This window comes from Anomaloglossus baeobatrachus, chromosome 5 (genome assembly GCF_048569485.1).
Source record: "Anomaloglossus baeobatrachus isolate aAnoBae1 chromosome 5, aAnoBae1.hap1, whole genome shotgun sequence".
In the NCBI taxonomy this organism is placed as follows: domain Eukaryota; kingdom Metazoa; phylum Chordata; class Amphibia; order Anura; family Aromobatidae; genus Anomaloglossus; species Anomaloglossus baeobatrachus.
Window position 1 is genome coordinate 57050696 of NC_134357.1, and position 71465 is coordinate 57122160.

General features: G+C 49.4%; 1 protein-coding gene across 2 annotated transcripts; it reads left to right on the top strand.

The window, feature by feature from the left end:
* Positions 1 to 2347: 2347 nt before the first annotated feature.
* M6PR (mannose-6-phosphate receptor, cation dependent) lies at positions 2348 to 51323 on the top strand. 2 transcript variants are annotated; one of them, XM_075348532.1, is made up of 7 exons: positions 2348 to 2720; positions 19979 to 20125; positions 23787 to 23959; positions 24224 to 24333; positions 33596 to 33726; positions 35958 to 36084; positions 50484 to 51323. In XM_075348532.1, the coding sequence occupies exons 2-7, from the start codon at positions 19980 to 19982 to the stop codon at positions 50604 to 50606; spliced, it is 810 nt and encodes a 269-aa protein (XP_075204647.1). In that variant the 5' UTR covers positions 2348 to 2720; position 19979; the 3' UTR covers positions 50607 to 51323. The 2 variants fall into 2 exon arrangements, with proteins under 2 accessions (XP_075204647.1, XP_075204648.1); XM_075348533.1 differs by having other exon boundaries at positions 2356 to 2392.
* Positions 51324 to 71465: the final 20142 nt, after the last annotated feature.

Genomic DNA, 71465 nt, shown 5'->3' on the forward strand with positions numbered 1-71465 from the left:
CCACCGTGCAGATTACGGGTGTGACATATGGAGTAGGTTCACTCATAATGTTGCTAACGAACACTGCCATGAATAAAGAATGGGATTTAATCATCCTCCATTTAAAGGGATTTTCTGGGACTTTAAAACTGAAGCCCTCTTCTTTGGATAGGTCATTAACATCATACAGATGTGCTGCCCATATGATGAATCCACCGATGCGTTTCACCTACTTTTATAAATGAACACATCCCACCTATGAGGCTGGTACTTGTGGTCACGAGACACAGGGTCAGGCCTGGACTTTACGAAATGTTTGCAAGAGAGTGAATTGGATAGGATGGGGATAACGTACTGATCGCACCTTGTCTCCATTCAGGATAAGGCTGCAGAGTCCATTCTTGGTATTGGTTGACCACCCCCTCCAACAATCAGCAAACTATACCCTATCCTGTCAAAAGGGGATAATAATAATTTATTAATAATAATAATAATAATACATCTTTATTTCTATAGCGCCAACATATTCCGCAGCGCTTTACAATTCAGGAGGTTCATATACAAACAAGTAACAGTTATAGAAAATACTATAATTGGAGTATGGAATAAAGACAACCCTGCTCGTGAGAGCTTACAATCTACAATACAATGAAGGGGGGGGGGACACAAGGTAAAATTGCTTATTTACCATGGCAGTCCAGCCATCTCAAGGAAATGGGGGATAGATAATGGCTTCCTGGACCAGTTAGCCAGAACCTTGAGATGCATTTGGGTGCCATGGAGCTTGACGTGGGGTTATATTCTGAGAAGATGTGGAGGACCTATGTGAATTTAGTTCGGCTAGGGAGTGTGATAGGCCGCCCTAAAAAGATGCGTTTTTAGGGAGCGTCTGAAGCTGAGTAAGTTGTGATTCATCCTATTTCTTGGGGTAGATCATTCCAGAGGATTGGTGCAGCTCGGGGGAAGTCTTGGATCCGGGAGTGGGAGGTTCAGATTAGTGAGGACGTTAGTCGAAAGTTATTTGCAGAGCGTAGAGAACGGGTAGGGTGATAGACAGAGAGGAGGGTGGAGATGTAGGGGGGTGCCGCACTGTGGAGAGTTTTGTGGGTGAGAACAAGCAGTTTGAATTGGATCCTGTGATATATGGGCAGCCAGTGCAATGACTGGCACAGAGAGGAGGCATCCGAGTAGCGGTTAGCCAGGTAGATGACCCTAGCTGCTGCATTAAGGATGGACTGTAGAGGAGAGAGTCTAGTTAGGGGGAAACCAATTAATAATTGCAATTGGGATTGCTTCTTATTTTGGGGAGAACTCCATAATATTCATTTAAAATTACATTTGCTGAACAGTTGCGTGACATTCGCCTTTTCATCCCTATACCGACCTAGACTGACCTGTGTATCCCCTAAAAAGACATCTTTACCTTCCTTAATGAGCTTTAATGGGTTTTCCATTTTAAGAAAAGTGGACCCCTAGACGCCTTTATGTAGATGACAAAAAAACCAGAGCAGGTAGTCACTCTCCTCAGGTCTCTGCCACTTACTGAGCTCAGCAGCTATGTAGAAGACACGAGTCGTAGAGCTCAAGGATTAGCCGCAGTGGTGAAGGGAAGACAAATACTGAAACCGAAACAGTGGCGTAGTCTCAGCAGCCGATAGGGGAAGAAGGGGCATCTGCTGATGGTTGTTTTTCATATATATATATATATATATATATACATATATACATTTTTATATATATATATATATATATATATATATATATATATATATATATATATATATATATATATATATATATAAGCTCTTCCTAAAATGGAAAAGCCCTTTAAAAATAAATGTTTCCACCTGAAGAAAGTCATCAGGTTTTTTTGTTTCTCTGAAACAAATAAATAAAGAAAATAATAGGCCATTTCTGCTCGTCCATAATAGGAGAAACATTGATCACCAGTGTTGTGTTATCATTATTATTACTTTATTGTTGTCATTCTTATCACTTTTATGATTACTAATAATATTTATTTTTTCCTTTTTTTATTACTTATTTTTATCTTATATGTTAATAATTAATAATTGATTGACTTTGGTTTTGCCTTCTCTTTATCATTTCTCCCACTCTTTTTGGCATTAGACTTCACCGCCCTTCTGCGACTGCTTCACTTTGAAGCGTGTTGCAAAATAATCAAATAAAAGAGAAAAACTACATTTCCCGGCATGCACGGGACCTCTTACATCACGTGACTCATCACGGGACTTTTGAAGACAAAAGACTCAGTAGATGGGCGTGGCCAACAAGAAATACTGACAGATAATTGGTTAGCAGAAGAGCCGCTAACTATTCGCTCTTATTTCACTTCCTGTTCGCTTCCGGTTTCCGGTCTGGTTGAACAGAGAAGGAGAAGTGACAGGAGGAAGTAAGTGAGGAGTCACGTGAAGGCAGGAGGGCGGACTGCAGCCGGCGCGCGTCTCTCCGGTGTCCGGTGATGCTCGGTGGATATTCTGAGGCTTCACTCGGCAGTTAGTGCGCTGTGTGTCCGGGGAGCCTCGGCGGCGGTGACAGTGCAGTGGTATGGAGGCTGTTACTCTGCAGTAGAGGAGGACACCGCTGCTGCGATCAGTTACACGGTCCTGTAGGTATTTGGGGATCAGACATCCTCGCGTTGTGTCACCCTGACGACCGAATATCAACACGATATCTGCTGCCCAAGGAAAAGCCCCCTGCAAGTGACAGGATCCGTCCAGGTAATAGGAGAATGTGTTTGTCCCCCCCCCCCTCTCTCCCTGATATATGGGGGTGCATGCCTGTGGTCTCTGGGGAGGGGGTTTGGACCTCTGTCCCCAAATCCACGGAGACTTGTAACCCCCACAGTGGTATATGGGTGTGCCCTCGTAACCCCCATTGTGGTATATGGGTATGCCCTCGTAACCCCCATTGTGGTATATGGGTGTGCCCTTGTACCCCCCCATATGATATATGGGTGCGCCCTTGTGACCCCCTTGTGGTATATTGGTGTGCTCTTGTGAACCTCCCCTCCCCCCCTTCCATGGTGGACTGGTGGGCCCTTGTGACAACGTCCGTCCCCCCCGCCATGGTATACGAGCGAGCGTGCCCTTGTGACTTCGTACTCTCCTTATCACCAACCCCTTCACATTAGCCACCAACATTGTACAGGGTGAGCGTGAGACCCCTGCCTCCTTCCCAGTGTATGTAGTACTCGCAGGCACAATTTATCACCCATCGCCCCATTTATCATATCCACCCTCACTCGCAGGCTCTGCTTACTACACTAACCTGTAGAAATCGTTCATCTCTTAATCTATTCCAGTCCTCATCATATTATATAGCGCTGTCTACGCAAAAATGGCTAAATTTGCTTTTCTACCCAGTTAATTCTTCTTTTCCAGTAGGTCTATGGCATCATGTGATTAAAAACAGACTAGCAGAACCCTTCCTCCTGAGGCTACTTTCACACCTCCGTTTTTTCTTGTGCGGCACAATCCGGCACTTTGCAGAAAAAACGCCGTTTGCGGTTTTTTTGCATAGACTTTCATTAGTGCCGGATTGTGCCGCATGGGCTTGCGTTCGGTCCGGTTTTTGCCGCATGCGGCCGATTTAGCCGATGCGGCGGCCGGATGGAACGCTGCCTGGCACGTTTTTTGGTCTGGCAAAAAAAAACCGCATCGTGCCGGATCCGGCCGATGCGTCGCGATTTAATGCTTACAAACACCGCATCCGGCCGCCGCATGCGTTTTTTTCCACTGCGCATGCTCAGTAGCGTGCCGCAACCGGCAAAAACCGGACGGGCCGCATGTCAAAAACTTATGCAAAGGATGTGGCATTGTCGCCGCATCCGTTGCATAGGTTTTAGAGCCGCATTGGCCGGCTCTGCTAAAACCGGATGTGTGAAAGCAGCCTAAGCTATACCTAGAAACAGGAAGTCTCTTGTCCCTGCATTAATCATTTCCCTCTTCAACTCCTGACCCAGCTGCTTCTTTCCCCATACCCCTTTGCCATTGACTTTTGCAAGAGATGAATTATGCAGGGAAAAAAAAAACCTTCCTGTTGCTACTTAGAGCTTAAAAGGATTTAGCTGTCAGTTTTAATCACTTGATGCCATAGACCTGATAGAAAGAGAAGAATTAACTGGGTAGAAGGGCAACAGTGTTTTACAATATGATAAAATCTTTGATGGGACTGCTTCTTTACGAGGCAGAAGCTGCTTTTGTCAACCACATGAACCTTTCCACGGAGATCTCTGACAGCTTCTACACGCTGTGCTTTAAGTGACTGGAAGGTCTTTTTTGATTCTTTGTGCAAAGGAGAAAATGTCCCGTCTGTCAAATGGATTCTGGTTGAGAGAAGCTGCTGTTTCAGAGTAAACATCCACAATAATAGATGGCTCCGATTTCTGCCTCGCAAGCATGGATCAGATAACAGGTTCTAATAGGTTCCTGGTAAGATCTATAGTGACTGCTCAGCTCAACGCCTGTCAGCTCCTCGTATCTAATCCATGAGTCTAAACCCACAGGCACTGTTTCTTTCTTTTTTTTTTTTTGCTGAAGTGACCCTTTAAATGCAAGTCCCCTGCCATTTTACTTACCCTCTGGCATTTTCATCCGTTTTTGGTGCTGCTCTGATTCCGTGGCACCATCTTGTGTCCATCACTTCTGACTGGCCAGAAGTTACGTCACAAGTTCTTAATGCACCTCTTGAGAGCCAACCGGAGGCACTCATAGACTTGCATTGAGTTGTTCAAAAGGATAAGGCACTTCTACTGAATTTCTAGTTACCAGGGTGCTCAGGTAGGTTTCCAGACCATATACAGTAGTAATATATATACAAGGCACACCTGAATTCAGTAAAATATGATTATGCTTTATTATTTCATACTCAGTTTAGTCAAGTCAGACGTTGCGGCCCAAACATGGCCTTCATCAGTAACTGAAATAGATTAACAAAATATCCCAAATTACATCAAAAGAATAAAAAAATTATAAAAATAAACATATATATATATGTATATGTATGTATGTTACACCCCTCTTGTCTTCCTTTGGGATCCAGAATTTTTGCTATACAGCACTGTAATCACTTATATCATTCATTGTGTATTGGTCTATTCTATATCATCTGGTACTATCAACACAGATGTTTAATCTGGTTTGTATAAATCTACTGTACATGATGTTTGTATTTTTATAATTTTTTTATTCTTTTGATGTAATTTTGGATATTTTGTTACGGTAATCTATTTCAGTTACTGATGAAGGCCATGTTTGGGCCGCAACGTCTGACTTGACTAAACTGAGTATGAAATAATAAAAAATCATCATATTTTACTGAATTCAGGAGTGCCTTGTATATATTGCATTGAGTTGTGACCTCCAGCTCCATTGGAGCTGCCGAGACCAACCAGAACGGCGGCGATAGAAGGTGAGCGTAAAAAAGGGCAGGGGACTTGTATTTAAAGCACAACTCCAGAGGTCTAATAAGAAAGAAGCCGCAGTGATGCTTTTTAAGAGCAGTGGGATCAAACCCCTGAAGGGCGCCCGTAAATCTTGAGACTGTATGTGAAGTTTTGGTTTATTTTCATAGTCTGGGGGAATTTTTGGCAAAATACTTTAAAGCCATTGTCGAACATTGTTGAAATTTTTTTTCTTGTATTATTGGCTAAAAATTTTCTAGTTCGGTTTCATTAAAAATGTTACACCATTTATCCTCTATAACCTCTACAGTGTGTCCACCCCTATCCTGTCCACTGCCATTAACTTGAGAACGACGGCAGCTATAGGAATAGAAGTGGTGTCTAGGTATAGTAAAGTATCCATGCGCAACGCAATGAAACCACTTATAGCGCCACCTGGTGGAAAACAAGAGTTAGCATTTTTATCTCAAAAACGGAACGAGAGAGAGAAAAAAAGTGAATTAAAAAATTGTAGGGCATCATCAATTCAATGAAGCAAAAGAGGGCACTCACCGGGCTGCCGTATACCAAAGAATCCGTTTATTTCAGCATCAGGTAAAATGTAAAAACAGGGGAGGGGGGAGGGATGCACGGCGCAGCAGATGGCCGTTTCGTGCTAAGCAAGCTCTTCAACAGGTCTACACCTGTCTATCTCAAAAACGGAACGAGAGAGAGGAAAAAAAGTGAATTAAAAAATTGTAGGGCATCATCAATTCAATACGAATCGACACCTTGCATACAGAAATGTTATCTGAAACCGATGACCCCCCCCCCATTGACTGTTGGTCGGTCACGCATATGGCGCTCATTTAACCCCTTCAGCCCCCGGGCATTTTGCGTTTCCTTCCGGGGAAGGGGGGGGTGTGTTCCCTCTTTCTTCCGACAGCCGTAACTTTTTTATTTTTCCGTCAATCTTGCCATATGAGGGCTTGTTTTTTGCGGGAGGAGTTATACTTTTAAATGGAACCATACGTTTTACCATATAGTGTACTGGAAAACAGCAAAAAAAATTCAAAGTGCAGAAAAATTGCAAAAAAAAGTGTGATCGCACAATAGTTTTTGGGATATTTTATTCAGTGTTAGATATATGGTAAAACTGATGTGTGGGTGTGATGCCTGAGGTCGGTGCGAGTTTGTAGACACAAAATATGAATAGGTTTACTTTTATCTAAGGAGTTAAAAAAAAAATTCACAAACTTGTCCAAAAAAAGGTGGCGTACGTTTTGCGCCATTTTCCGAAACCCGTAGCGTTCTCATTTTTCGGGATCTATGGCTCAGAGACGGCTTATTTTTTGCGTCTTGAGCTGACGTTTGTACCTGTACCATTTTTGCGCAGATGCTACGTTTTTATCGCCTGATATTGCATTTTGAGCAAAATTTGCAGTGACCAAAAAAACGTAATTTTGGCGTTTAAATTTTTTTTGCTGCTACGCCATTTATAAATCAGATTACGTGATTTTATATTTTGATCGGGCATTTCTGAACGCGGCGATATCAAATGTGTATATTATTTTTTTTAACCCTTTAATTTTCAATGGGGTGAAAGGGGGCTGATTTGAACTTTTAGGTTTTTTTATTTTTTTTTTTAATTTTTTTAAAACTATTTTTTTTTTTTTATTTTACTAGTTCCCTAGGGGGCTATAGCGATCACAGCTACAGAGCTAAGATCTGCAGATATGCTGCTTTACTTTCAATGCCGGCTGTATTCCAGCATTGAGAGGAAGTGACTCATGTTAGCTACAGGCGTCATCACGTGACCCTGTGCTACCATGGCAACCACTGGAAGTCACGTGATCATGTCACGTGACTTCCGATGGGGGCGGGGTAAGTCAAGATAATGGCGGCGCGCATATACATCTCGCTGCCAGATTTTGGCAGCGAGATATAAGGGGTTAATAGTCGCGGGTGGAAGCGATTCCGCCCACAACTAACAGGCACACATGTCGGCTGTTGAAAACAGCTGATATGTGCGTGGATCGCTGCGGCCTGCCCACGGCAGGGGGTGGGGATTAATCGCACACGTTCCATGACGTACCCAGTATGTCATGGGTCATTAAGGGGTTAACTTTGATGCTCAAAGTGGCCACCGTCAGCTGCAATGCACATCTGGACTCTGCACAGCACACTGTATCTTGCTGCACGTTGTGCAATATGGTAGGTGACACGTTTCTCCAAGCATCTGTGATACGTCGTCGTAGGTCCTGCAATGTCAGTGGAGGGGTCGCATACACCTGCTGTTTGATGTGACCTCACAGAAAGAAGTCCAATGGGGTCAGGTCAGGTGAGCGTGGAGGCCACTCCACACAGCCACCATGCCCAATGACTTGTAGGAAGGTCTCCATGAGGTATCGTTTCACGTCCGCAGCCTTGTGAGTTTTACACGTTCTAATCATAGCATTTCTGTATGCAAGGTGTCGATTCGTATTGAATTGATGATGCCCTACAACTTTGTAATTCACTTTTTTTTTCTCTCTTGTTCCGTTTCAAGATAAAAATGCTAACTCCGTTGTTTTCCACCAGGTGGCGCTATAGGTGGTTTCATTGCGTAGCACATGGATACTTTACTATACCTAGACACCACTTCTATGCCCATAGCTGCCACCATTCTCAAGGTAATGGCGGTGGACTGGATATGGGTGGACACACTGTATATTGCTGATGAGTGAGTTAAGTGCGCTCATTCTGACTGTCCAATGTGAGTTTTTATCTTTTTTTTAAGCTGTATTATGTCCTCAGACCTCATGAAAGTTGAATATGCCGGGACACAAAGAGCCTCCAAAGGCAAATTGGTGCAAAATTTCTTTCGAAAACAAATTGCATAAATGATTCTTAGCTCTAAATACGTGTTTTTAATTAAAAAAAAAATAAAAAAAAATGCTTTGGCAACCCCCTTTAAGCCTTTTGCAGCTGAAGACTGCACACTCCCACGCTCACCCAAATTCTGGGCCTCTGAGCGTGGAACGACTATAGTTTTGGTATTAATACACGTTGTCATGTTTCCTGTGACATTAGACTGGGGTTTTAAAGATATTTTCTTCGGCGCTCCATTGGGAGACCCAGACGATTGGGTGTATAGCTACTGCCTCCGGAGGCCACACAAAGCATTACACTAAAAAGTGTAAGGCCCCTCCCCTTCTGGCTATACACCCCCAGTGGGATCACTGGCTCACCAGTTTTCAAGCTTTGTGTGCGAAGGAGGTCAGACATCCACGCATAGCTCCACTGTTTAGTCAGCAGTAGCTGCTGACTATATCGGATGGAAGAAAAGAGGGCCCATATAGGGCCCCCAGCATGCTCCCTTCTCACCCCGCTGGTGGTTTGTAAGGTTGAGGTACCTATTGCTGGTACGGCGGCTGGAGCCCACATGCTGTTTTTCCTTCCCCATCCCCCTGAGGGGCTCTGAGGAAGTGGGATCTTACCGGCCCTGAGGCCGGGCTCCATCCACAGACCCATTGAACCTGCTGGATACGGAGCTGGGTACCGTTCAGGGACATGGCCCTGCACCATTCAGGTACTCTGTGTCCCCGTACACACAGGCACAGCACACTCCAGACTTGCTGGGTGTGCTAGTGCGCCGGGGACAGTAAAGGGTTACAGTCACTGCAGCCTAGCTGAGTGACTTTATGTATGGGGAACTACCCGCGCCGGACGCTCCGGGAGCGGCGGCGCGGCTGGGACTTGTAGTGCGCCGGGGACTGAGCGCCGACCGCGCTTTTACGGCGGCGGCGCTTATAAATCCAGTCCCCGGCTTTTGCGGCCTAGCTCCGCTTCGTTCCCCGCCCCCCACCCTGTCAATCAGCAGCGCCGAGGGCTGGAGCCTTATTTACATGCTCCAGCCCTCTCACTGGACACTGTGGGACGCCGGTTTCCCGCTCTGACTTGGGGGCACGCCCACGGCCCGCCCCTACCCACACGAGCTGGAGAAGACGCCGGCAGCCATTCCTGCAGTCCGAGCTGAGAGATCGGACTCTGGGCAACCAGGCACAGGACTAGGGCGACCACACACCCGCTTATAGGCGGGCGGTAAGCGGCACCTGAAGTGCTGACCCCTCTACATACCGCAGTTGTCCATTTGTATTTTATGCTTACACTGCATAGGTCGCTATTTGTGGCTATATGCCCTCTTAGATGGCGACACATCAGCAGCAGGAAAGCAGGGGTGCTAAGGCACAGGCTTTCCATGCTGCTTGTATTGCATGTACTGAAGTGTTCATGTGTATTTATGCTTGTATGCTATACACTGCACTGTACGGTCGCTAGTCTGGGCTATTTTCGCCTAGGATGACTAGACTACAGCAGCAGAAAAGCAAGGGTGCTGAGGCACAGGTTTTTTTCTATGCTGCTTGTATTGCAGGGGTTGCAGTGTTCATTTGTACTTATGCTTGTATGCTATACATTGCACTGTATGGTCGCTATTCTGGGCTATATTCCCCTAGATGGCTAGTCTACAGCAGCAGAAAAGCAGGGGTGCCAAGGCACAGGCTTTCTATGCTGCTTGTATTGCATGTGCTGCGGTGTTCATTTGTACTTTAGGCTTGTATGCTATACATTGCACTGTACGGTCGCCATTCTTGGCTCTATATCCTAGATGGCTAGCCGGCAGCAGCATATATGCAACACAGCCTTTCGATGCTGTTTTTACTGCATGTGATACTGTTCCACGGCACTGAACCCCATTGTGTGCAATGCTCCCCTGTAGCACTTGGTCAGCCGGGGTCTCTATTAGACGTGGCCAAAGGAACCACCTGTCAACCCTGCCCAAGGACAGGGATGGAGTTGCAATGGGATAGAGACTTGCAGTCCGGACAGGCCATGGGCAATCTGGATCATTGCTCCCTGGCCACCCTCATTGGGAATAAAATCGGTGCTCCGGGGGGGGTCCCAGGAGGCTCTCTGTATGATGAGGCAGACGTAGCTCATCAGGACTTTGATCCTGACACCGCTCTCAATCCGGATACACCGGATGGTGACGCCATAAGGAATGATCCTATAGCGTCCATCAATGGAATGTTGGATCTTTCTCCCTCAGCTCCCCCAGCGGAGGAGTCAGCTTCACAGCAGGGAAGTCCCATTTCAGTAGCTCAAACGTATATTGAGTATTTTTTCTGGCCACGCTGACTTCAGAGAAGCAGTCCAGGAACACCACGCTTACCAGATAAGCGTTTTCTCCAAACGTATTAAGGATACACGTTATCCTTTTCCCCCTGACGTGGTCAAGCGCGGGACCCAGGGTCCACAGCTGGATTCTCCAATCTCCAGGCTTGCGGCTAGAGCATAGTTGCAGTGGAGATGGGACTTCACTTGAAGATGCTAGACAGATGGACTCTGGTTGAAATCTGTCTATGAGGCTATCGGCGTGTCGGTTGCTCCGGCATTTACAGCCGTATGGGCACCCTAAGCTTTTCAGCTGTTCTTGCACAGCTGGTCTTGAGCATATGTCCATTTGTGCCGCAGGGGCGTCCGTAACCTCGCAATGTCTGCATGGCGACTTACCCTATTAATGCTGTCCTGGAAGGACAGTCGAGGTTTCAGTCCTTCCCAAGCTCGGGCAGGTCCCAATTGTCCTCGTCCAAAAGAGCTGAAAAGCCTCAGAGGGGCTCAGCTTCCGGGGGCTCAATCACGCCCAAGGAAGGCAGCCGGTGGAACCGCTACCAAGGCGGTCTCCTCATGACTCTCAGCTCTCTCATCTCTCCGCATCCGCGGTTGATGGCAGACTCGCTCGCCTTTGGCGACATTTAGCTGCCACAGGTCACAGACCGGTGGGTGAGGGACTCGATTATTCAGAACGTCCCCACCTCCCCACCGAGCCGATGCTCTTCTGCAGGCAGAAGGAGTGGTAATCCCTGTTCCTCTTCAGGAACAAGACACGGTTTTCCTCCAATCTGGTTGTGGTGCCAAAAAAAGGACGGCTCTTTCCGTTCCGTTCTGGACCCAAAACTGCTCAACAAGCACGTGGGGCCAGGCGGTTCCGGATGAAACCCTCCGCTCCGTCATTGCCTCAATGTCTCAAGGAAATTTCCTAGCATCAATAGACATCAAAGATGCTTATCTCCACGTGCCGATTGCTACAGAGCACCAACGTTTTCTACGTTTTGTGATAGGAGACGAACATCTCCAGTTCGTAGCTCTGCCATTTGGTCTGGCGACAGCCCCACGGGTGTTCACCAAGGTCATGGCGGCAGTGGTAGCAGTCTTGCACTCACAGGGACACTCTGTGATCCCTTACTTTGACGATCTACTTGTCAAGGCACCCTCTCAAGAGGCATGCCAACTCAGCCTGAATGTTGCGCTGGAGACTCTCCAGACGTTCGGGTGGATCATCAACTTCTCAAAGTCAAACCTGTCACCGACCCAATCACTAACGTATCTTGGCATGGAGTTTCATACCCTCTCAGCGCTAGTGAAGCTTCCGCTGGACAAGCAGCGGTCACTACAGACCGGGGTGCAGACTCTCCGTCACGGTCAGTCGCACTCCTTAAGACGCCTCATGCACTTCCTTGGGAAGATGGTGGCGGCAATGGAGGCGGTTCCGTTTGCGCAGTTTCATCTGCGTCCTCTTTATTGGGACATTCTCCGCCAATGGGACGGGAAGTCAACATCCCTGAACAGGAAAGTATCCCTTTCGCAGACGGCCAAGGACTCTCTGCAATGGTGGCTTCTTCCCACCTCATTATCACAGGGAAGATCCTTCCTACCACCGTCTTGGGCGGTAGTCACGACAGACGCGAGTCTGTCAGGGTGGGGAGCAGTGTTTCTCCACCACAGGGCTCAGGGTACGTGGACTCAGCAGGAGTCCACCCTTCAGATCAATGTTCTGGAAATCAGAGCAGTGTATCTTGCCCCACTAGCCTTCCAACAGGGCTGGAAGGGAAGCAGATCCGAATTCAATCGGACAACTCCACAGCGGTGGCATACATCAATCACCAAGGGGGACACGCAGTCGGCAAGCCTTCCAGGAAGTCCGGCGGATTATGATGTGGGTGGAAGCCACGGCCTCCACCGTATCCGCAGTTCACATTCCCGGCGTAGAAAACTGGGAAGCAGACTTCCTCAGCCGCCAGGGCATGGACGCAGGAGAATGGTCCCTTCACCCGGACGTGTTTCAGGAAATCTGTAGCCGCTGGGGAAGGCCGGACGTCGACCTAATGGCGTCCAGGCACAACAACCTTCATAGCACGGTCCCGCGATCACAGAGCTCTGGCGGCAGACGCCTTAGTGCAAGATTGGTCGCAGTTCCGGCTCCCTTATGCTTTTCCACCTCTGGCGCTCTTGCCCAGAGTGCTACGCAAGATCAGATCCGACTGCAGCCGCGTCATACTAGTCGCCCCAGACTGGCCAAGGAGGGCGTGGTATCCGGATCTGTGGCATCTCACGGTCGGCCAACCGTGGGCACTGCCAGACCGACCAGACTTACTGTCCCTAGGGCCGTTTTTCCATCGGAATTCTGCGGCCCTGAACCTGACTGTGTGGCCATTGAGTCCTGGATCCTAGGGTCTTCAGGATTATCCCAAGGGGTCGTTGCCACCATGAGACAGGCTAGGAAGCCCACGTCCGCTAAGATCTACCACAGAACGTGGAGGATATTCTTATCCTGGTGCTCTGTTCAGGGAGTGTCTCCCTGGCCATTTGCATTGCCTACCTTTCTTTCTTTCCTGCAATCTGGGTTAGAAAAAGGTTTGTCGCTCGGCTCCCTTAAAGGGCAAGTCTCGGCGCTATCCGTCTTTTTTCAGAAGCGTCTAGCACGACTTCCTAAGGTGCGCACGTTCCTGCAGGGGGTTTGTCATATTGCACCCCCGTACAAGCGGCCGTTAGATCCATGGGATCTGAACAGGGTACTATTTGCCCTCCAGAAGCCGCCCTTCGAGCCTCTGAGGGAGGTTTCACTTTCTAGACTATCACAGAAAGTGGCTTTTCTGGTAGCGATCACATCTCTTCGGAGAGTGTCTGAGCTAGCAGCGCTGTCTTCCAATGCTCCCTTCCTGGTCTTCCACCAGGACAAGGTAGTGCTACGCCCCATTCAGGAGTTTCTCCCGAAGGTGGTATCCTCTTTTCATCTTAATCAGGATATCTCTTTGCCTTCGTTTTGTCCTCATGCAGTTCATCGGTATGAGAAGGATTTACATTTGTTAGATCTGGTGAGAGCACTCAGAATCTACATTTCCCGCACGGCGCCCCTGCGCCGTTCGGATGCACTTTCTGTCCTTGTCGCTGGTAAGCGTAAAGGGTCGCAGGCTTCTAAGGCCACCCTGGCTCGATGGATCAAAGAGCCAATTCTTGAAGCCTACCGTTCTGCTGGGCTTCCGGTTCCATCAGGGCTGAAGGCCCATTCTACCAGAGCCGTGGGTGCGTCCTGGGCATTACGACACCAGGCTACGGCTCAACAGGTGTGCCAGGCAGCTACCTGGTCGAGTCTGCACACTTTCACCAAACATTATCAGGTGCATACCTATGCTTCGGCGGACGCCAGCCTAGGTAGAAGAGTCCTGCAGGCGGCAGTTGCCTCCCCGTAGGGGAGAGCTGTCTTCGCAGCTCTAACATGAGGTATTTCTTTACCCACCCAGGGACAGCTTTTGGACGTCCCAATCGTCTGGGTCTCCCAATGGAGCGCCGAAGAAGGGAATTTTGTTACTTACCGTAAATTCCTTTTCTTCTAGCTCCTATTGGGAGACCCAGCACCCGCCCTGTTGTCCTTCGGGATTTTTGGGTTTTTTCGGGTACACATGTTGTTCATGTTGAACGGTTTTTCAGTTCTCCGATGTTACTCGGAGTGAATTTGTTTAACCAAGTTATTGGCTTTCCTCCTTCTTGCTTTTGCACTAAAACTGGTGAGCCAGTGATCCCACTGGGGGTGTATAGCCAGAAGGGGAGGGGCCTTACACTTTTTAGTGTAATGCTTTGTGTGGCCTCCGGAGGCAGTAGCTATACACCCAATCGTCTGGGTCTCCCAATAGGAGCTAGAAGAAAAGGAATTTACGGTAAGTAACAAAATTCCCTTCTTCCAGCTAATAAAGTTATACATAAATGTTATAAATAATGATAAAATTCCTGTCTGTGACGTTTGTGGATCTTCAGCTGGATCCTACAGTCCCTGGTTCCAGGAGGTTGTCAGCTATTGTAATGAGCTGTCAGCCAGCCCCCTTCTGTGTTACAGCCAATATGTAAGTAGAATAATTTAGGATTGTCTATTGCACTGAGCAACCAGCCCCCTTTACACACTGGGACAGCGCAGGAAACTCTGTCCAAACCCTGTGGACCTGAACCGGAGTTTGTAGATTAAATATAATTATAAGCTGCACATGGACTAATTTATCAGCTTAACTTTTTTTTTTTTTATTTGGGAGATGCCTTTAAATCAGGACATTTTTAATTATAATTTGTGAGACCTCTGGGGAATCACATTGCCACCTGGCGGCTGCAGAAGCCGGGGGCAGTTTTCTTGCCCTCTGGCGTCCGCACAAGTTGGAGGCAGTTTTGTTGCCCCCCCCCCCTGGCGTCCGCAGAAGCCGAGGGCCGTTTCGTTGCCCCCCCCCCCCCCTGGCGTCCGTAGAAGCCGAGGGCCGTTTCGTTGCCCCCCCCCCCCTGGCGTCCGTAGAAGCCGAGGGCCGTTTCGTTGCCCCCCCCCCCCCCTGGCGTCCGTAGAAGCCGAGGGCCGTTTCGTTGCCCCCCCCCTGGCGTCCGCAGAAGTCGGGGGCCGTTTCGTTGCCCCCCCCCCTGGCGTCCGCAGAAGCCGGGGGCCGTTTCGTTGCCCCCTTCCCCTGGCGTCCGCAGAAGCCGGGGGCCGTTTCGTTACCCCCCCCCGTCCGCAGAAGCCGGGGGCCGTTTCGTTGCGCCCCCCCCCCATGGCGTCCGCAGAAGCCGGGGGTCGTTTTGTTGCCCCCCCCCCTGGCGTTCGCAGAAGCCGGGGGCCGTTTCGTTGCCCCCTTCCCCTGGCGTCCGCAGAAGCCGGGGGCCGTTTCGTTACCCCCCCCCCCCCCCGTCCGCAGAAGCCGGGGGCCGTTTCGTTGCGCCCCCCCCCCCATGGCGTCCGCAGAAGCCGGGGGTCGTTTTGTTGCCCCCCCCCCCTGGCGTTCGCAGAAGCCGGGGGCCGTTTCGTTACACACCCCCCCCCCCCCCCCCTTGGCGGCCGCAGAGGCCAGGGGCCGTTTCCTATAGTCGGAGCCTCGCGACCGCTGTTCTATAATCCTGTTAATTAACGTGATTGATAACGCGCTGTATCTTTCTCACTCGTTATACCAGTTCTTCCAGTCCACAGGCCGAGTCACTGTCAGAAAACCAGAACTATCCTAGAACAATGCGAAAAATGAACCCCGAGCGACAGGAATTTATATATTCAGTTTTTGAAAACAATAAACTTTATATGATACTAAAGCTATAAAAATTTTAGGAACTTGTTTGGAGGGCGGGGGGGGGGGGTAAAACCTGTAGCGGATTTTACTATTTTTTTCCCTCTTTTTTTTCTTCATAGGCTACGTGCCCACGCTGCGGAAAATGCGCGGATTTTGCAGCGGATTTCTTGCGGAAAAGCCACGGATTTTCCAGAAATCTGCAGCACAGCTACTCCCCAGCCATTTCTATGGCATTTGGGAAATTCTGTGCCCACGCTGTGGATTTTTCCGCAGCGGAAATCATGCGGATTTCCGTGCGGAAAAATCTGCAGCATGTCAATTATTGTTGCGGATTTCTCCGCAGGGTCCCATATACTTGCCTGCCTCACCGGAGTCACTTTCTCCGTCCGGTGTACAGCAGCGCGGTGAATCCAGGTCAGGAAGGAAGAGGTGGGCGGAGCCTGCACGAGCTCTGGTCATGTGACAGCCGGAGCTAGTTCAGGCCCGCCCACCTTCTCCTGAAGACGCTGAGAGAGTGACCCGGCTGCCGGAAAGCGAGGTGCTGCGTGATGGAGGGGAGTATGAACTCCCCCGATCACTGCAGCACTTGTTCTGCATTGAGGATGCAGTGCCGAAGCCATGGTACTGTATCCTCAATGCAGAAAGCCCGCACCATATCCGCACGACATTCCGCAGTATGGAAACAGACAAAAGTTGTGGTGCTGTTTCCTGGGAGCTCCTGCGGAATGTCTTGCGGATATATCCGCAGGACACTGTCCCCGTGGGCACATAGCCTTAGAGGATTTTCCTGGTCTATAAACCTCCAAACAGTACATTATCTTTGAGATTGGGGTTTCGTTATTACCTATGTGCATGAATGTGTCAAGTCCTCAAGCCTATTACAGGAGGAGGAGGGGGGGTCAAGCTTATTGATACTGATGACTGATCTATATAATAGGTCCTCAATTTCAGACCAGTGGTGGTCTGACACCTGGTCCCCCCCCATTCGTTATTGAGCAGAGGCCAAATGTGTACTGGTATATTGTACAGATCTTCTGCCCTTCATCATGATGCAAAGTGTTGTGAGGATCTGCAGATCAGCTCCGCTCCGTACACTGCTGACATCTGAGCGCTGCAAACAGCCCTAGGATCAATCTTAAAGTGGTGTAAGCTTCTTTAAAGTGACCCACCATTCGGACACTGGTAAGTGACCCCTCCGTTTGCCTCCTCTGATCAGACTCTAGTTCTGGTGACGACGTAGGGTTACTTTGGCAGCGATTGGGTCCCTATGATCGCATTACAGGGACCCGATCGTCAGGGAGAGATAATCGATTCCTCTCCCTGCCTCCTGAATGCAGCGATTGCACTGATCACAGCATTCAGGGGGTTAACTAGAAGTCCCAGGAATTTCGAGCTCTATGGATTGGCAAAGGTAGAAATGTTAAATGACCCCTCTCTGGGAGTTCTAGTGTTAAACTGCCGGGAGCTGGAGACCCGGCGGCGATCGCGTGGGTACAGCGCCTGATCACCTAGACAAAAAAAACACCATAAAAAAGCAGGAAGAACGCAAGTGAGCAAACGCAATAAAAAATGCCCATTTTTTTCCAGCGGCTTTTTTCACGCAAAAACATGATTTTTTTTGTGTGCAGAACAGAAGCACACAGAAAAGCAACATGTGCACATAGCCTTTTACTGACTGCTCTCCCCATATCACTGCAGCGGCATCTTGGAAGCAGGAGGAACGGGACACTGATCTCTGCAAAGGAGGAGGGTAACAGCAGGCACCAGGTAGGGTTACCATGCGTGAGCTCTTCAGTTCCAGGGTGTAGGGTCTCTTAAGCGGGCTTTACACGCTACGATATTTCTAGTAATTGCTAGCGATATTGTATGCAAAAGCACCCGCCCCCGTCGTGCATGTGATATTGTGTGATCGCTGCCGCAACGAACATTATCGCTACGGCAGCGTCACGCACTTACCTGGTCGGCGTCGTCGCTGTGACTGCCGAACAATCCCTCCTTCAAGGGGGAGGTGCGTTCGATGTCACTGCGACGTCACTACGCGGCCGGCGAATCAAAGCGGAGGGGCGGAGATGAGTGGGACGAACTTTCCGCCCACCTCCTTCCTTCCTCATTGCGGGGAGGACGCTGGTAAGGTGAGGTTCCTCGCTCCTGCGGTGTCACACACAGCGATGTGTGACGCCGCAGGAACGAGGAACAACATCTATAAACGACCATTAACAATTTTTGGTTTTAGGACGACCTCTCCATGGGGGAACGATTTTCACCACTTTGGAGGACGTTTAAGGTCACTGGTAAGTGTTACACGCTGCAATACCGTTAATGACGCTGGATGTGCGTCACTAACAACGTGACCCCCGACAATAAAACATTAACGATATCGTAGCGTGTAAAGCACGCTTTAGTCACTAGGAGGGTATGTTCATACACCATTTTTATCTGATTTTCAGATAAAATCTACCAAAAAAATCCACTTATTATCTCTACAAATATTGTATTCATTTGATTGTCAAAATTTGGCTATAGTGCACATCACCTTTTTTTTTGTTTTGTTTTTTAATGCAAGGTAGTAAATGTACCATGCCAATTTTGTGTTTTTGATATTGAAATGTGTCAAACACCACAATGCTAAATATTAAAATTAAAAACACAAAAAGGCACATAGAAAAAGAACACCTCCAGCTTGACTCCATACAGATTGGATTATTGGGGGACGCAATGTATGAATCTGCTTGTGCAGATCAGTATAATTCTGAGCACATTTGTTGTTTTTTCTCCTCTACGTGAAGCTCTTGGCTCCGGTCTGATTGCTGCTCCTCGGGCCGCCCTCCTTCTGGGATGTAAGGACAGGCTTCTTGAGTCGCTCTCAGCAATATTTACCCTTGCATCCATCTGCCAAACGTCTGCAAATCCTGCCGACTGCTAAAACTGGTCGGAGCAGTTATGCACTTGACTCCATAGAAACCCTGAAGGTGAAAGTGAGAGGAATAAGTCAGGAATATTACGCTGTGATCTAGGGGGCTTTTCTCCATGGTTCACACACCTGTCTATAGATATGATTGCACAGAATTGTAGTTAAAATAAATGGGGTGACTTCATTGCTAGACCCTTTAAAGGGAACTTGTCACCAGATTTGGTGACTATTTTAGCTGCGGCCACCACCAGTGGCCTTTTATATACAGCATTCTAACACGCTGTATATAAGAGCCTAGGCCACTATGTAGAACGTAAAAATCACTTTATAATACTCACCTAAATGGGCGGTGCGTGCACAATGGTCAGATGGGTGTCTCCGTTCTCTGGGTCAGGCACCTCCTCTTTCGGCCATCTTTGTCCTCCGTCTTCTGAAGCCTGGGTGCTGGACACGTCATACACACTATCCGGCATTGAGGTCCCACGCAGGCGCACTTTGATCTGCCCTGCTCAGGACAGATCAAAGTATGTAGTACGCCTGTGCAGGACCTCAATGCCGGCTTGTGTGGATGACGTAGGACGCGTCACGCTCCACGGCTTCAGAAGATGGAGGACAAAGATGGCTGAAAGAGGAGGCGCTGGTACCGGAGAACAGAGACACCCATCCGACCAGTCTGCACCGCACGACCATTTAGGTGAGTATTATAAAGTGATTTTTATGTTCTACACAGTGGCCTGGGCTCTTATATACAGCATGTTAGAATGCTGTATATAAGAGTTTACTGGTGGTGGCTGCAGCTTATAGGCCCCAAATCTGGTGACAGGTTCCCTTCTAAGGTATCGGCTCTGATCCCATTTGTTAAACAGCTTCACGTCCATCCCTTGTTCAGCTTTGGTGATGACTGAGGAGTGGTTTTGTCTCACTTTTTTACTGAATAGAAAAGCATTTTTGGCTGCACTTTTCCATACAGTAAAAAAACACACTAACTGAAGGCAGTAGGACCCCCTGTTGGCCACCATCGGATCATTGCGAGGGGTGGGCTATGTATACATTTGGTGTATAAACTAGGAGCTTTCCTGCCACACACGCCAAATACAGTGTAAATGCTCCCTAATGGAAGTCCTAGTAGTGCCAAAGAGGTATGTGGGCTGTATAGAGCCCTTTGAAGTATGCAAATCAGTGGTCAAAGATTTGGGACCATTGTGGTCTTTGTATCTAATATATACCAAAAAGTGTGAGCAATGTTTTCTGATGAAATGTGTAATTCTCTCCTTGCAGGATGTACACCCGGTGGCTGTGCATCTGTCTCGCTGCTGTATCGGCTGTGGCTGCCGACGTTGTTGATGACTGTAAGCTGAGCAGTGACAAAGCGTCAGCCTCGGAGCAGGCGCTCCTCAACAGACTGGCTCCACTGAAGCACAAGAGGTAACGTTGTGCAGTCAGAGTAAAATAACTCAGGTGCGCGACTAAAAAGAGGTTTGATTATTTTAATCTAATTTCCATGTATTTTGGTGGTCTGAAAATATTGAAAATAATGTCCTGAAGGTCAGGATTTGCCACAAAATGCAAAATTCTCTTCAAATTTAGTAAAATTTTTCTCAATTCTTGGTATTTTTTTGATTATGGGGTTTTTAACCAAATTTACAGTCAAAATTACTGTTAATTCATATCAGTGCATTTAAGATATACAATGCCAAAATAACATAACTTTCAAAGAGAAGAACTTTAAGAGTGAGCGAATGAAACCAGCATCAACATGTTGTAAGCTGGACGCGTGGGCTCAGACATGCCCGGCTTGGTTTTTCTTGGTTCTCGCCTGTTCACACTTTTTCAGCTCAGTTCGTGTTAGCTCATCATTATTCAACAGTGTTTCCAAAAATTAGCATTATGGGGTCAGCGGAAGTGTATCAAGTCGCCTGACAGTTTCTGTTACATTTGTGGTGAATATAGTGTTGCAACAGCTGAATATTACAGACTTTGTGGAAAAAAAAAAGTATACTCACATACTTCTGACTAAAACTTGGAGATCAATATAAAGCTTCGGCGCCTCATATTTATTTATTTATTTATTATTATAGCCCCATGAATTCCATGGTGCTCTACATGTGAAAGAGGAATACATAATAGGGACAAGTACAATAATCATAAACAATACAAGGCACAGACTGGTACAGGAGGAGAGAGGACCCTGCCCGCGAGGGCTCACAGTCTACAGGAGGAGAGAGGACCCTGCCCGCGAGGGCTCACAGTCTACAGGAGGAGAGAGGACCCTGCCCGCGAGGGCTCACAGTCTACAGGAGGAGAGAGGACCCTGCCCGCGAGGGCTCACAGTCTACAGGAGGAGAGAGGACCCTGCCCGCGAGGGCTCACAGTCTACAGGAGGAGAGAGGACCCTGCCCGCGAGGGCTCACAGTCTACAGGAGGAGAGAGGACCCTGCCCGCGAGGGCTCACAGTCTACAGGAGGAGAGAGGACCCTGCCCGCGAGGGCTCACAGTCTACAGGAGGAGAGAGGACCCTGCCCGCGAGGGCTCACAGTCTACAGGAGGAGAGAGGACACTGCCCGCGAGGGCTCACAGTGTACAGGAGGAGAGAGGTCCCTGCCTGCGAGGGCTCAGTCTACAGGAGGAGAGGTCCCTGCCTGCGAGGGCTCAGTCTACAGGGAATGGGTGCGGATACAGTAGGTGAGGGTAGAGCTGGTCATGCGGCGCTATTGTGCAGACAGTGTGAGGACCTCCAAAATTGTATCACTGGTTAAAAGAAAAAAAAAAAAGCTGTGTATTAAGGGATTCCTATGGTATGGCAAGAGCAAAAGAACCATAGTGATGATTGTTACTTTTGTTCATGCAATGTGAAAGGGTATCATTCAAAATGGAAGCATTCCATTTCATACCTCAATCTTCACTCAGCAATTCGTTCCATCCCCCATGGCACCAGTACCCAAGGTCCTGCAACCTTGGAAGAGAAAACTAGCTCTGATGAAGGTGGAATTTATACCTGAACCAGATGATGAATCAAGTTCTGACTTTGAAGACGATACAAGATCAAAATTGTTTTCCCAGCAAATAAATGATTTGGTAAGAGACTTGAATCTTCCCAAAGATGCCGCTGAGTTACTCGGATCAATGCTCAAAAAGCAGGAATTTTCTATTGCTAGGAGTGTCTTTTTCATGGTTCAGACATGAAAAGAAGTTTGTTCCTTACTTTGCCCAGGTAGACAAGTTGGTTTATTGCATCGATGTCGAAGGTTTGAGGGGTCAATTCAAAATCCAATATGATTCAGCACAATGGAATCTTTTATAGAGTCTTCAAAAAGAAATCTCGAAGCAGTTTTACTCCACAACGGCGGTTTTTATGCTTCCATCCCTGTAGGTCATTCCGTACACCTCAAAGAAACCCACGAGAACTTTGGAATTGGTTCTTCTTAAACTAAAATATGAAGACCACGATTGGCAAGTGTGCGGGGATTTGAAAGTCTTGTGCATGCTGCTCGGGCAACAAGCTGGGTATACCAAATACCCTTGTTTTTTGTGTTTATGGGACAATCACTGGACCAAGAAGAGTTGTCAGCCGAGGGTGCTCACAGTTGGTAAAAAAAAATGTTCTCCGAGAAACATTGGTACCTCCCCATAAAGTGCTTCTACCACCTCTCCACATCAAATTGGGATTGATGAAGCAGTTTGTAAAATCACTTCCAAAAGATGGAGAATGCTTCAAATACTTGGTCACCAAGTTGGAGGCAAAATTGGAGGAAGGTGTTTGTCGGACCAGACATTAGAAGGCTTATAGATTAAGAGTTTATCAATACCATGACAGATCCCCAAAAAGAAGGGTGGATTGCATTTAAAGAGGTCGTAGAGAAAGTTTTAGGCAATAACAAATAACCTGACTACAAAAAAATCGTCAGACGAATGCTGAAAGCATTTCAAGCGTATTCTGCGCACCCAAAAACAAAGATTACATGGAATAACCAAAGCATCTCTTGAAAAAATGTCACTAATCTGTCTGCCGTGTGGTGTGGGTGCCGCCGGCAAGCCTGCCGTGTCTGACATAAAATCAGAATAAGCCTTTCCCATTTTTAGGTCAATTTGGAACCAAAATCATTTCTATTTGTCAAATACCAGAAAAATGAGAGCGTGAATGTTTTAGGCTATGTGCCCACTCTGCGGAAAATTTTGCGGAATTTGGCGCGATTTTTTTCGTAGAAATTCCGCAGATTTTTTTAAAAATCCGCAGTACAGCGAGTCCCCAGCCATTTCTATGGCATTTTGGAACTGCTGTACCCATGCTGCGTTTTTTTTTCCGCAGCGGAAATAATGCAGAATTCCCTGCGGAAAAATCTGCAGCATGTGAATTATTCCCGTGGATTTCTCCGCAGGGTCCCATACTTACCTGCCTTGATAGCAGACACCTGAGTCACTTCCTCCGGTGCAGAGGAGCCAGGAGCAGAAGGTGGGCGGGGCCTGCACAAGCTCCAATCAAGTGACAGCCGGAGCTAGTTGAGGCCCGCCCACCTTCTCCTGCAAAGTGCAGACACTAACAGACATGGCCGGAAAGTGAAGTGCTGCGTGATGGAGGTACGTATGAACTCCCCGATCACTCAAGCACTTGTTCTGCATTGCGGATGCAGTGCCGAAGCCATGGTGCTGTATCCTCAATGCAGAATGCCCGCAGCATATCCGCAGGACATCCGCAGCATGAAAACAAAGTTGTGATGCGGAATGTCCTGCTGATATATCCCCTGGACACTTTCCCCGTGGGCACATAGCCTAAAAGGGAAGGTGTCGTGCTTTTTATTTTTGTACTAATAGTGATTATGAAATCAAGTATTTTTAATACATAATTAAACTCGCTGTTTATTTAGTTTTTATTTAATTCTAGTTTTACTGATGCACCCCGGGCTGTCCAGATCACTGCAGAGGGAGGAGATCGGTGCCATGATTGTGCAGCTCACAGCATATGCACTTGCCATTTCTCAGCATCAGCGGGGACCCAGCAAATTATAATCACGGCTGCGATGTCATGGTTGTTCTTCTGCAAAAGTTTATAAACTTAACACTTTTTTTTTTTTTTCTTTTTTAACTTTAGGTTTGAAACCACACTTCAGACCGGCACCGACTCCTATACATACACCTTTGTAGTTTGTGGAAGTGTCTTCAACGGCAGCAAAAGCAGTAATGAAGGACTGGTGCAGAACAATACGAAAAACCAAGGAATCACGGTGGTCGGCCGCATCAATGACACTAGCATCGTCAATGGAAGTAAGACTTGTCTCTTAATGTGGGATAAATACACAGCGCCATTCTTCTCCATGAGCAGCACTGGTACTGCAGATCAGCTTGCCATTTAAAGGGATTATACAGCCTTCGATTAAAAAAATAGCTGCAGTAATCACCCAAGGTTGGGGGAGAATGGGCAAATTTGTGTTCATCTTATTTGAAATTATAAATGCGCATTTATGAAAATCAAGTATCAGAAGCACATTTTATTTTTTACTTTTTTTTTTTTTTTTTTTTTTTCTGCAGCGGACTGGATACTACTTACTTATAAATCTGGAGAGGCGTATGATAGTCATTGCAGAAGCGAGCCAAGGAAAGCAATGATCATGATCTCCTGTAACAAGAAGACACTGGCGGTATGATATTTGTCAGTATATGGAGGGATGGTAATTCTTTATTCCATATTCAAGGTTAAAAGGTATAAGCTGTAAGCGGGTGGAGGAGACCTGGATGCGGCCCCTCGCTGCGGACGAAGGCCGTTTCGCCTGTAATTAGGCTTCTACGGGTCCACCACACCATAAAGAATTACCGGACGAAATCTTACAGCTTTGGTGTGGTCTCATTCTTCTTTCTGTGGATCATATGGAGGGATGGGGGCAGAAAAAAAAACTCCCAAAAGATCTTTTAAGTATTTCAATGTCCCCCGCCCCCTCCATGTTTGGAAGATTACAAGATTACACTGAATGATTAGAGTGTAGCTCCAGAAGTGTTGTTATTTAACATCAAAGAACTCCTGAATCCTCGGTAATGCGGTATATTAGGTTTTAAATAACTTTCCTGGCAGCGTCCATAGTGTTTGACTGGATTGATGCACCTTAATATTGATCATTTTAGAAATCATGAACTATTATCAGATGGTTAAAGGAGCCTGTCACCAGTTTTTTACCCTATAAGCTGCGGCCACCACCAGTGGGCTCTTGTATACAGCATTGTAACATGGTGTATATAAGAGCCCAGGTCGCTGTGTAGAACATATAAAACACTTAAACCGGTCGCTGCGGTGGATGTGGCTCAGATGGGCGTCTCCGTTGTCCGGTGTCGGCGCCTCCTCTTTCGGCCATCTTCGTCCTCTTTTTGAAGCCTGTGTGCATGACGCGTCTACGTCATACACACTCAACCGGTCCCACTCAGGAGCACTACAATACTTTGATCTGCTCTGCTCAGGACCTGAATGCCAGCGAGTGTCTATGACGTCGGACGCGTCATGCACCGCGGCTTCAGAAGGACGACAGAGTCGGCAACAAAGATGGACGAAATTGGAACCACCGGAGGACGAAGACTCCCATCTGAGCCACATCCACCGCAGTGACCGGTTTAGGTGAGTATTATAAAGTGTTTTTTATGTTCTCACAGCGGTCTGGGCTCTTATATACAGCATGTTAGAATGCTGTATATAAGAGCCCACTGGTGGTTGCCACAGCTTATAGGACAAAAAACTGGTGACAGGTTTCCTCTAAGTCCCCATAGAAGGGAACTATTTAATATATTAAAATAAAGTATTTGAGGGAAAAAGCTTTTTTTACCGTAATAACCTGAACTGTAAAATCCGATATCTGTCAAATAATAAATATTGTGACACAATGCCTCGAGATGAAAAATTTGACGCTGATTGCGATTTTTCACCCTTAACCCCTGCACGACCTCAGACGTAGAGGTATGTCCTAAATCATAAAGGGGTTATCGTCACCGGCTGCTTCGGTGAGCCGGCGGTGATCCCCACACGTCTGCTAATTTGAACAGCAGATGTGTGCCTTGCACGTGGATCTGCGATCCACCTGCATCTGTTAACCCCTTAGATCACGCTGTCAAAATGTGACAGCATGATTTAAATTGCCGTGGCGGTGAAATCCCCTTTCCCCGCTGCCATTGGAGGCCCTGTGACGCAATCACGGGGAGTCAGTGGTTGCCATGTGAAGACTCCAGTCGCTATCATGATGTTGTTCCTGCTACAGCCGGCAGAGCAGCAGCTGTAACAGGAGAGCTGCGTTGCTCTGATCAACAGAAATGGATGAGCGATCAGATTGCTGATCCTTAAAATTCTCTAGGGTGACTAGAAGAAAAAAAACAAAAAAAAAAAAACTAAGTTCATATCCCCCCCCCCCCCCCCTCTCAATTTGCCCTATTTTTTTTTTTGGTCATCACAAATTTTGTGCAAAATGCAAAAATAGGCGACCAAAACGTAGCATCAGCGCAAAATTTGTACTATTAAAAACGTCAGCTCGAGACGCAAAATAGAAGCAGTCACTGAGCCATAGATCCAAAAAATGGTCACGGAAAATGGCACAAAAAGTGCTCCCTAATTTTTTGGGACAAATTTCTGTTGTTTTTTTTTTTTTTTAACCCCTTAGATACCAAACATGTATGGGTTTACTTTTATCTAAGAACTAGTACCGACCTAAGGCACGACACTAATAAATCAGTTTTACCATGTAGTAAACACGGTGAATAACATGCCCCAAAATCAAATGTGCAATTTTTTATTTTTTTTTGCAATTTTGAATTTTTTTTTCCGCTTTCCAGTACAACTTGTCCCGCAAAAAAACAAGCCCTCATATGTCAAGATTGACAAAAAAAACCGGATGTTTGTGTACTCACCGTAAAATCGTTTTCTCTTAGCCATCATTGGGGGACACAGGACCATGGGTGTTATGCTGCATATCCATAGGAGGACACTAAGTAGATGCAAAAATCATTAGCTCCTCCTCCGGGCCAGGCAACCTCAGTTTTAGTACACAAGCAGTAGGAGAAAAAAATAGTAAAAACTTATCTCAACAGAGGAACATGAGAAAAGAAGAGTCATAACCAAATAAGGTACTGAGAGAACCAAGGCCCAACAGGGCAACAGGTTGGGTGCGGTGTCCCCCAATGATGGCTAAGAGAAACCGATTTTACGGTGAGTACACAAAAATCCGTTTTTCTCTGACGCCTCATTGGGGGACACAGGACCATGGTACGTCCTAAAGCAGTCAATGGGTGGGAAAAAATAAAAGACAACACAACCCAAGGACTAGGAAACCAGTCCCAGACAGCCTGGAGTGCCTACTGAGAGAGGTGCTCTACTGCAGTTTGCAGAATTTTTCTACCCAGATTTGCCTCAGCTGAAACCTGGGTATGGACTCTGTAATGCTTTGAAAACGTATGTAGGCTAGCCAGGTCGCAGCCTTAGACACCTGTTCCACTGAAGCCTGATGCCGAATGGCCCACGAAGCGCCAACCGCTCGCGTGGAATGGGCTTGAGTTGCAAGCGGTAGACTTCCTGGATCGCAGAGCGAATCCAGCGAGCCAGCGTCTCCTTTGAAGCTGCCTGTCCCTTCTTAGGCCCCTCAGGAATGACGAACAAAGAGTCCGTTTTCCTAAAGGGGGCTGTCCTGGATATGTACTATCTGGGAGCTCTGACAAGGTCTAACGAATGCAGAGACCTTTCCACCCTATGAACTGGGTGTGGACAAAAGGAAGGCAGAACAATGTCCTCGTTCAAATGAAACTGGGTAGGAACCTTTGGAAGAAAACCCGTAAGGGGGTGCAAAACCACCTTGTCCTGGTGAAAGATCAGAAAAGGCTCGTGGCAAGAGTGCTGCCAGCTCCGAAACCCATCTGATGGACGTGATTGCCACCAGGAATGTTACCTTCCAGGACAGAAGAGCAAGGGAGGATTCCTTGAGAGGTCAAAGGGAGACCTCTGGAGACCGTCCAGAACGAGATTGAGGTCCCATGGGTCCAGCGGCCGCTTGTACGGGGGAACTAGATGGGGAAACGCCCTGGAGGAAGGTCTTGACTTGCGGTTTTTGAGCCAGGCGGCATTGGTAGAAGATTGAGAGCTCTGAGACCTGCCCTTTAAGGGAACTGAGAGCCAACCCCGCTTGCAAGCCAGACTGCAGAAAGTCGTGAAATTTGGGGATGGCCAGAGGCATAGGCTGGACGTTAGTTTCCCTGCACCATGAAAAGAAGATTTTCCACGTACGGTGGTAAATGCGGGATGAAGCAGGCTTTCGGGCGCTGATCATGGTGGAGATAACCGCGGGGGAGAATCCCGCTCTTGTTAATACCCAGGTCTCAATGGCCATGCCGTCAGCTTCAGAGCTCTGGAGTTCTGATGGGAAAAGGGCCCTTAGGTCAGCAAGTCTGGGATGTCTGGAAGGCGCCACGGTATGTCTGCGAGCATTTGTACTAGTTCGGCGTACCAGGCGCGCCTGGGCCAGTCCGGTGCGAACAGTATCACCGGGAGTCCCTCTGCCTTGATCTTCTGATTACCTGCGGCAGCAGGGGTAGAGGTGGAAATATGTAAGGCAGGCAGAAGTGGTGCCAGGAGCAGACTAGAGCATCCGTGCCGATGGACTGCGGGTCGCGTGACCTGGCTATGAACGCGGGTACCTTTGCGTTCAACCTTGAGGCCATTAGATCCACGTCTGGTGTACCCCAGCGAGTGCAGATGTGTAGGAACACTTCTGGGTGGAGAGACCACACTCCGGCGGCCAGACCTTGGCGACTTAGAAAGTCTGCTGCCCAGTTCTCTACCCCCGGTATGTGTACCGCTGATATCACTGATCCCGTCAATTCGGCCCAGCTGAGGATCTTGTGGGCCTCGAGATAAGCCGCTTTGCTGCGGGTGCCCCCTGCCGATTGATATAGGCTACAGCTGTCGCATTGTCCGATTTGGACTCGAATCTGACGACCCGCTAGCAGAGGGGAGAATGCCCTGAGCGCGAGGAAGATCGCGCGGATTTCCAGGATGTTTATGGGTAGACAAGACTCCTGGGGCGTCCAACGTCCTTGTGCAGTGTGGTGCTGGTACACTGCTCCCCAGCCTAGGAGGCTGGCGTCTGTGGTCAGGACCAGCCAGTTCACTGGGAGAAAAGCCACCAGCGGAGTGCATACCTGACTGAAGGCGTCAGGTGAAGATGTTTGTCCAGGGAGAAGGGGCTCTTGTCCCAGGCAGCTAGAAGGGCTAGCTGCAGTGGGCGAAGTGCAGTTGAGCAAAAGGTACTGCCTCCATAGCCGCCACCATCCTGCTGAGCACCTTCATGCTGAATCGAATGGAGCGAGACGGAGGACGTAGAAGGCAGCGTACCGCTTGTCGAAGAGCGATCGCCTTGTCCTGAGGGAGCTGGATCAAGCCCCGACTGGTGTCCAGGGACATGCCCAGGAAGGTGATGGATCGTGCTGGGACCAGGGATGATTTGTCTAGATTCAGTAGCCACCCTAAGCGGAATAGGGTGTCCGCGGTGATCTGTACGCTGGTTGAGCAGTTGCGGAAGGAAGGGGCCTTGATGAGGTCGTCCAAGTAAGGGAGAACGACTACTCCCCTGGTGTGAAGGACGCTCATGGCGGCCGCCATGACTTTGGTGAAGACCCTTGGCGCGGTGGCAAGGCCGAAGGGTAGGGCTACGAATTGAAAATGGGAGTCCTGAACTGCGAAGCGGAGGAATTTTTGGTGATCTGGAGCGATGGGTATGTGCAGGTACGCGTCCTTGATATCTATGGAGGCGAGGAATTCCCCTTCGACCATGGATGCAGTAATGGACCTTAGGGACTCCATTCTGAATCTCCGTACGTGCACATGTTTGTTCAGGTGATTGAGGTCCAGGATGGGTCGAACTGACCCATCCTTTTTGGGGACCACAAGAAGGTTGGAATAAAAACCCCCGAACTTCTCGTCGTACGGGACGGGTATTATCACTCCTGCTGTTTGGAGCGAGTGGATTGCTGAGAAAAAGGCCTCGCGTTGTTTTCGAGTCTTTGGGGGGTTTGAGAGAAGGAACCGACTCGGTGGTCTGGTCCGAAATTCTATGTGGTAGCCGGAAGACACAAGGTCTTGTACCCATTTGTCGTCTGAGGCAGCAGCCCAGATGTGTTGAAAGAGCCGCAGTCGACCTCCTACAATGAGTGTGTCTTCCGGGGCGCCAAAGGAGTCATGAGGGGGGAAAACGTCGTGGACGAGTCTCCGTAGTCCTGGACAGTTTCGGTCTAGGCTGCCATGACTAAGTGGGTTTCGGGGAGAGCTGAGGTCGGTCCCTGCGTAGTCCGCGGCTAGTGGCGGGGGCAGAGCGGAATGTCCACCAACCAAATGAGTTCCGAAAGGAGCGGAACGAGGGCTGTGAACATCTGGTGAAGGTCGTCCTGGGCTTCAGCTGGGGAAGGGAGGTACTTTTTCCTCCCGTGGCGTCAGAAATGAGCTTGTCCAGACGTTCGCCAAACAATCGGTCTGGAAAAAAGGGAAGGCCCGTGAGAGACTTCTTTGAAGCAGAGTCCGCTCGCCATTGTCGGAGCCAGAGAGCTCTACGGATGGCTATGGTATTTGAGGCGGCAAAAGCTGCGCAGGTAGCAGCATCAATGGAGGCCTGCATGAGGTACTTCGCCGCAGAGGCAATTTGAGCTGTTACCTCTGTGACGGTATGAGGGAACTGGGATTCCTCAAGCGAAGTGTTAAGGGATTCTGCCCAGACCACGATCGCCTTTGCGACCCACACAGAGGCAAAGGGAGGGCGAGAGGGAGGAACCCGCAGCCTCAAAGGCAGAGCGGGCGAGGTGCTCCACCTGTCTGTCTGTCGGGTCCTTTGATGGAGGAACCATCGGGTAAAGACAGGAGCGTCTTTGTGGCAAGGCGGGAGACCGGGGGGTCGACCGAGGGCGGATCGGCCCAGCCCTTAGGGGCAGGTGAGGCAAAAGGGTAACGGGACTCCATGAGTTTACAGTTACCGAAGCGCCTGTCAGGCTTCTCCCTTTGCTTTGTGAGGATATCCTGAAATTCTGGGTGATCAGCGAAAACCTTTAGGGGGTTTCCTTGACCTCTTAAAGGAAGGAGACCACATGGTCAGTGGTAGTGGATGGGGGATCCTCCACATGCAGAGTTTGGTTGATTGCTGCTATAAGGGAGTCTATTGCAGTTTGATCATCTGGGGATGGAGAAACCAAGGAATCATCCTGGTACAAACAGCATTCTCCCTCCTCCAGCTCTTCAGAAGCCGTGGAGCGTGTGGGAGAGCCTGCCCTGTGCGCTCCCGAGGGAGAGCCATGGGGGCCATGAGAGTGCTGGAGACACCCGGCCGTGTGCTCTTTTCCGGATTCCTGCAACCGGTGAAGCATGGGCCCAGATTACCTCAGAAGAATCCTCCATAGGGGTATCCTCAGGCTGCGTTCCGTCCAGGGGCCCAGAAGGGTGTGGAGGACGACATTGCATAGCCAGTACCAGGTTCTGTGACAGTCTTTCCATGGATTGGGACAGAAACTGTGCCCATTCCGGTGGGCTGGGAGCCCTAGGCTCTGGGCTGACGGCTGCGGCGGTGGTGGCGTGGGGATCTTGGGGGGCTATAGGGGCACAGGACTCAGTGAGAAGGTGTGTTTACGTGGTAGCTCAGCGTGGCAGGCAGTGCAGGCTGAATAATAGACTATGTGAGCCTTAGCACTCTTAGTACCCTTAGAGTTTTGCATGTTCCTAATAGGAGTATGCCAGGAGGGGGAGCAATGATATGCAGAGCTACAAGTGAAGCAGTGGGAAGCAAGGATTGTATTTGCTTTGGTGTACCTCACCAGAATCAGCCAATGGCCCTGCGTCCTCAGGAAGGAGTCTCTGTGGAGATCTTCGTGCGTTTTCCTGGGGGGCGGGTCTTATTGCGGCCCGCGGGGGGCGGAGCATAGCGCTAAAAGAGCTCCAAGAAGAAGTCAGTGTGCCCCCCCCTGCTGTGGGTAGTAAACGGCAGGAAGGGAGCTTCTGAGTCAGCACACAGCTACCAGTAGATTATCTCTGCAGGAGTCCCTTTAAAGGGAACCTGTCATCAGAAATTTAGCTATGAAGCTAAAAGTTCCCCCCTCTGCAGCTCCTGGGCTGCATTCTAGGAAGCTTCCTATAGTTTTTGTGGCACCTTTTATCCCAAAATAAACACTTTGTAAACTGGTACCTTTTCTTATGCAAATTTCTTAAATTTTCCGCCCCTGGGTGCCCGTGGTCCCGCGCATGCGCTGTTCCACTGTAGCGGTGTGACCGCTGTGACGCTTTTGCGCGGGCACGAGGTTATGGTGCCGCGTCTCCCCGTAACCTAAGCTCTCCTGCTCCGTCCGCTCCTCCCATCTATTTCCTGCTGCTGAGCAGGATGGGAAGGAGGGGACGTCCGGGCAGCAGGCCAGCGAGCGCTTGCGCATAACGCTGGAGTAATAGGGGAAATTGCGGTCACGAGGTTATGGGCGGCACTTACTGATGACACTAACAGCGCCGCCCATAACCTCGTGCCCGCGCAAAGCGTCACAGCGGTCACACGTGCACACAGTGCACGGCACCGCTACAGTGGAACAGCGCATGCGCGGAACCACGGGCACCCAGGGGCGGTGTCCTGAGCTTTCAAAATCAGCGTTCGGGGGCGGCGTAAATCTGCAGGAGGAACAGCAACGGACCACAGGCAGCCCGCCCCCATGGAAAATTTAAGAAATTTGCATAAGAAAAGGTACCAGTTTACAAAGTGTTTATTTTGGGATAAAAGGTGCCACAAAAACTATAGGAAGCTTCCTAGAATGCAGCCCAGGAGCTGCAGAGGGGGGAACTTTTAGCTTTATAGCGAAATTTCTGATGACAGGTTCCCTTTAAATCAGCAAGGGACTCCCCCCTCCTCCAGCCAGCACGCAGCTAGAGGGAATAAACACTGAGTTTATGAGCCCTGGGAGCCCTCCCCCCGCCACCGTTAGATTATCTCTGCAGGATTCCCTGCAATCAGCAAGGGACTTTCCCCCTCCTCCAGCCAGCACGCAGCTATGGTGGGAATAAAGACTGTAAATTCAGTAGTCCTGGGAGCCTTCCCTGCACCGTCTTTCTCCCTTTGTCTGGGAAACCAGTCAGGGGGGAATCTCACCTTAACAGTGCCTCAGTCCAGGCAGTGGAAATAGCAGAGTCAGCCTGCTGTGTCCGGCCACACAGGTGCAATGTTATCAACTCAGAGCCTGCAAAGAGGGGCTGAGGAATTGTGCCTCTGCCCTGGGCTCTGGAAAAACGGTGTCTGTGGGACCCGTCGTCCAGTAAAAGGCAGCCCAGGATCCAGCGTTGCAGGAGGGAGTACGTGGAGGCAACACTCAGTGTTCCCGCCCGTTGATGTTATTGGGAGATCGGTCCCTAAGGGAAACTGTCGCCCTCAAAAAATAACAAAACCTTGACAGGATGTGTCTCCTACAGACACTAATCTAAAACTGAGGTTGCCTGGCCCGGCCAGGGGGTGTATACTGCATCTACTTAGTGTCCTCCTATGGATAGGAAGCATAACACCCATGGTCCTGTGTCCCCCAATGAGGCGTCAGAGAAAATGAAAAAGTTACAGCTTTCGGAGGAAAAGGAGCAACAAAATGGAAAATTGCCCAGGGGTGAAGGGGTTGAACACTTTCACTGTGAAAAAAGCTGTAAAAATATAGTAACTTTAATTAGTACAGCCATAATCAATGACCTGTTTTTGATATGATGAACGCCGTTCTTTTATGCCCCCTCAAAAAAAAATAAAAAATAGATAAGTTCCTGCGTCCATTATATGCCTTGCTCTGCGGTTCACATATTTGTTACAGCGGTTTGTTTGGTTGTGGTTTTGTGTCAGTCTTTACAGTGATTTCTGCTTCGTTACATTGTGTTGATTTATGTCTGTATTACAGGAGGGCTTCACGATAATTAGTGAGGAGCGGGACAAGCTAAATGACTGCTTCTACCTCTTTGAGATGGACAGTAGCGTTGCGTGTCCTCCAGAGGAATCTCACCTCAGCGTGGGCTCCATCCTGCTCATTGTGTGAGTTCTCCCATCATTACTGGTTTATGTGGTTTCATTCCTTGCTCATCGTTACTTTCAATAGCTTCTATACCAAAGGCCGCGTTCATACCTTCAGTATTTGTAAGGCAAAATCAGGCATGGAACAGAGGGAAACGTATAATAGAAACACAGGCACTTCTGCCTTTTCACCCACTCCTTATTCTGGCTTACAAATACTGATGTAAAATGCTGACCAGATACTCAGCGTATGAACGTGGCTAAAGGGTCAGTAATGGATGGTTTCAGCATATCCAATTAAAAGGGAACCTGTCATCACGTTTTTCCCTAATGACCTGCGGCCACCACCAGTGAGCTCTTATATAAGTGCCCAGACCACTGTATAGTGTAAAGAAGACCGTTTGTTATACTCACCTAGGGGGCAGTCTGTTGGGTGTCGCTGCTCGCGGGTCCGGCGCCTCCTCTGCTGCCCCCCTGCTCCTCAGTCCCATGTGGATGACATGTCCTACATCATCCACACAGGCTGGCATTGTGCTCCTGCGCAGACTCTCTTCTCTCTACCCTGCCAAGGGCAGATGAAAGTATTATACTGCTCATGCGCCGGCAGTCTTTGACCTTTTCTCGCTCCTACGCATTATAATACTTTGATTTGCCCTCAGCAGGGCAGATCAAAGTGCGTCTGCTCTGGACCGCAATGCTGGCCTGTGAGGATCATGTAGGATGCATGATGCACACGGGGCTGAGAAAAGACGGTGATCACTGCAGAGAGGAGGCGCCAGTCCCTCCAGCAGCGACGCCCATCAGACCGGACCGCCCCCTAGGTGAGTATTTCTAAATGTTTTTGGTATGTTTGTTTTTTTTACACTATATGGAGTGGCATGGGCTCTTATATACAGTATTCTGGAATGCTGTATATAAGAGCTCACTTGTGGTCGCAGCACCTCATAAGGGGAAAACATGGTGACAAGTTCCCTTTTTAAAGGGGGTTGTCTACTACTAGAGAGTCCCAGCATAATCAATTCAGGAGCCTAACTTAAAGTGAAAAGTTCACACTCTCTTGCTGCAGTGCTGCTGTTCCTGGCGGTGATGTGACATTTGTTGTCGGGTGTCGGTTGCAGCTAATCAGTATTTCTTCAAAGCAGACGTTCACTCTGAAGAATTAGGCCACTTTCACACATCAGTTTTTTGCCGTCAGTCACAATCCGTTGGATCGACGGATTCGTCACAGATTATGGACAAACTGATGCAACGGATCCGGCTGATAATAAATTGGAGCATGCTCCGTTTAAAAAAAATGGAATCAGTCGCTGGATTCCATCATTTGATGAATTCTGCACTCATAGGCTTCCTTTCTACCAAACGATGGACGGCGACTAATCCATCACTGTCTGGTTTTCAACGTAGACAATAAACATTACTTTATCCGTTGTCTCTGTCCACCGGACAAACAATTTGACATATCCGTCGAATGACGGATGAAACGTGAGGCCATCCATCGCTAATATAAGTCTACGAGAAAAACTGATCCAGCGGCATCAGTCGCCGGATCCATTTTTTTTTTTTTTGTAAATTAAACGGAATGTGACTGATGGCGAAAAACTGATGTGAAAAGAGGCCTTAGTTTTGCAAAACTTTGGTCTAGGGCAGTACTCTGTGTTCGCCCACTGAACCGCCTCCTACTTGCCGCATCTCTGACTCATTTTTGATAAGCCGGCTTTGTCCCAACATCTTTGTTGCGGTGTTACGTTATACAGGGGGTGCCCAGTAGTCAGCACACAGGACTCCCATGTAGCAGCTAGGTAATACTGACATCGCTGCTGAACCAGAGTCCTGCAAATTGATTTGCCCATCTCTAATAGCTTCGCCTTGGTCAGCTGTCTCTATAGAACCACCTCCAGTGTCCAGCCGGCGCTTGAATCCTGAAATCCATGTTTCGGCCATGAATGACTGAGCTGGGAACTACCTTTTACACTTCTACTAGTTATACTAATTACTACCGGTCAGAAGCAAGTAAGGGCGCCAACATGTCCGACACAGAAGTGACACATTAGTTGTCTCTTCACTCACAAGAGTGAATGCAAAAGATGATTCGTTTCATGGTCTGAGACCAGTGTCATCTGGTTAGATTAAATGGGGTGGGAGTTTTCCCTATTTGGCACCAGATTTTCTTCTTACCAGGAAGATGTAATAACGCAATGTATATGGAATCCTGATGTCGTATATGACTACACTTGCGTTGTCTTCTTTCTTAGGCTTGCTGTACTGATTGGACTTTACATTATCGGTGGATTCCTTTACCAGCGGTTTGTTGTAGGAGCCAAAGGCATGGAGCAATTTCCAAACATCACATTGTGGAAAGAGCTGGGGAATCTAGTCGCAGTGAGTAATGGAAATGTGATATTGCACTCTGCCCATCTTGCATATGACTTAACCATGGGGACATTTCTTGTTTGCCCGCTGTCTGCAGATGTTCTGTGATCCCACAGAATTTAGATTACCGAGATGTGAAAATTGGGTAGGGAAATTATGCCAAGAATTGAGGTTCGCAGCTGTTATCAGATTAGAAGCTGACCCAATGTTGCAGAACTTTGGGACTAGCTTGAAGCAGGAGTAATAGATATATATACACATAGATATACTATTATTTATATTTCTTTATCGTTCCTTTGGGAGACCCACACCATGGGTGTTTAGCTTCTGCCTCCAGAGGACACACAAAGTACTACACTTAAAAGTGTAGCTCCTCCCTCTGAGCTTATACACCCCCTGGTAGCCAGTCCTAGTCAGTTTATTGCTTTGTGTCAGGAGGCATACATCCACACATGCATTCTCATCTGATTTATTTGACTTTTGGAAAGAGTTTAAAGAAAAGCGGGTCCATGTCTGAACTCACGGCATGTCCCTTCTCACCCCACTGTGTCGGCGGTGTTGTTAAGGTTGATTTACAAGGCTGCAGCCTTACATGCCGCGCTCCTTCACCATCCCTTCTGTGCTCTGGCTTGAAGTGGGAGCCAGCACGGTCTCCATGCCTGGCAGGAGTCCGGTCTCCATCCACAGCCCCTTGAGGATTCTGTTAGACCGGAGCACTCATCCCCAGGGACATGGCCCTGTGTCTCAGCAGCTAAGTACCTGAGACGTTTATGTTGGGGGTCCCGGTTCTTTATTGTAAGGGGAGAGTATGCTGTATGTGATTGTTTTAACTTTTCCGGCGGATTCTCTAGCTTTTGCCTGAGAACCGCGCCGATGGTGCCTGCTTGTCGGCCTCGCTGCTTAAATTTAGGCCCCGGCTTCGCCGGAGGCCTAGTTTCATTTTCCTGCCCTCGCATGTCACTCATGCAGAGGGACAGGTTCGGCTCCTCCCGGCGGCCGTTCTACGCAGGGGAGGGACACTCCCCACTGCTGGGGCGTCCCTCCTTCCCTGCAGGTCTCTCTAGCCCTCCAGTTCCCGCTCTCCAGTTCCCGCTCTTTTATAGGAACGCCCCCTAGTCATTTCTCAGGCAGAGTTCACTCTGCTCTGGGACACCCTGCATTCTGCATCTCTGCTGAGGTGCTGCGACTGGGGGACCGGGCTTCGGGATCTGGAGGGCACACAACACCGCGCTCAGCGGTCTGGTAAGCCACAGCTGGTCTCCGGTTGTGGACCTCTGTATACCAGCAGCATGTCTCAGCACAAGGAGCAAGGCCCAGTGGTCTCTCAGGCTGCTGCTGCACCTGTGATTGAACCTCCGGCCTGGGTAGAGTCCTTTTCTAGGTCCATATCCCAGTCATTTGCTGAGTCCATGGGACTTTTGTCCAGGACTTTGAATATGCATCAGCCCCCCTCACAGGGTGCCTCTAATACTCTTGACAGAGGACTCCTATCCTCTGACCTCCGTCCATCGGAGCTCACGGAGGATTCATCATCTGATCCCAGACCCCGTCCTTCTAAGAGAAGGCGCAGGGTTTCCTCCCCCTCCCCATCCCACGGCTCTGTCTCAAGAGCTGACTCTCAAGATGAGGAGGGATGCCCTCACTGGGGGCTCGGAGGCTATGTATAGTGATTTGATTGCTTCTATTAATTCTGTGCTGGATCTCAATCCGCCAGTGTCAGGGGAGCAACTCTCTTCGGCAGAAAAACATCAGTTTACCTCACCTAAGAGAGTGAAGTGTGTTCTTTAACCACTCCAGTTTTCAGACTGCTGTGACCAAACCCAGGGCCTGCCCTGACAAACTCTTTCCAAAGCGTGGTTCTGATGACCGGTTTCCATTTCCACCTGAGCTGGTCAAGTAGTGGTCTCACTCCCCAAAGGTAGACCCTCCGGTGTCTAGGCTCTCAGCCCGGACCGTTGTGTCGGTGGCTGACGGCACCTCACTTAAGGATTCTACTGACCGTCAGATTGACCTTCTGGCCAAATCTGTGTATGAAGCTGCGGGGGCCGCGTTTTCCCCGTCTTTTGCAGCAGTGTGGGCTCTCAAAGCCATCTCTGCTTCTCTAGAAGAGATGCATTCCCTCACCAAGGAATCTATGCCTGAGATGGTTACCTTAACTGCTCAGGCTTTAGCCTTTTCATCTTATGCCATGTCTGCCATGCTAGAGGCTGCTCACCGCACTGCGGTGGCTTCAGCTAATTCTCTTGTTATCCGCAGGATTTTGTGGCTTCGAGAGTGGAAGGCAGATGCTTCTTCCAAGAAGTTTCTTGCTGGGCTCCCTTTTGCTGGTTCATGGCTGTTTGGTGAACAGCTGGATGAAATCATTAAAGAAGCTACTGGCGGGAAGAGTACTTCCATGCCACAAACCAAGACCAGGAAACCTGCCCAGGGTAGGAATCAATTGAGGTTTCGTTCCTTTCGTTCCTCCAACTGGTCATCCTCTAAGCCTTCCGCCTCGTCCGCTAACTCAGCCAAGGATCAGAAATCCAACTGGCGCCCAAAAGCGCGTCCGCAGAAGACCGCAGGAGGTTCTGCCACTAAGGCAGCTTCCTCATGACTCTCGGCCCGCTCCAGCCACGTCCTTAGTCGGTGGCAGGCTCTCCCACTTTGGCGACGCTTGGTTAAAGCAAGTCTCCGATCAGTGGGTGAGAGACATCATATCTCACGGCTACAGGATAGAATTCTCTTCCAGCCCTCCAAACAGATTTTTCTTCGGCGCTCCATTGGGAGACCCAGACGATTGGTGTATAGCTACTGCCTCCGGAGGCCACACAAAGCATTACACTAAAAAGTGTAAGGCCCCTCCCCTTCTGGCTATACACCCCCAGTGGGATCACTGGCTCACCAGTTTTCAAGCTTTGTGCGAAGGAGGCACACATCCATGCAATAGCTCCACTGTTTAGTCAGCAGTAGCTGCTGACTATGTCGGATGGAAGAAAAGTGGGCCCATATAGGGCCCCCAGCATGCTCCCTTCTCACCCCACTTGCGGTTTGTAAGGTTGAGGTACCTATTGCTGGTACGGAGGCTGGAGCCCACATGCTGCTTTCCTTCCCCATCCCCCTGAGGGGCTCTGTGGAAGTGGGATCTTACCGGTCTCCAGGCACTGAGACCGGGCTCCATCCACAGACCCAGAGAACCTGCTGGATTTGGAGCTGGGTATCCTCAGGGACAGGGCCCTGCGACATTAAGGTACTCTGTGTCCCCGTACACATCGCGCACACACGCACCAGCATTGCTGGGAGTGTTAGTGTGCCGGGGACAACAGCGCAGAGCGCTTGTGCTATTATTCACTGCAGCTTTGCTGAGTGAATTTATGTATTGGGAAGGGCCGCGCCGGCCGCTGCTGGGTGTTTTACACTGTGGCGCGGCTGGGACTTGTGGTGCGCCGGGGACTTCCGCGCCGGCCGTGCACATAGGACGGCCGCGCTTATTACTCGAGTCCCCGGCTTTGCGGCCTAGTTTTCCTTTCGTTCCCGCCCCCAGCCCTGCCAGTCAGGGAAGGGGCGGGACGCTGTACAGTATGTCAGCGCAGGGAGCTGGAGTCTGCTTTGCATTCTCCAGCCCCCTTCACTAGACTCAGTGGGACGCCGGGTTCCCGCTCTTGTCTCGGGCACGCCCTCGGCCCGCCCCTCTTCTCTGGACGCCGGCAGCCATTCCGGCACACAGAGCGGGAAAACGGAGACAAGCGCTGAGCTAGCAGTTACAGGAGGCGCCACACACCTGCTTTTGTGCGGGCGGTAAGCGGCAGCTGCAGTGCTGACCCACTAATGCCGAAGTGTCCTGCTGTACTTTTTGTGAAGTCGCTATTCAGGATGCAGGCCTAGAAACAGCAGCTAAAAAGCAGCGGTGCTAAAGCACAGACTGTACATGGCACTGTAATGGCTATTCTTGGCTGTCTACCCGCCTAGATGGCTAGCCAGCGGCAGCAAACAGCAAGGGTGCTAAGACACAAGCTTTCAATGCTGCTTGGATTGCATGTGCTGCAGTGTTTATTTTCATGCTTGTATGCTATACATTCACTGTATGTCGCTATTCTTGGCTAATGCTCCTGGATAACTTGACAACAGCAGCAGAAAAGCAAGGGTGCCTAGGCACAAGCTTTCAATGCTGCTTGGATTGCATGTGCTGCAGTGTTTATTTTCATGCGTGTCTGCTATACATTCACTGTATGTAGCTATTCTTAGCTAATGCTCCGGAATAACTAGACAACAGCAGCAGAAAAGCAAAGGTGCCAAGGCACAAGCTTTCTAGGCTGCTTGTACTACATGTGCTGAAGGGTTTATTTGTACTTCATGCTTGTATGCATTCACTGTAAGGTCGCTATTCTTAGCTAATGCTTCTAGATGGCTAGACAACAACAGCAAAAAAGCAGGGGTGCCAAGGCACAGGCTTTCTATGCTGCTTGTACTGCATGTGATACGGTTCCAGGGCCCCCAGTATGTGCATTTGCTCAACCGGGGTCTCCGCTACAGGTAGCCAAAAGACCACCTGTGATCCCTGTCCATGGACAGGGATGGAGTTGCAGTTTCCGCTGCTTTATTGTCTGTGATTATGACTAATGTCTTACAGACTTTGCAGTCCAGATAGACCTTGGCCAAGGTTGATTCAATGCCCCTGGCCACCCTGATTGGGAATAAATGAGGGTTCCAGGGGGGTCCCATGCATCCCAGGGTGCAGGCTCTGACACGGACGACAGTCCCAGACGGCCTAAGTGAGCTCCAGGGGACTGGCCCTCGACTTCATCACTGGTCAGGGTCACCACAGGAGTACTCTCTGTGTCATGAGGCAGACGTAGCTGTTCAAGACTCTGATCTTGAGACCGCTCTCAATCCGGATGCACCGGATGGTGACGCTATAGTGAATAATCTTATAGCGTCCATCAATGGAAAGTTGGGTATTTCCCCCTCAACTCCTCCAGGGGAGGGGTCAGCTTCACAGCAGGATAAATCCCTCTTTCAGTATCTCAAGTGTATATTGAGTATTTTTCTGGCGCTGACTTCAGAGAAGCAGTTCAGAAACACCACGCTTACCAGATAAGCGGTTTCTCCAAACGTTTTAAGGATACACGTTATCCCTTTCACCTGACGTGGTAAAGCGCTAGACCCAGGGTCCAAATGGATCCCCCAATCTCCAGACTTGCGGCTAGATCCATAGTTGCAGTGAAGATGGGACTTCACTTAAAGATACCATTCACAGACAGATGGACCTCTGGTTGAAGTCTGTCTGTGAAGCTATCAGCGTGTCGGTTGCTCCGGCATTCGCAGCCGTATGGGCACTCTAACCTATTTCAGTTGCGCTTGCGCAGCTGGTCTTGAGCACATGTGCATCTGTGCCGCAGGTGGTGTCCTTAACCTCGCAATGTCTTCATTGCAACTTACCCTAGTAATGCTGTCCTGGAGGGACAGTCGAGGTTGGTCCTTCCCAGGCTCGGGCAGGTCCCAGTTGTCCTCGTCCAAAAGGGCTCAAAAGGCTCAGAGGGGCTCAGATTCCGGCCGGGCTCAATCACGCCCAAGGAAGGCAGCAGGAGGAACCGCTACCAAGGCGGTCTCCTCATGACTGTCAGCTCTCTCTCTCCGCATCCGCGGTTGGTGGCAGAATCTCCCGCTTGGGGATATTTAACTGCCACAGGTCACAGACCGGTGGGTGAGAGACATTTTGTCTCACGTGTACAGGATAGAACTCTGTTCTCGTCCTCCGACGCGATTCTTCAGCACTTCTCCCCCCCTCCCCCCACCGAGCCGTTGCTCTTCTGCAGGCAGAAGAAGTGGTAATCCCTGTTCCTCTTCAGGAACAAGACACGGTTTTTTCCTCCAATCTGATTGGGGTGCCAAAAAAGGGGTGGCTCTTTCCGTTCCGTTCTGGACCTAACACTGCTCACCAAGCACGTGAAGGCCAGGCGGTTCCGGATGTAACCCTCCGCTCCGTCATTGCCTCAATGTCGCAAGGAGATTTCCTGGCATCAATAGACATCAGGATGCCTATCTCCACGTGCCGATTGCTCCAGAGCACCAGCGTGTGCTACGTTTTCGTTATTGAAGACGAGCATCTTCAGTTTGAGCAGTCCTGCACTCTCAGGGTCACTCTGTGATCCTTACTGGGACGATCCACTTGTCAAGGCACCCTCTCAAGAGGCATGCCAACGCAGCCTGAACGTGGCGCTGGAGACTCTCCAAAGTTTCGGGTGGATCATCAACTTTTCAAGGTTACATCGGGCACTGACCCAATCGCCGACATATCTGAGCATTGAGTTTCACACTCTCTCAGCGGTAGTGAAGCTTCCGCTGGACAAGCAGCGTTCACTACAGACGGGGGTGCAGTCTCTCCTTCAAGGCCAGTCACACCCCTTAAGACGTCTCATGCACAGGCAGTCACTTTCGCGCAGTTTCATCTGCGTCCACTTCAATGGGACATGCTTGCCAATGGGTTGGGGAGTCGACGTCCCTAGACAGGAACGTTTCCCTTCTCAGACGGTCATGGAGTCCATCCGTCAGATCAATGTTCTGGAAATCTGGGCAGTGTATCTTGCCCTGCAAGCCTTCCAGCAGTGGCTGGAAGGAAAACAGATCCGAAGTCAGTCGGACAATTCCACAGCGGTGGCAGGCATCGCCCACCAAGGCGGAACACGCATCGCCAAGCCTACCTGGCAATCCGGCGGATTCTGATGTGGGTGGGGGACAGAGCATCCACCATATCCGCAGTTCACATCCCGGGCGTAGGAAATTGGGAAGCAGACTTCTTCAGTCGCCTGGGTATGGACGCAGGGGAATGGCCTCTGCACCCAGAATGGTGTCAGGCAATCTGTAGCCGCTGGGGGATGCCGGACGTCGACCTAATGGCGTCTCGACACAACAACAAGGTCCCGATTTGCATGGCGCGGTCTCACGAGCAAAGAGCTCTGGCGGCAGGCGCCTTAGTTCAGGATTGGTCGCAGTTCCAGCTACCCTATGTGTTCTACCTCTGGCACTGTTGCCAGAGTGCTACGCAAGCTTAGCTCCGCTTGCCGCCGCGCCATCCTCGTCGTCCCAGACTGGCCGAGGAGGTCGTGGTTCCCGGATCTGGGGCATCTCACGGTCGGCCAACCGTGGGCACTCTCAGACCGGCCAGACTTACTGTCCCAAGGGCCGTTTTTTCCACTGAATTCTACGGCCCTGATCCTGACTGTGTGGCCATCGAGTCCGGGATTCTAGCGTCTTCAGGATTATCTCAAGTCGTCATTGCCACCATGAGACGGGCTAGGCAGCTGACGTCTGCCAAGATCTACCACAAGACGTGGAAGATATTCTTCTCTTAGCGCTCTGCTCAGGGAGTGTCTCCCTGGACATTTGCATTGCCTACTTTTCCTTCCTTCCTGCAATCTGGTTTGGGAAAAGTTTTGTCGCTCGGCTCCCTTAACGGACGAGTCCCAGCGCTGTCTGTATTCTTTCAGAATCGCATAGTACGACTTCCTCAGGTACGCACGTTCCTGCAGGGGGTTGGTCGCATTCTCCCTCCGTACAAGGGGCCGTTAGACCCATGGGATCTGCACAGGGTACTTATTGCTCTCCAGGAGCCGCCCTTGGGGCCTCTGAGGGATGTTTTTTCACTTTCTCGACTGTCACAGAAAGTGGCTTTTTTGGTAACGGTCACGTCTCTTCAGAGAGTGTCCGAGCTAGCAGCGCGGTCATCCAAAGCTCCTTTCCTGGTGTTTCACCAAGACAAGGTAGTGCTGCGCCTGATTACGGGGTTTCTCCCTAAGGTGGTATCCCCCTTTTCATCTCAGTCAGGATATCTCCTTACCTTCCTTTTGTCCTCATCCAGTTCATCGATATGAATTGGATTTGCATTTGTTGGATCTGATGAGAGCGCTCAGAATCTACTTTTCCCGCACGGCGCCCCTGCGCCGCTCGGATGCACTCTTTATACTTGTCGCTGGTCAGCGCAAAGGGTCGCAGGCTTCCAAAGCCACCCTGGCTCGATGGATCAAGGAACCAATTCTTGAAGCCTACCGTTCTACTGAGCTTCCGGTTCCATCAGGGCTGAAGGCCCATTCTACCAGAGCCGTGGGTGCGTCCTGGGCATTACGACACCAGGCTACGGCTCAACAGGTGTGCCAGGCAGCTACCTGGTCGAGTCTGCACACTTTCACCAAACATTATCAGGTGCATACCTATGCTTCGGCGGATGCCAGCCTAGGTAGAAGAGTCCTGCAGGCGGCAGTTGCCTCCCCGTAGGGGAGGGCTGTCTTTGCAGCTCTAACATGAGGTATTTCTTTACCCACCCAGGGACAGCTTTTGGACGTCCCAATCGTCTGGGTCTCCCAATGGAGCGCCGAAGAAGAAGGGAATTTTGTTACTTACCGTAAATTCCTTTTCTTCTAGCTCCTATTGGGAGACCCAGCACCCGCCCTGTTGTCCTTCGGGATTTTTGGGTTGGTTTTTCGGGTCCACATGTTGTTCATGTTGAATGGTTTTCAGTTCTCCGATGTTACTTCGGAGTGAATTTGTTTAAACCAGTTATTGGCTTTCCTCCTTCTTGCTTTTGCACTAAAACTGGTGAGCCAGTGATCCCACTGGGGGTGTATAGCCAGAAGGGGAGGGGCCTTACACTTTTTAGTGTAATGCTTTGTGTGGCCTCCGGAGGCAGTAGCTATACACCAATCGTCTGGGTCTCCCAATAGGAGCTAGAAGAAAAGGAATTTACGGTAAGTAACAAAATTCCCTTCTTTTCTCTCAACTCCCCCCTGCTCCAAGGCCGCCGCCTTCTCGCAGGCCGTGGCGTCCTTGCAGGCAAACTGAGTGATTGTCCCAGTTCCCGCTCAGGAACGGTTCAGAGGTTTTTACTCAAATCTCTTCCTAGTTCCAAAAAAGGACGGTACCTTCCGGCCCATCCTGGATCTCAAGCTTCTCAACAAGCATGTCCGGGTGCGGCATTTTCGCATGGAGTCTCTGCGATCAGTCATTGCCTCTATGACCCAAGGGGAGTTCCTGGCGTCCATCGACATCAGAGATGCCTATCTACATGTGCCAATCGCAGTGTCACATCAGCGTTGGTTACGTTTTGCGATAGGAGAGGATCATTTCCAATTCGTGGCTCTCCCCTTCGGGTTAGCCACGACCCCTCGGGTATTCACCAAGGTCATGGCGGCAGTGATTGCGGTCCTGCACCTCCAGGGGTTAGCAGTGCTTCCTTATCTGTACGACCTTCTGGTCAAGGGTACATCCAGCGCAGACTGTCAGCGGAGTGTATCGCTCACTCTCGCCACCCTAGCCCAATTCGGGTGGATTGTCAATCTTCCCAAATCCACTCTGACTCCGACCCAGAGTCTCACGTACCTAGGGATGCAGTTCGAGACTTTGCCGGCACTTGTGAAGTTGCCTTTAATGAAACAGCAGTCTCTCCGGCTAGCGGTGCGCTCTCTCCTGAGGCCCCGCCGTTATTCCCTCAGGCGCCTGATGCAGGTGCTGGGTCAAATGGTGGCCTCCATGGAGGCGGTTCCCTTTGCCCAGTTCCATCTGCGTCCTCTGCAGCTGGACATTCTCCGCTGTTGGTACAAGCGGCCTTCCTCCTTACAGAGGTTAGTGGCTCTGTCGCCACGGACCAGGAGCTCTCTTCAGTGGTGGCTTCGACCCCTCTCCCTGTCCCAAGGGCGCTCCTTCCTGACTCCGTCCTGGGTGATTCTCACCACGGATGCCAGCCTTTCCGGCTGGGGAGCGGTACATCTCCACCACAGAGCATAGGGCACTTGGACTCCGTCCGAGTTAGCCCTTTCAATCAACGTGCTGGAAACCAGAGCTGTGCTTCTAGCTCTCCTAGCCTTTCACCACCTGTTGGCGGGCAGGCACATTCGAGTCCAGTCAGACAACGCAACAGCGGTTGCCTACATCAATCACCAAGGCGGGACACGCAGCCGCCTGGCAATGTTGGAGGTCCAATGCATTCTTCAATGGGCGGAGGACTCCAAGTCCACCATATCCGCAGTCCACATCCCTGGCGTAGAAAACTGGGAGGAAGATTATCTCAGCCGTCAATCTGTGGACGGTGGCGAGTGGTCCCTGCACCCGGCAGGGTTTCAGTCAATCTGCCGCAAGTGGGGCACTCCGGACGTGGACCTAATGGCATCCCGTCACAACAACAAGGTTCCGGTTTACGTGGCTCGCTCCCACGATCCTCAGGCCTTCGTCGCGGATGCTCTGGTTCAAGACTGGTCCCAGTTTCGTCTGTCCTACGTGTTTCCCCCTCTAGCTCTCTTGCCCAGAGTCCTGCGCAAGATCAGAATGGAGGGCCGTCGAGTCATCCTCATTGCACCGGACTGGCCCAGGCGAGCTTGGTATCCGGACCTGCTCCAACTGTCCGTGGAGATGCCGTGGCATCTTCCGGACCGTCCAGACCTGCTCTCGCAAGGTCCGTTTTTCCGCCCGAATTCTGCGGCACTCAAATTGACGGCGTGGCTCTTGAGTCCTGGATTTTGACGGTTTCTGGTATTCCTCCTGAAGTCATCTCCACTATGACTCGGGCCCGTAAGTCTTCCTCCGTCAAGATCTATCACAGGACTTGGAAAATGTTCCTGTCGCTCTTCTGGCCATTCTCCTTGGCCATTCTCGTTGCCGACCCTTCTGTCTTTTTTACAGTCCGGTCTGCAGCTAGGACTGTCCCTCAACTCTCTCAAGGGACAAGTCTCAGGCTCTGTCAGTGCTGTTCCAGCGGCGTCTCGCCCGGCTGGCTCAGGTCCGCACCTTCATGCAAGGTGCGTCTCACATCATTCCGCCTTATCGGCGGCCCTTGGATCCCTGGGACCTTAACTTGGTCCTCACGGTATTTCAGAAACCCCCTTTCGAGCCCCTTAGGGAGGTTTCTTTGTATCGTCTTTCTCAAAAGGTGGCCTTTCTAGTTGCCATAACTTCTCTCAGGAGAGTCTCTGATTTGGCTGCGCTCTCCTCGGAGTCACCTTTTTTGGTTTTTCACCAAGACAAGGTAGTTCTCCGTCCGACCCCGGACTTTATTCCTAAGGTGGTCTCTCCCTTCCACCTTAACCAGGATATTTCCTTGCCTTCGTTCTGTCCGGCCCCTGTTCATCGCTTTGAGAAAGTGCTGCATACTCTAGATCTGGTGCGTGCTCTCCGGATTTATGTGTCTCGCACCGCTGCGCTTAGGCGGTGCACCTCTCTTTTTGTGCTAACCACAGGGCGGCGCAAGGGTCTCTGCTTCTAAGCCGACCTTGGGCCGTTGGATTAGATCGACCATTTCGGACGCCTACCAGAGTACTCAGGTGCCTCCCCCGCCGGGGATCAAAGCACACTCGACCAGAGCTGTTGGTGCCTCTTGGGCTTTTAGGCACCAGGCTACGACTCAACAAGTCTGTCAGGCTGCCACTTAGACTAGCCTGCATACCTTTTCGAAGCACTACCAAGTGCATGCTCATGCTTCGGCAGATGCGAGCTTGGGCAGACGCATCCTTCAGGCGGCTGTCGCCCACTTGTGAAGTTAGGCTCCGCCTACTTCTTAGTTTTTCTGTTTATTCCCACCCAGGGACCGCTTTGGAACGTCCCATGGTATGGGTCTCCCAAAGGAACGATAAAGAAAAAGAGAATTTTGTTTACTTACCGTAAATTCTTTTTCTTATAGTTCCGTATTGGGAGACCCAGCACCCGCCCTGTTGCCTGTTGGCAATTTCTTGTTCCGCGTGTTATCACCGGCTGTTGTCGTGGACAGAGTCTCCGGTTGTTCCGGCTCTTGCTCTGTTCTACTTGTGGGTGGCTATTCTCCTTCAGCTTTTGCACTAAACTGGCTGTGACTGGCTCACCAGGGGGTGTATAAGCCCAGAGGGAGGAGCTACACTTTTAAGTGTAGTACTTTGTGTGTCCTCCGGAGGCAGAAGCTAAACACCCATGGTCTGGGTCTCCCAATACGGAACTATAAGAAAAAGAATTTATGGTAAGTAACAAAATTCTCTTTTTTTTGGGGGGGGGGGGGGAGGAATCAGGTTTTAACTGTATTTGAGTGACCTCTCGATTGTCTCCAATGAGTCCATGCCAGCACATTACATGGTGGAGGTCCCCTTGCCTGATTCTTTGTAATGATCGGGGCAGTATAAGGCTATGTGCCCACGGGAACTTGCTCCTGCTAAATTTTTTTCCAGATAAATCCGCAGGTTTCAGCAAGTACAGACACTCCCCATGTTGCCCTATGGGACATGGGGAGTGCTGTGTCCATGCTGCGGATGCAGAGGATAGCAGTGGAGCTAGGAGCAGGAAGGAGGTTGGCGGGGCCTGCACGAGCTCCGGTCATGTGACAGCCAGAGCTAGTTCAGGCCCGCCCACCTTCTCCTGCACAGTGCAGATGCTGACAGACACGGCTGGAGAGTGAAGTGCTGTGTGATGGAGGTAAATGTGAACGCCCCGATCACTCAGCACTTGTTCTGCATTGAGGATGCAGTGCCGAAGCCATGGTACTGTATCAATGCAGAATGGCCGCAGCATATCCGCAGGACATTCCGCAATAAAACCGCAGCATTGAAACAGACAAAGTTGTGCTGCGGGTTTCTGGGAGCTCCTGCGGAATGTCCTGCGGATATAACCGCAGGACACTTTCCCCGTGGGCACATAGCCTTAGGGCAGATTTCACATCACCCGCCACAAATTCAGTACAGTTGCATTCATTTACAATGGAAGTGAGACACCATGCGGACACATGCTTTATACACAACCACATGTGTCCGCATTGTGTCGTGCTTCCATTGTAAAGGAATGTAACTATACTGCATTTGTGCCGGATCGGCTTCCAGCAAAATACTGGAGATGTGAAACGGCCCTAACTTGCAGTTTGACAAATTATTGATGTATTTTTCCCAGGTCTATGCTTCTTAAATGTTTTTTTACATGTATTTGTAATTGTGTCCATTAAAACTATTATATATTTTCACGCAAATACTCCGCCTTTCTTGTTTATTTACCAGTCCTTTGTAGTGTGCAGTCTCTGGGACATTCTGGTGGGTTAAATTATACCCTTTACCAGTATGACCCTTTAGAGACCATAAGGTTTAACCATGAGGCTTCTTGTTTGGATAGTTTGACAAATTAGTCTGTTTTGGACATTTGAGCTTAGTTCTACTGCGCATTTTTAAGGGCTTGGTCACATATCGTGTTTTTGCCACTTTTTGCGCCGTTGAGAAAAATAAAAGTATAGCATTTACAGTACCAGCAAACAATTGAGGTTTTGAAAATATCAGGTGTCTTGCTTTGTTTTCCTTGTCTATGTTCAGTGGTGGTGCACTTTTTTTTTTTTTTATTTAATCTGCAGCAGGTGAATTTATTTCATTGTTTTTCACCCATTCAAATGAATGATGGAGGGGGGGAATGTATATAAGAGTGTGTGTATTTTAATTAGCATGTATACTGCCAACACTCTAGTTATAGAATAGATTTATGATTCCATGTCTCAACTTTCAGAGACCGATGGTAAGGATCAAATCTCAAAATTCGGTCTTCTTACCTCAGCACCCCTGGTATCTTCATTATTAGATAAGATAGATGGGGTGGACAGCAGTGTGATCAGCCTCTTCTTACCTCAGCACCCCTGGTATTTTTATTAGATAAGATAGATGGGGTGCTGGGTGGACAGCAGTGTTAGCAGCCTCATCCATGGTATCTGCAATATTAGATTGGATAGACCAAGTTCAGCAGTATGAGCAGGCACTTCTCACATCAGCACTCCTGGTATCTTCAGTATTCGTTCAGGTACACAGTGGACAGCAGTGTGAGCAGCCTCTTTTTACTTCTGTAACCGGATATTCCCAAAAAAGAAGAAAAATCCAGCTCCATTGATGAAAAGATGAAATTGATAGCTTTTATTTACAGGTTACGAAAGTTAAAATCCAAGTGGATTTTAAACATGCAGAGTCCCGCGGAAAACAAGGTGTGCTATGTTGATCCTAACTCTAACAACGTATCACTAAATTACTTTCTGCAGCCGTTCTGATATCAGAGATTTAATTTTTTGCTTATAGTAGAGCATAACAAGCTGCCCTTACACACACCCCTTTCAGTGTACATTTTTATAGACAGGCTGCTAATTAGAGAAAGGGACAGTCAGACCTCAGCTCACAAGCTGCTCAGTGAGACTGAACATAAAGCAAGGAAGCTTAAATTAACATTGCAGGTAAACACAAAACACTGAGATAAGAGATGCATTGCTATAATTTAAATGTTAACCCTTGCAGCGCGCTGTCTTCAGATTACATGACAAAAACCTGCTGACAGATTCCCTTTTAAGAACAGCTTTTCTTCTGTTTGGATTTTCTATTTGTTCTCACCTACCTGCTGGACATGTATGGACGTTTCATGATGATCATTTAAGATATGATTGAATATTTTTTTTTTCCCCCCATTTTTAGGACGGTTGTGATTTTGTGTGTCGATCCCAACCACGATCTTCAGAAACTGCCTACCGAGGTGTTGGCGACGATCAACTTGGAGAGGAGCCGGAAGAGAGAGATGACCACCTACTACCTATGTGATCCAGATCCATTCATGATAACGTTACATAAATTAGCAATTGGAGGAAGCCCGCATCTTCCACCACATTTTCTCCCGCTGCTTAGAAAATCCTTAGTCTCCTAATGTTCCTCTGCTGCAGTTGGGGGCCTCTGTCCCCATTGCCCTTCTGTGGCGTAACCCTACATTGGGCAGCCACCTCTTGTGCTTTGTACTGGGAGTATAGCCAACATGGTACTTTTGGTTTATGGCCATGAATAAACCTGATGTCTTCTCCTGTATTAGCACTATATGGGTAAAGGCCTTAAACCAAGAAACAAACTCAGGATAAGTTAGGAAGTCGATATATAAGACCAAGGTCTTTTTTGGAAGGCCTTTCTCCTTACCACAATGTGGTAGGTCCATCCAGCAGATGGACAATTTGTCAAAATAGCAGAATTGACATAAATTTACCTTGCATACGGCCACTCCTACAACGTCACTAAAATTGGACCCACAGAAGTACTTGAACTCTTTTGTACACACTGGAAACACACAAACCTGTACAGTTCTGCGGTAGATATCACCATTGGGGTTTGCGTTACTTAGTTCTGCATCTGAATCACTATTCCACTTTCTTGCTACGCTTTCCCTCTAATTTTTTTTCCTAATAAGGTTTTTGGGGTATTTACATTTTTATGGGTGTTTATATCTTGTGTGACTTATTGGCAAATTCTGAATTTTTTTTGTTTCATTTTTTTTAACAAAAGAATTAAAAAGTAAAAAAAAGGAAGCAATTTGTTCGGTATTATAAATTGCAGCATAATTCTTTGATTAATGTTGATTGTCCCCAAAGTCATCCATGGGGGATTGGAGTACCGTATTCTTTGTTTTATAAGACGTGCTGGATTATAAGATGCATCCAAAGTTGAGAGAAAAAAAAAATGGGGTCAGTCTTATACTCCGGTGTTGTCTTACCAGAGGGGGGGGAGGGGGGTGGGGGTCAAGCAGTGGTGGTGAAGCGGGGCGTCACAGGAGGCAGAGGTTGTGGTGGCGGTCAGTAGGGACAGCTGCAGTGGTAGCACTGGCGGTGACGGCTCAGTGGTGGAGCAGGCCAGTGCAGTGTGTCCGCGGTCCCGATTCAAGTGATGGCACCTGGAGTGGCGCATGCACAGATGGAGCTCTCCTCCAAGGGCTCCATCTGCGCACGTGCTGACTCCCGCCTTTTCTGGTACCGGGAGACAGTCATGCTGCTGCAGTGAGTTTTATAAATGCCAAGACCACTAAGGTAAGAGACTGCACGGACCAGGGCTCATCCCACTACACACTCTTACCCCGTTTGCAGAACACTACTCTGACAAAACAAGGTGAGGAAACCACACATTGGTAAGACTTTATTTGTTCACCAAATGGCAAAAACATGTTGTATATTCCCAGCAAGAACACATGATGCAAGGTACAGTCTCACCCTTTTGCTGGCACTTCAGGATTAGAATCTTTGTGGCTTCAGGGCCAACTGTCTCAACCAGTAGCACCATGCTTTTAGCCGGCACCTACTGAGAGAAGATAGAAGCTACCTGAGCAGAGCAACATATGTAGCCAGGTGATGGAGTTGTCCCAACCTGGGCTCTCCAAGTGAATTCGTGGACTCCGCATTAATCAGTGAAGCAGTTCTGTAATCATTCAGTTGAAACCTTATTTCCTCAGCTGAGGTCATGTAGAATATTTAAAGTTAAGTATTTCTGTGATCCCCAGCTGAAACTGAAGCTTCTCAGCTAAAGTCATGTAGACTAACTCTGGTAACAGAAGCAAGGCCCTTTTATACCAAGCAATTATCTTACAGGATTGGTTGGAGATGGCTGACCTCTTACTGGTTGCTAGTTTAATCAGACTGCATAATTTTCCTCTGAACTATGTAGTCAGAAGGGCTGAGGCAATAAACATTTACAGAAAGTAGGCTTGGATTAGTCTCACATGAGACAATGGCTTCTTGGTTTAACAAACAAAAGGAACCATGCGTCTGGCTAACAATTAACCCCCTCTCCACTCCACCCACAAGTGGCCAAAGTAGCCCTTAAGCTGGTGTCACACACAGCGACAACGACGTCGCTGCTACGTCACCATTTTCTGTGACGTTGCAGCGACATCCTGTCGCTGTCGCTGTGTGTGACATCCAGCAACGACCTGGCCCCTGCTGTGAGGTCGCTGGTCGTTGCTGAATGTCCAGCTTCATTTTTTGGTAGTCACTCTCCCGCTGTGACACACACATCGCTGTGTGTGACAGCGAGAGAGCGACGAAATGAAGCGAGCAGGGAGCAGGAGCCGGCGTCTGGCAGCTGTGGTAAGCTGTAACCAAGGTAAACATCGGGTAACCAAGGGAAGACCTTTCCCTGGTTACCCGATATTTACCTTCGTTACCAGCCTCCGCCCTTGCTGCCAGTGCCGGCTCCTGCTCTGTGCACATGTGGCTGCAGTACACATCGGGTAATTAACCCGATGTATACTGTAGCAAGGAGAGCAAGGAGCCAGCGCTAAGCAGTGCGCGCGGCTCCCTGCTCTCTGCACTGTGACATGTAGCTGCAGCACACATCGGGTTAATTAACCCGATGTGTACTGTACCTAGGAGAGTAAGGAGCCAGCGCTAAGCGCGGCTCCCTGCTCTCTGCACATGTAGCACAGCGACGTTATGATCGCTGCTTCTGCTGTGTTTGACAGCTAAGCAGCGATCATAACAGCGACTTACAAGGTCGCTGTTACGTCACCGAAAATGGTGACGTAACAGTGACATCGTCGCTGTCGCTTAGTGTGAACCCAGCTTTACTGCTCAGGTGGAGTGAGCTGTAATCCTGACTGGAAGCGGTTCATCTTTAGTCAAATATGCTTTCAGAATGGCAAAAGCAGATTCAATGAGCAATAGTAATCTTAGAGGCAGGGATACTTCTATGATGGCCTTCAAGGATTATGTAAGTGTGAGGAGTTGTTTTTCGAGTTTTTTTGCACAGCTTTAACCAGGTCCAACTGCTGAGGGGTGAGACACAATGAAGGAAGTATAAATTTCTTTGTCGCTCCATTGGGAGACCCAGACAATTGGGTGTATAGCTTCTGCCTCTGGAGGCCACACAAAGTATTACACTTTAAAAAGTGTAACCCCTCCCCTCTGCCTATACACCCTCCTGTGGACCACGGGCTCCTCAGTTTTATGCTTTGTGTGGAAGGAGGCACACATCCACTCATAGAAAAAAAAAAAAAAAAAGATTTCTCATACATAGTATGATGGATGGAAGAAAAGAGGTCCCCTATGGGGTCCCCGGCATGCTCCCTTCTCACCCCACTATGTCGGCGGTGTTGTTAAGGTTGAGGTACCCATTGCGGGTACAAAGGCTGGAGCCACAGGCCGTCTCCTTCACCATCCCTTATGCGGCTCTGGGAGAAGTGGGAGCCTCACCGGTCATTCACCTGCTGAGACCGTGCTCCATCCGCAGCCCCTGGTGGAACCTGCTGGACCGGAGCGTTTTCATCCCCAGGGACCGGGCCCTGCACCTTGAAGGTACTCTGTCCCCATGTGGGGACGGTACGGGGAGAGAGGTCGCCTTTCTCCCCAGTAGCGCCGTCCGTTGTTTTTTCATCGGACTTCCGCGCCGACCGTGCCTGCTTGTCGGGCACGGCCTTAAATTTAGTCCCCGGCTTCATCGCGGCCTAGTTGCGATAAATCCCGCCCCCGGGCCTGCCTGTCAGGGGTAAGGGCGGGATTACCGACAGAGGGCTGGAGCATCTTTGCATGTCTCCCCTCCCCTCTGATGGACCACTATGGGGCCTCCAGATTCCCGCCTTTGGCCGGCGCCGCCCATGGCTCCACTCCCCCCTTGAGAGCTCCGGCGGCCATGTTTGGCATTCTGCCGGTGTATGCTGCAGCTGCACATCTCTACAGCTCTGGGGGACCCACGACAGGGAATCTGGAGGACACCAGCGGTTGGTAAGCCGCGCCGGTTACCCGGTGCTGGTTCCCCTAGGGTGCCGTGATTTTATATATATATATATATATATATATATATATATATAATTAGGAACGGCTGTGTAACCCTTTCCCATATACCCTCAGTGGTCGCTCTCCTAAGGGACACTTATTGCTTACAGCATGTCGTCCACAAGGAGCAAAGCCCCTAAGGCACAGGTTTTTTTCGCAGCCTGTACCTCTTGTGGGGCTATGTTGCCTGCGGGATCCACCTACCCTCACTGTAATCAATGCTCGACTCCTGCCACGCTTGCTCAGCCGGAGCCTCGGGCACTTGTGGGCCCCTCGGCTCATGTAGATCCCCCTGCTCCTCCTGAGCAGGCTGCAGGGACAGAGTCACCCTCATTGGCCCCTTTCGCTGAGAAACTCTCAATCCATTGCACAGTCTATGGACAAATGGTCATCTAAGCTCCTTGAGGCATTGCAGTCCAGACCGGGCTCTTCACAGGCACCTGCCCCTGTTAGTTTGTTTCCTCCAGGGCCTTCTCGGTCCGCGCCGCAGCGCGCTCCCAGGATAGCCCCTAGGTCCCAGGCTGAGGACTCCTGCCCGGATCGCAGTCCCAGACCGGCTAAGCGGCCTCGCTGGGACTCTTCCCCGGGCGCGTCTTTCGCCCCGGCCTTTGCGGCTGTGTGGGCTCTCCAAGCAATCTCGGCTTGTCTGACTGAGATTAATGCTGTCACACGGAATTCTGCTCTGCATGTTTCTTCCTTGACCTCTCAGGCATCAGCTTTTTCGTCCTACGCCATGAACGCCGTCCTGGACTCCACTAGCCGTACGGCTGTAGCATCTGCTAACTCTGTGGCAGTCCGCAGGGCCATGTGGCTGCGCGAATGGAAAGCAGACTCTGCTTCCAAAAGGTTAACTGGTTTGCCTTTTTCTGGCGAACGTTTATTTGGCGAACGATTGGATGAGATTATTAAGGAATCCTTGGGAAAGGACTCCTTCTTACCCCAGTCCAAACCTAAGAGACCTCAGCAGAGAAAAATCCAATCGAGGGTTCGGTCCTTTCGTCCCTCCGCCAAGCCCCAATCCTCTTCGTCCAACCGGCCGGAGAAAGGCCAGAGGAACTCCTATGCGTGGCAGTCCAAGTCACGCCCCCAAAAGGCCGCAGGAGGCACTGCCTCCAAGACGGCCTCCTCATGACTCTCGGCCTCACCTAGCCACATCCTCGGTCGGTGGCAGGCTCTCCCGCTTTGGCGACGCCTGGTGGCCACATGTTCAAGACCGGTGGGTGAGAGACATTCTGTCTCATGGTTACAGGATAGAGTTCAGTTCCCGACCTACGGCTCGTTTCTTCAGAACCTCTCCACCCCCCGCACAGGCCGAAGCACTTTTTCAGGCAGTGGACGCTCTAAAGATCGAAGGAGTTGTGATTCCCGTTCCCCTTCAGGAACGTGGTTGCGGATTTTACTCCAACTTGTTCGTAGTGCCAAAAAAGGACGGGTCATTCCGTCCCGTTCTGGACCTCACGCTGCTCAACAGACATGTGAGAACCAGACTGTTTCGGATGGAATCTCTCCGCTCGGTCATCGCCTCGATGTCACAAGGAGACTTCCTAGCATCGATCGACATCAAGGATGCTTATCTCCATGTGCCGATCGCACCCGAACATCAACGTTTCCTGCGTTTCGCCATCGGGGACGAACACCTCCAGTTCGTGGCATTGCCTTTCGGCCTGGCGACAGCCCCACGGGTTTTCACCAAAGTCATGGCATCAGTCGTGGCGGTCCTGCACTCTCAGGGCCACTCGGTGATCCCCTACTTAGACGATCTCCTAGTCAGGGCCCCTTCTCGGGTGGCGTGTCAACAAAGCCTTACCGTCGCTCTGGCGACTCTCCAGCAGTTCGGGTGGATCATCAATTTCCCGAAATCCAAGTTGACACCGACCCAATCACTGACTTACCTCGGGATGGAGTTTCATACCCAGCCAGCGTTAGTCAAGCTACCGCGGGACAAACAGCTTTCTCTGCAGGCGGGGGTGCAATCACTTCTTCGGAGTCAGTCACACCCCTTAAGGCGCCTCATGCACTTCCTGGGGAAGATGGTTGCAGCTATGGAGGCAGTGCCGTTCGCGCAATTCCATCTAGGGCCACTCCAATGGGATATTCTTCGCAAATGGAACAAGAGTGCGGCTTCCCTCGACAAGAACATCTCTTTCCCTTGCAACCAAAACATCACTTCAGTGGTGGCTCCTACCCACATCTCTGTCTTGGGGAAAATCCTTCCTACCCCCCACCTGGGCCGTGGTCACCACGGACGCGAGCCTGTCAGGTTGGGGAGCGGTTTTTCTCCACCACAGGGCTCAAGGAACCTGGACTCCGATAGAATCGTCCCTTCAGATCAATATCCTGGAGATAAGGGCAGTATATCTAGCCCTATTGGCTTTCCATCGGTGGCTGGAGGCCAGACAGATCCGAATCAAGTCGGACAACGCCACTGCCGTCGCCTACATCAACCACCAAGGCGGCACTCGCAGTCGTCAAGCCTTCCAGGAAGTCCAGCGGATTCTGCAGTGGGTGGAAGCCACAGGCTCCACCATCTCCGCAGTTCACATCCCGGGCATAGAAAACTGGGAAGCAGATTTTCTCAGTCATCAGGGCATGGACGCGGGGGAATGGTCTCTGCATCCAGACGTGTTTCGAGAGATCTGTCGCCGCTGGGGAACGCCGGACGTCGATCTCATGGCGTCACGACACAACAACAAGGTCCCGGCCTTCATGGCACGGTCTCAGGATCACAGAGCTCTGGCAGCGGACGCTTTAATCCAGGATTGGTCGCAGTTTCGACTGCCTTATGTGTTTCCCCCTCTGGCGATGCTGCCCAGGGTACTACGCAAGATCAGGTCCGACTGCCGTCGCGCCATTCTCGTCGCTCCAGACTGGCCGAGGCGGTCGTGGTATCCGGATCTGTGGCATCTCACGGTGGGTCAACCGTGGGCACTTCCAGACCGCCCAGACTTGCTGTCACAAGGCCCGTTTTTCCATCTGAATTCTGTGGCCCTCAACCTGACTGTGGCCATTGAGTCTTCAGGATTATCTCAGGATGTCATTGCCACCAGGAGACAAGCCAGGAAGCCAACGTCCGCCAAGATCTATTACAGGTCTTGGCAAATCTTCCTATCCTGGTGCGCTGATAACGGTTTTCCGCCATGGCCGTTTGCCTTACCCACATTCCTTTCATTCCTACAATCTGGAATGGACAAGGGTTTGTCCCTCGGCTCTCTCAAGGGCCAAGTATCGGCGCTATCCGTGTTTTTTCAAAAGCGTCTAGCCAGGCTTCCGCAGGTCCGCACGTTCCTGCAGGGGGTCTGCCACATGGTCCCACCTTACAAACGTCCTTTGGAACCTTGGGATCTTAACAGGGTCCTGACGGCTCTTCAAAAGCCGCCTTTTGAGCCGCTGCGGGATGTCTTGCTCTCCTGTCTTTCGCAGAAGGTGGCCTTCCTGGTGGCAGTCACATCACTTCGGAGAGTGTCTGAGTTTGCAGCTCTGTCATGCAAAGCCCCCTTCCTGGTTTTTCACCAGGATAAGGTGGTTCTGCGTCCTGTCCCGGAATTTCTCACTAAGGTGGTATCCCCTTTTCATCTAAATCAGGATATCTCCTTGCCTTCCTTTTGCCCTTATCCAATTCACCAGTGTGAAAAGGATTTGCACTCTTTGGATCTAGTGAGAGCACTCCGGTTCTACGTGTCTCGCACGGCGCCCCTGTGCCGTTCAGATGCGCTCTTTGTCCTTGTCGCTGGCCAGCGTAAGGGCTCTCAGGCCTCCAAGTCAACCTTGGCTCGGTGGATCAAGGAACCGATTCTCGAGGCCTACCGTTCTTCTGGGCTTCCGCTCCCTCAGGGCTGAAAGCCCATTCTACCAGAGCCGTAGGTGCGTCCTGGGCATTGCGGCACCGGGCGACGGCTCAGCAGGTGTGTCAGGCAGCTACGTGGTCTAGTCTGCACACTTTCACGAAGCACTATCAAGTGCATACCTATGCTTCGGCAGACGCCAGTCTAGGTAGGCGAGTCCTTCAGGCGGCGGTTGCCCACCTGTAAGAGGGGGCCGTTTTCGGCTCTTTTGATTGAGGTATTCTTTTACCCACCCAGGGACTGCTCTGGACGTCCCAATTGTCTGGGTCTCCCAATGGAGCGACAAAGAAAAAGGGAATTTTGTTTACTTACCATAAATTCCTTTTCTTCTAGCTCCTATTGGGAGACCCAGCACCCACCCCTGTGCCCTTTGGGCTGGTTGTTCTTTTGTGTACACGTTGTTGATGTTGAATTGTTCTTTTGGTTCATGGTCTTCAGTTCTCCGAACATCCTTCGGATTGAATTTACCCTAGACCAATTTATAAGTTTTCTCCTTCCTGCTTTTGCACCAAAACTGAGGAGCCCGTGGTCCATGGGAGGGTGTATAGGCAGAGGGGAGGGGTTACACTTTTTAAAGTGTAATTCTTTGTGTGGCCTCCAGAGGCAGAAGCTATACACCCAATTGTCTGGGTCTCCCAATAGGAGCTAGAAGAAAAGGAATTTACGGTAAGTAAACAAAATTCCCTTTTTTCTCATTAAGATGTTAGGCAGAAACCACTTGAGAGTGGAAGGAAGAGACCAGACCCAAGAGCACCTTATGCTGGTGGAGGGATGAGACAGAATCACAGAAGGCTGCCATTTCTGAAACTTAATGTAAATGATTCCTACAAGAAAGGCAACCTTCCAGGAGGGCAGAAACAGGGAAAATATCCCAGATGGGCTTAAATAGAAAGTATCCAAAACCAAATTGAGGTCTCAAGGATCCATGGGAGACAGATATGGAAGAACCAAATGGGACACGCCCCGAAGAAAATTCATGATTTGCTGACAAAAAGCTGGATTGGAGAGAGAGAGAGAAAAAAGGGCAGAGACTTGTCCTTGGAGAGAACTGATAGACAAACTGGACTCAAGGTGGACCTGTAAATAGGACGAGAGATGGCGGAGACAAGGTCATGGGAACGGAATGTTCGACTTCGCATCAGTAGGAAAATACATTCCAGATACAAATGATAGATACGAGAGGAGGAAAGCTTTCATGCCTCAAGCATAGTTTGGATGATCTTATCGTAAATACCTCGGGCCCTTAACCCTGTGGCTACAACAGCTATGCTGTTTGAGATTGAATATTGGTGGAAGAGGGGATCCTGTTATAGCAGGGCTGGTGATTTTGGAGCTTCTGCATGGGGGACTGAGGAGAATGACTATCTATGTGTACCTTGAGCGTCTGAGGCTACAAGAATGACTGGCATGCTTTCTGACTTGATCTTCCTGATCAACGCAGGTAGGGAACAGATACAGCTGGACAAATTTGGGGCTAGAGCATCAGAATTGGTCATAAGAGCAATATTCACCAACTGCAGTCCTCAATGACCACCAACAGTGAATGTTTTTATGATTTCCTTAAAAAAATTGTTTAAAAGAACAGAGAGTCCTCAGTGGTTGATACCTTTTAATGGCTAACTGAAAAGATGGTAATAATTGCAAGCTTTCGAGACTACTCAGGTCTTTTACTTGTATGATTTCCTTAGTATTTCACAGGTTATTTAATCACCTACACAGTTAATAATTCCAATACCTTGGCAATGCTATAGAAATCCTGAAAAGATGCACCATTGGTGGTCTTTGAGGACTGGAGTTGGGGAATACTGTGCTAGAGGATCGCAAGAGCTCTAGGTACAAAGAGGAACTTTTTTGTTCACTCTGGATGCTGTCAGATTGATGTTAGAAGTGCTCCACCATAGACAAATCTCTTTGAATATAGTTGGTCGCAAAGACCACTTCCCTGCAGAATATCCTTAATGGCTTAGGAAATTGGAGGTACAGTTGTCCATTCAGATATGTGTACTACCACTATTGCTGTGACTTTGTTCCACCCATGCAAGAATCTCAGAAACTTCTATCATGGCTAAATGACTGAGTTCTGCCCTGATGGTTGATGTATGACAAGGTGGTGGTAATGTCAGGCTGGATGCAGCTAAGACAGCCAAGAGATGGTCCTGCCAGTAAAGAGAGACTGCTGCATGGTTGTGAATTCTACAATGTAAATGGAAGACTCAGGATTCCTTATTTCCCAATGTTATCAAATGGCAAGTGTCTGGAATACTGCTCCCCAACAGAGACTGGTATGCATAATAATGATTTGCCAATGGATCGGGAGAAAGGAACTTCTGTGGAGAATTAGACTGGAATACTGTCATCAGGCGAAAGACTACTTGACTCTGAGGGATAAGAATCAGTCAAGCCAGGGAGAGGAATTTCTTGTACCAAGACAGAAGGGCAAGCTTAAGATATCTGGTATGGAACTATGCAAAGAAAAAACAGATTTTTATGTACTCACCGTAAAATCGTTTTCTCTTAGCCATCATTGGGGGACACAGGACCATGGGTGTTATGCTGCTTATCTATAGGAGGACACTAAGTAGATGCAAAGATGTTAGCTCCTCCCCTGCAGTATACACCCCCTGGCCCAGCCAGGCTACTTCAGTTTTAGTACACAAGCAGTAGGAGAACAAGTAACTAAAAACGTTAGTGAATACTCATAAAAAAGTACTGAAAGAGAAAAAAAAAAAAGCTAAGGCCCAACAGGGCAAAAGGGAGGGTGCTGTGTCCCCCAATGATGGCTAAGAGAAAACGATTTTACGGTGAGTAAACAAAAATCCGTTTTTCTCTGACACCTCATTGGGGGGCACAGGACCATGGGACGTCCTAAAGCAGTCCCTGGGTGGGTAAACAAACAACGCAACCCAAGTACCAGGAACCAGTCCCAGATAGCCAGGAGCGCCTACTGAGATAGTGGAGCACCTATCGTTTGCAGAATTTTCCTACCTAGGTTCGCCTCAGCCGAAGCCTGGGTATAGACTCGGTAATGCTTTGAAACAGTATTTAGGCAAGACCAGGCCGCAGCCTTACATCCCTGTTCCACTGAAGCCTGATGCCCAAGAGGCGCCAACTGCTCGCGTGGAATGAGTCCGCAGCCCACTAGGAATGGGCTTGAGTTTCAAGTGGTAGACCTCCTGGATCGCAGAGCGAATCCAGCGAGCCAGCGTTGCCTATGAAGCTGCCTCTCCTTTCTTAGGCCTTTCAGGAATGACTAACAAGGAGTCAATGTTCCTAAAGGGGCTGTCCTGGGTACGTAATATCTGAGAGCCCTCACAAGGTCTAGCGAATATAGGAACTTTTCCACCCTATGGACTGGGTGTGGACAAAAGGAAGGCAGAACATTGTCCTCGTTCAAATGAAACTGGGTAGGAACCTTTGGAAGAAAATCTGTAAGGGGGCGCAGAACCACCTTGTCCTGATGAAATATCAGAAAGGGTTTGCGGCAAGAGAGTGCTGCCAGTTCCGAAACTTGTCTGATGGACGTAATCGCCACTAAGAATGTTACCTTCCAGGATAGAAGAGCAAGAGAAGATTCCTTAAGAGGTTCAAAGGGGGACCTCTGGATACCGTCCAAAACGAGATTGAGGTCCCATGGGTCCAGCGACCGTTTATACAGGGAAACTAGATGGGAAACACCCTTGAGGAAAGTCTTGACTTGCGTATTGCAAGCTAGGCGGTATTGATAGAATATTGAGAGAGATGAAACCTGCCCCTTAAGGGAGCTGAGGGCCAACCCCTTTTGCAACCTGACTGTAGAAAAATTAAGAATTCTGGGGATCGCCAGAGGCATAGGTTGGACATTAGATTTCCTGCACTGGGAAAGGAAAGCTTTCCACGTACGGTGGTAAATACGGGATGAAGGCCAACTTTCGGGCACTGTAAATGGTGGAGATGACCACGGGAGAGAATCTCGCTCTTGTTAAAGTCCAGGTCTCAATGGCCAGGCCGTCAGCTTCAGGGCTCTGGAGTTCTGATGGGAAATGGGCCCTTGGGTCAGCAGGTCTGGGATGCTTACGAGGCGCCATGAGCAATTGTACTAATTCGGCATACCAGGCGCACCCTGGCTAGTCCGGTGCTATTAGTATCACCAGGACTCCTCCTGCCTTGTTCTTCCTGATTACTCTCGGCAGCAGAGGCGAAAAACATGCAAGGTGGACGAAAGCGACCTCAGTAGACTAGAGCATCCGCTCTGATGGACTTTGGATCACGTGACCTGGCTAAGAATGCAGGTACCTTTTGCGTTCAACCTTGAGGCCATTAGATCCACGTCTGGTGTACCCCAGCGAGTGCAGATGTGTGGGAAGACTTCTGGGTGGAGAAACCACTCTCCGGCGGCCAGGCCTTGGCGACTTAGAAGGTCCGCCGCCCAGTTCTCTACTCCCGGTATGTATAACGCTGAAAACAGACCCCCGTCGATTCGTCCCAAGTGAGGATCCTGAGGACCTCGAGATAAGTGTCTTGCTGCTGGTACCTCCCTGCCGATTGACCTAGGCCACAGCTGTTGCATTGTCCAATTGGACCTGAATTAAACGACCTGCTAGCAGAAGGGGGTAATGACCTGAGCGCGAGAAAGATCGCGCTGATTTTCAGGATGATTTCTGGGAAGGGAAGACTCCTGGGGCATCCAACGTCCCCAAGTAGTGTGGAGCCAGTGCGCTGCTCCCCAGACTAAGAGGCGTCCGTGGTCAGGAGTAGCCAGTCCACTTGGGGGATAAAAACTCCCTCTCCATATGGAAGAGGACTGAAGCCACCAGCAAAGCGCATACCTGACTGAAGGTGTCAGGTGAAATTCGTCCAAGGAAAAGGGGCTCTTGTCCCAGGCAGCTAGAAGTGCAAGCTGCAGTGGGCGGTGATGTGGCCAAGTAAGCAGCACTGCCTCTATAGCCGCCGCTATCCTACCTAGCACTCTCATACTGAATCGTATGGAGCGAGAGGAGTATGTAGAAGGCAGTGTACCGCTTGTTGTAGAGCGGTCGCCTTGTCTTGAGGGAGAAATATCAAGCCCCGAAGGTTGTCCAGGGACATGCCCAGGGAGGTGACGGATTTTGACTGGAGTCAGAAGCCGCCCTAAGCGGGATAGGGTGCCCACAGAGATCTGCATGCTGGTTGAGCCCTTGGTGAGGAGGTCATCCAAGCAATGCAGAACAGCCACTCTCCTGGCATGAAGGACACTCATGGCGGCCGCCATGACCTTTAAGACCCTTGGTGCTGTGGCAGAGCCGAGGGTAGGGCCACAAATGAAAAAAAAAAGAAGTCCTGAACAGCGAAGCAGAGGAATTTTTGTTGAGCTGGAGCGATGGGTATGTGTATGTATATACATGTCCCTGATAGCTAGGGAAGCAAGGAATTCTTCAACCATAAAGGTAAAAATGGACCCAAGGAATTCCATTCTGAATCTCCTTACGTGCACATGTTTGCTCAGGTGTTAGGGGTCCAGGATGGGTCGAACTGACCTGTCTTTTTTGGGGACCATGAGAGGTTGGAATAGAAGGCCTTGAACCTCTCGCCGTCCGGAACAGGTACCATCACCCCCGCCCTTTGAAGGGAGTGGATCGCTGAGGATAAGGCCTCACGGTGTTTTGGAGCCTTTGGTGAGGGGGGGGGGTTGAGAGAAAAGACTGACCATAGGATTGGGTCCGGAATTCAATGTGGTAACCAGAAGACACAAGGTATTGCACCCATTTGTGGTCTGAGGCGGCAGCCCAGATGGAGGAGGACGAGACTCCACTGTCTTTGTCTAGACTGTCAGGACAAGGTGGACTAGGGGAGGGCTGAGAAGGTCGGGCCCTGCGTGTCTAATAAAAAACATCCTGGGCTAGAGTTGGGGAGGGAGGTACTCTTTTCCTCCCGTGGCGTCAGACAAAAAAAAAAAAAAAGAGCCTGTCCAGACGATCGGCAAACCATCGGTCTGGAAAGGAGTACTGTGCGAGGCTTCTTAGAGACAGAGTCCGCTCTCCATTATCGGAACCAGAGGGTCTTATGGATGGCTATGGTATTTGAGGCAGCAATAACTGCGCAGGTAGCAGCGTCGAGGGAGGCCTGCCTGCCTGAGGTACTCTGCCGCCGCAGCAATGTGAACTGTTACATCTGTGAGGGTCTGAGGGAAACTGGTAGTCCTAGTGCCTGTGCGACCCACACAGAAGGGGAGAGGGACCTGCAGCCTCAAGGCGGAGCGATCGAGCTGCTCCACTTGTCTGTCAGGTCCTTGAAGGAGGATCCATCAAATAAAAGACAGGAGGGTCCTTCACCGAGGCCGGATCGGCCCAGCCCTTAGAGACAGCTAAGCTAAAAGGAGTCCCGGTACCCCATGAGTTTACGGATACCAAAGCGGCATCAAAAAAGTTTGGGGGTTTTTTTAGGTTTTTTTTTTTTTTACCCTTTTCAAGGAGACTGCAGGGTCAGTAGTAGTGGATGGGAGATCTTCCACATGCTGAGTTTTGGTTGATTGCTGCAATAAGGGAGTGCATCGCAGCTTGATCACTCGGGGAGGTTGAAACCAAGGAATCATTCCCCTTCCTCCGGCTCCTCAGAGACCGCGGAACATGTGGGAGAACCCCATCTGTGTACCCCAGAGGGAGAACCATGGGGGTCATTCCCTTTTTCTGATCTGCAACCGGTGAAGCAGAGGGTGATTCTTATCAGAAGGACCCTCTATAGAGGTGTCATCAGGCTGCGTTCTGTCCAGGGGCCCCGAGGGGTGTGAGGACGATGTTGCATAGCCAGCACCAGGCTCTGGGATCTGTGCCCATTCCGGGGGACTGGGAGCCGTAGGCTCTGGGCTGGCAGCAATTGCTGCGGGGTGGTAGTGGTGGGAGGGCGCTACAGGGGCCCCGGACTCACAAAAGGAAGAGGTGCTATCATCCCCTAGTAGCTCAGCGTGGCAGGATGCATTAAAAGTCTTGTAGCTTTTGCTGTAGTTGTGCAGGGCATAAAATGTGACTGCAGCCACAAACTGATTGTAATGAGGGAACAATGCTCTGCAGAGCTAATGTGCAAGTGAGGATATAACTCACCCAGAACCTGATGACCCCTCCCCCCCACCTCCTGTGTCCCAGTTCCTGTGGGAAGGAGGAAGCCAGCTCTGAGAGACACCCACAGGCTCTGATCACAAGAGGGTGCAATGCTCTGCAGAGCTCCTGTGTGAGGAGGGTTACGCACGCTTTCGTAAGGGGGCGTGACTTATCGAGTGTCGGAGGGGACGGGTCTTAGCTCTGACAAGTATGCATGACAAAATATAATAAACAAAAAAAAAATGGTGGGAAGGGACTCCCCTTCCCCCCCTCCAGCCCTGCACAACAATGGTGGACAGAAAAAACTATAAGTGTACCACAGCTGCGGGTGCACTGAGTCCCGGGGGCTCTCCCCCTCCCCCCGCCACAGGTGGAATGCTATACAGGAGTCTGCAATCAGCCCATGTGGATCCAGTCAGCGTGACCTTTGCTCCATATCCTGTCAGAGAGCCAGTGTGGAGATTCTGACGCCTGCTGTGCCCGGTCACAGAGCGTGCATCAACTGAGAGCCTGCCAGAGGAACTGAGGAAGTTTTTCATCTGCTCTGGAAAAATCGGAAGAATCTCACCTCAGCTCCTGTGGAGATGGCAGTCTCTGCCTGGTCATGCTGGTGCGGAGCGTGTATCAACTCAGAGCCTGCAAGAAGGACTGAGGAAGTTTTCATCTGCTCTGGGCTCTGGAAAAATTGGTGCCTTGAGACCCGTCGTCCAGTGAGTAACAGCCCAGGTTCCAGCGTCACAGGAGGGTGTACGGGGAGGCGACACTCCGCGTTCCCACCTGTTGATGGTTTTGGGGAACAGTCACCCTCTTAAAAACAAAAAATTCTTGCTGCAGTAGTCTGCAGAGATGTGCCTCCTATAGACACTAAGCTAAAACTGAAGTAGCCTGGCTGGGCCAGGGGGTGTATACTGCAGGGGAGGAGCTAACATCTTTGCATCTACTTAGTGTCCTATGGATAACCAGCATAAGACCCATGGTCCTGTGTCCCCCAATGAGGCGTCAGAGAAATAGCTTTAAAACGCAGCCATCATCTTGCTAAACACGCTTTTGCAAGAGAGGAGGGAACATTATAAGAGGGATGTCTGAGGGAGCGTATGTTGTGGGGAAAGGCAAATATCTTGTCTTTGAGGAGAACTCTTGTTGGAAATGCTGTTCAACACAATCCAAAGACTCGATGCTGAAGAGGAATCGAAAGACACTGGCTCATTAATGATCCATTCGAGGCGAGAGAATGTATCAAGGGTAAACTGAAGACTCGCTAGGCGATTAACATGGGAGCTTTGATAAATGTTATCCAGATAAAAGAACCACAATTCTCATCACACACAGGATGGCCCTGAGCACAGCCATGATATTTGTGAAATGCCTGGGTGCAATTACCAGGTAGACATGAAAACACACAGTGAGACTGTTAGACTGCAAAACAAAGGAATTTTTGGTGCCCTGAGGCTGTGGCAACGGGTATCCTGAATTTCCACTAAGAGGAGTCACAGGTGCCATGGAAGCTGTTACCAAATGGACTAATGCCAACCAAAAATGTCAAACTCAATTGTTCAGTATTTTGAGATCCAAGATGAGCCTGACTGAGCTGTCCTTTGGGAGTATTTTTTTTTTAAATAACCTGTAAAGCGTGTCTGTGGCCTTGAAAAACAGAACACATGGTTGAACTCTTTGGAGGGCAAGACCTGAAGAAGAAAAAAAAAAAAGTTGAGGTAGGGAAAAAAATTCCATCTTGCATTAGTCAGAGATGACTTTGCTTAACTAGGCATAGTCAACACCAGAGAGCCACATGTACCAGAAAAGGAGACTGCCACTTAGCCCGAGAGAATTTCCAAGTCGGAGCTCCCCATTATGCTAAAAAGAATCTGTTGTATTGCTGTCTGCCAGCTCTGTTGACTGTCTGGTTGCCGGGATAGGGCTAGCTTGAAGGAAGGCCTTTTTTCTTTTATTGTGGTACAGAGGGTTTTTCCTGGCTGTTGGAAGCCCCAACTAAAGAAAATGGACGAAAGGAACAAAACTGAAGAGTTCTTTGTCTAGGAGTTGGGTGTTTGGTGTGAGAAAGCAAGTTGTTTTTCTCGCTGGTGGCATACGACATGATTTGATTCAATTGGGATCAAAAAAGGTAAGAAAGCTAACAAGGAAAGATGGGCAGAGATATTTTAGATGTAGAACCCGCAGCCAATGTTTTAAATGGAACCTGCCACTTTGAAAAAATGCTATAAATGGGCATGTTCATAGCATTTATACTGCACCCACATTTAGAGCCTTGCAGCCAAGAGGAAAAGAAGATTTTGGATAGTTACTGAAAGCTCAGATTTTACAGTATGGAGCACAGAAAATCATGGGTGTATGCTGCTGCCAGTAGGACCCTGACACTAAGCAAAAAGATTACCACCTCCTCAGCAGGTTGCACACACCAACTGGAAACAAGCAAATCAGTTAGTGAGAAAGCAGTAGGAGAAGCAACAGTAAGGCAAGAACATATAAAAGATAAACATAAAAAAAAAGGCTAAACCAAACACAAGGGCGGATGCTATGTCCCCAAGTGAAGGCTCTGAATAAGACTTGCAGAGAGGGCCCAAAATCTTCTTGTTTCATTGGAGAACACAGGAAGCCATGGAACTTCCTGAAGGAGTCCCGAGCGTGGGAGAAAACAGATTAAAGCCCAGCTAAGACCAAAACCCAAGCAATTGCTTCTTGCAGAATCTTCTTGCCTAAGATGGCATATGACGAAGCAAAAGTGTGCACAAAGGACCAGATAGCAACCTTGCAGAGCTGTGATGCCAAAGCCTGATGTTAGACAGGGGAGAAGGAGCCGTGATCTTGAGTGGGGCCGGTCTATCCTTTATTTTATTTGCTTCCAAGATGGCAGATCGAATCCATCAAGCAATGGTGGCCTTGGTGGTGGGTAGCAGTTGGGAATCATGAGCAGGGAATACGATCGTATGTAAGATGCTGTACTGGAAAGATAGCTCTACAAGATTCAAATTGTGCAAAGATGGCTCCAAAGGATGAGGAGACTGGCAGAAACAAAAGAAGAACGCTATCCTTGTTAAGGTAGTTTCCACCTTAAGAAGAAAGGATGGCACATGGCATAAAACCACACCTTGTCGTGATAGAGAATGACAAGATAAGGCTGCGAGTTCTGAAACTAGCCTGATCGAGGAGATCACCTACAGGAAATCAACCTTCCACAAGAGCAAAGGGAGAGAAATCTCCCCTGTGGGTTAAAAAGTGGGACCTTGAAGAATGTCCAAAACCAAATTGAGATTCCATGGATCAAAAGAAGATCAAACGGGGGAAACAGCAAGCAATGCCATGTAGAAATGGACTGATCTGAAAGTGGAAAGCTAGATTCCTTTGGAAAAGAATAGTGTCTTGAGACCTGGCCCTTAAAGGAGCTAAGGGATAGCCTAGACTCAAAGCCAAACTAAGGCAGTTAGCAGGGAGCAGAGATGAAGGGGAAAAAAAAAAAAAAGAAGGATAAGGGGGCGACCTGGTTAGCTTCACATTAGCAAAAGAAGGCCTTCCATGTGGGAAGGAAGATATTGGAGTAAGAGGGCTTCCTCGTCAAAATTGTTTGAATGCATCTTCAAAAAGCCATGCCGTTGAGAAACTGAATTGTGGTGAAAGAGGGTCCCTGGGAAAGATCAGGATGATCTGGAAGCTTGCAAGGGACGAATGACAAGATTATCTCTACATACCAGGCTCTTCTGGGACAGTCTGGAGCTACGAAAATGACTGGCACTCCTTCCACCTTGACCTTCTTGATGATCCTGGGGATCAGAGGCAGATGAGGAAAGAGATATGTATGGGAGAACTAGGACTATGGAGTTTCCAAAGCATCGAAGTCTAGCAAGAGAGGGTAGCAAGATCGAGACACAAACTGAGGAACCTGGTTGTTTCTGCTAGACGCTATGAAATCTACATGCAGTGTGCCGCATCTCGTCACAAACGTCTGAGTTCAGAGGCTATTTCCTTGCTGATAGGCCTTCGTGGCTTATGAAATCTGTGGCCCAGTTGTCCACTCCGGGGATGTATACTGCTGAGATTACCAGAATGTTCTGTTCGGCCCATGGTAGCATGCAGCTACCTTGACATGACTGTCTGACTCAGGGTTCCAACCTGGTGATCGATGTATGCCACGGCTGTGGCACTGTCGCACTGAATCCAGATTGGGTGGTATGAGAGAAGGTCCTGCCAATGAAGGAGAGAAATATGGCTCGGAGTTGCAGAATATTGATGGAAAGAGATAATTCTTGAACTTTCCTGTGACTGTGTAACTCCGAAACACTCCTCAGCAGAGAAGGCTAGTGTCCATTGTCACGATCTCCTAGCATATCGGAGAGAAATGATCTTCTGTGGTGAAAGATAGGGGAATGGTGTTGCCACTAGCTTAAGGACTTTCTGATCTAGGGAAGATAGAGAATGATCGATCCAGAGATGTCTTGTTCCATTAAGACAGTAGGGTAAGCTCAAGCTCAAGAGTACAGGTGTGACACTGCAAATGGGACCACTACCATCTTCCCCACTATGCTCATGCAGACCCAGAGCGACCATGCTTGAAAGATGCTGAGAGTATCCCTTGGAACAGGAGCAAAACTTTTTCTGGAAGAAAAAGACTCGTGCGCGTGCAGTATCAAACAGCATTCCTAGAAAATAAACCCCCCCCAAAATAAAAAACTGTGACAAGCCATGAGTTAAGAGTGCACAAGCTACAATGATACAATTTTGTTGGGCCCCAAGGAATGTATTCTCAGATATCTTTTCCATGACAGAAAAAGGAGTGTTGCATACTGCAGGAACAGGTATGTAAAATGGTGAAGCCATCTCAGAGACCCCCAATATACTAGCAAAATGAGGGCAGGGAGCCACAAAGTTGAAAAGTTGCCAAGCAGCCATCTTCATGGTAGAATATGGAAAAACTGACCTGTGCTTGCGAGGTCTCATGTTAACAGTGTAGAAAGGGGGTGAAAGACCTAATAGGAACAAGATGTGCACCTAACAGGCACTTCTAGCCTATATCTTCAATAAGCCAAAAAAAAAGATTTTGGGTACTCACCGTAAAATCTTTTTCTCGGTGCCTTCATTGGAGGGGACACAGGAAACCATGGGTGTATGCTGCTGGCTCTAGGAGGCTGACACTATGATGTAGAAAAAAAATGTTGGCTCCTCCGCAGTCTTATACACCCACTGACCAGAGCTGAGATGATAAGTTAGTGTAAAAGCAGAAGGAGGAGAACCTGAGTCCAGGAACAGACTGGATCCACTGAAAGTATTAAGAAAAGGGAGGGTGCCGTGTCCCCCAATGAAGGCTCTGAGTAATTTTACGGTGAGTACCCAAAATCTTCTTTTCTCTATCGCTTCATTGGGGGACACAGGAAAGCAGTACCCAAGGGTGGGAAGAGGAGTACCCGAAAACAAGATTAGCAAGGATGAGATTCCATGACCAGAACCTGTTGCTAGACACTGTAAAGAACCCTCTCCCAGCTAGGAGTGAACTACCGGCGAAAAAGGGTAAGTGTTATGATTCAGTGACCGAAGAGGATCAAGAATGCGGAAACCCAAAAGTAACCAGAGTGGCTGGAACCTTAACGGACTGCAGACCTAATCCTGACACACAACTAGAAGTAGCCGTGGGACGAACCTACGATGACCTAGTCGTCTCGACACAGCCGGAGAACTAAATATTCTTACAGAAATATAAGAAAAGTAATCTACCTCGGAGCAATCCCCAAAAATATAGATAGCCCCCCACATGTAAAGACTACGGTGATATAGGAAAACACAATACAAAGCCAGAAAACAGATTCAGCAAAGATGAGGCCCAAACAATCTTTATAGGAAAGAGCACTGTCTGCAGTCATAAAAACCCTAATAAATCTCAGCCCGCCTGATATGAAAAGACCCTGAGCCCACACAGGCTCTACCCCACTATATCAATACTCTGATGTTACTGGGATCCAAAAACACTAATATAGATGAGGG

Bases quoted from the DNA above. Each gene is read 5' to 3' on its own strand.
- M6PR (XM_075348532.1), top strand. From the start codon at position 19,980: ATGTACACCCGGTGGCTGTGCATCTGTCTCGCTGCTGTATCGGCTGTG. The intron at 23,960-24,223 runs GTAAGACTTGTC...TTTTTTCTGCAG, and splicing joins CACTAGCATCGTCAATGGAA to CGGACTGGATACTACTTACT. The intron at 33,727-35,957 runs GTGAGTTCTCCC...CTTCTTTCTTAG, and splicing joins GGCTCCATCCTGCTCATTGT to GCTTGCTGTACTGATTGGAC.